The sequence below is a fragment of the Uranotaenia lowii genome, unplaced genomic scaffold (genome assembly GCF_029784155.1).
Source record: "Uranotaenia lowii strain MFRU-FL unplaced genomic scaffold, ASM2978415v1 HiC_scaffold_112, whole genome shotgun sequence".
In the NCBI taxonomy this organism is placed as follows: domain Eukaryota; kingdom Metazoa; phylum Arthropoda; class Insecta; order Diptera; family Culicidae; genus Uranotaenia; species Uranotaenia lowii.
Genome location: NW_026597100.1, coordinates 15,552 through 87,066, shown reverse-complemented (window position 1 = coordinate 87,066; position 71,515 = coordinate 15,552). Strand labels below are relative to the sequence as shown.

General features: G+C 37.0%; 3 protein-coding genes across 3 annotated transcripts in view; 2 read left to right on the top strand and 1 right to left on the bottom strand.

Annotated features, from left to right (window-relative positions):
- Positions 1-24,014: 24,014 nt before the first annotated feature.
- LOC129759137 (FK506-binding protein 5-like) lies at positions 24,015-42,248 on the top strand. The gene is made up of 5 exons (XM_055756550.1): positions 24,015-24,465; positions 30,252-30,720; positions 37,361-38,832; positions 38,900-40,063; positions 40,214-42,248. Exons 1-5 carry the CDS (start codon positions 24,438-24,440, stop codon positions 40,891-40,893), a joined length of 3,813 nt encoding a protein of 1,270 aa, XP_055612525.1. The 5' UTR covers positions 24,015-24,437; the 3' UTR covers positions 40,894-42,248.
- An 870-nt stretch (positions 42,249-43,118) lies between these two features.
- LOC129759136 (uncharacterized) lies at positions 43,119-47,511 on the bottom strand. The gene is made up of 4 exons (XM_055756548.1): positions 47,353-47,511; positions 47,076-47,288; positions 44,951-46,157; positions 43,119-44,219 (listed from the first exon to the last, which is right to left on the bottom strand). The coding sequence occupies exons 1-4, from the start codon at positions 47,430-47,432 to the stop codon at positions 43,317-43,319; spliced, it is 2,403 nt and encodes an 800-aa protein (XP_055612523.1). The 5' UTR covers positions 47,433-47,511; the 3' UTR covers positions 43,119-43,316.
- An 18,308-nt stretch (positions 47,512-65,819) lies between these two features.
- LOC129759138 (uncharacterized) overlaps positions 65,820-71,515 on the top strand; it is a gene marked incomplete at its 3' end in the record, with an annotated part of 16,860 nt that continues 11,164 nt past the window's right edge. The window contains exon 1 of the mRNA XM_055756551.1: positions 65,820-65,941. The remainder of the gene's footprint in view (positions 65,942-71,515) is intronic.

The following is a 71,515-nucleotide window of genomic DNA, read 5'->3' as shown; positions in this document are numbered from 1 at the left end:
TTTTTGGCATAATTTTTTTTACTACATTTGTCGTGTTTTATTCAAAATTTTGTCATTTATCTCTTTTTTGTTTGTCATATTTTTGTCATATTTTAAATTTTAGTAATATTTTTAATATTTTTCCACAGTTTTGTTATATTTTTGCCAATGTGACTTTCTTTTTATAACACTTGTCATATTTTTGTTTATTTGTTTCAGTGTTTTTTTGCAGTTTTCTCAAAATTTTTGTTAAATTTTTGTCAGTCATTTTTTATCTACTTTTTGATCCCTTTTACTCATTTCTTATATTTTGGATGGATCATGCGATTTTCACTTATTTACTGCATTTTGAATAGAGCGGAAACCGCCATCTTTTATTTCAAAATGGCGTTGGACAGCCAAATTCGACTTCTTACTTATTGAGTACTTTCATCCAATACCCATATTGTGGGAGTTTCATGTGTTTTTCAGTCACTTCCAGCATTTTAAAGTTGAGTGGAAGCGGCCATATTGGATTTCAAGATGGCGTCGTATAGCAAACTCCAACTTCTATCCGTTCAGCCCCTTCACCCTATACACATATTGTGGGGCTTTCATATGCCACCGGTCGTTTATTGCCAGTTAGAATTTGTTTCAATTGAAAAAGACTGAAACCGCGTTTTTTTCGAAAATCCGCGCTAAAAAACCGTGCATTTTTCATTACCAACACAGAAACGGCTTAATAAACTGTTGAAAAAGATTTTTTAGATAAATCATTTTACGATAAAAAATATCCGAGAGAATATTTTCAGTGTCTGTCCGGATGAACAGGATGAACTCGCGCGATCCAGCCGGGTCTTCGCATGAAAATTCGCGTGCACTGTGGCCGGTCGATGTTTTTTTCAACGTGTTTCAATGAGAAGCGGTTTGCCGCGCGAATTAGAAATTCGCTTCGCACTTCGCTTCGCGCTCACTGTGAATTCGACCATAGGTCTTTCGACGCTGCATTGTGATGCAAAAATCTTCGGTTGCGTCGCGTCAGCGTTTTAGTACTCGACGACGGCGTTGACAGCTGACGCGACGCGACGTTCGACGCTGTATTGTGTTTCTGCCTTTAAACGTACATTATTTAGATAGGTATTAAAATTTTCACCAACTTCAAGAAATACTCAGAGATTTGAACCACAAGAGTTGGAGTTGGTTCCAACTAGCGATGTACCGAATAGTGGTAATAGCGATTATTGACCTTTTCAACTATTCGGTCAAACGAATGCCCCTCATGTTTTTCAGTCTATCATTTTTAACCAGATGATGTTTTACAAGATTTTCTGCAGGTTGAGGTCTTCCTGATTTTCAAAATGTCACCAGCAACTAAAAGGACATCAGATGACTTGTCGCTGCTAACGAGTTTTTCACCAAAGAGAATGTGAAACTTGTTACAAAGCACGTCGAAACAGGCCAAGCAAATTGAAATTATTTATTTAATATGGAAATAGATGAAATTCGAACTTGAGCAATTAGAATAGTTGTTTAAAAGAACGATGTGATCATCATCATAATCTTAGGCATATTATACTTTCTATCACACGGTCGAACAATTCAGGACGATTTTTGTAAAAATTGAAAAAAAAGAAGGGCGAAACGATGATCAAATTATAAAGCTATCTTCAGTGGAAGATACACCAAAAATGTTTTACTGAAACCGTAAGTTTTTGTTGATTGTGTAGCTTTTTAATTTTACTTTTGGATATTTTGTAAATTCTCCAAAATGATTTGAAAAATTTGACAGCTAAGCTATTGAATAAATTTTTATTCAATATTTAATTCGGCCGAATGCTTAGCTCAGGTATTCGGCCGAACGAATATTCGGTACTTCTCTATTTAGATCCAACAAATGAGTATGAAAATGCAGGCCCATTAAAATGCGAAAGCAGCATCTGCGTAACCCAAGAAGTTTCAAAGTGGCACCGCACCTTGAACATTGAAAATCATGTTAACACGTGTTAACCATTTGTAATTTACTACTGTTCCCGTAAATAAAAATCACAATTACAATTACTTAAATTTACAAGCATCGATAAAATCTTAGAAGGAACACAAAAAACGTTGCATCTGTGGATAACGTTGTTATGTTCAGAAGCGATCAAGTGAGATGACATAAAAACGAATCTGCAACTAAATTAAGGAAAATACTTTTAAAATACGTTCAACTGATTAATCGATTAAGTGGACAGAACATTTTCGGATGCAGTTTTTTTGTAGACATACGGCCGTATTTGCCGATTTATATTTTACAATAATATGTTTTGTGCGCTACATCGAGAAAATGCAGGCAAAATTAAATAACCAAACTTGTAGCATTCCGTTTAATGTGTAACGAAATTGTAATTGCACATTCAACAGAATGCTACAAGTTTGGTTATTTGTTTAACTGACTAATTGTTTCTCGGGTCGTATGTCGGTTGGCATTGGCATAATGTCATATGGCATAATGTCGTTTGACAAAATGGCCGTATGGCATAATAACCGTTTGGTATAATATCCATTTGACATACGTCTTATATGCTAAACGATGATTATACCAAATCGCATTATACCAAATGGTATTACGCCAAAAAGCATTATGCCAAACGGGATACAATCGTTTATCGAACTTTTACAATTATTTCCTTAAGTATTACCGGTTTTTCGGTAAAAAACACTGAGAGTCCGATAAACATTGTCGAACTTTTAGTAATACCAATGAAAAATCGTTAAACTTCAAAAAGTTTGTTGAGTAATATTGGGCAATTTCGGTTATAATTGATAACATGATTTGAAAAAAAAATAGACCAGTTGAGTAAAACTTCAATTATTTAGAATCTCAAAACTTAAACAACTCGATACCTACATCAAAAATATTAAATTTCTAACTCACCTCTTATCGGCTAACAAAAGAAAATCATTGTTCAACGAACGTATTAAAATTATTTCACCAACAACGCACCGAAGGCCAAGAGTGAAATTTTTCAAATAACAAAGGAACCGGTGTGTAAAGAAACTTCGAGCAGCACATATTTTCACGAATGATGACTTTTAGAAACGATTTAAATTGATTTCCTTTTATTTTTGGTCTCCACGCTCCACACACAATTATTTTCACTTTTATACCGCTTGTCTGCTGATGCTTTTTATCAGCAATCACGCGTCCAACAAACACAAAAACAATTACATATTATTTTGCTACCAAGAAAAACCGTTGAGTCATAAACACGAACAACGTCAATCCAAAACGCTGAAAACCACAACCAACCGAAACAACTGACACTCCTAGACTGAACGACGGAACATATCCGCAATGCACTCGAAGAGAATATTGCGGAACATGTTTAACGGAGCGAGCATAAATTCTCGCCAATTTTCACGCTTTTCTCATCCACTCCAGCAGTTGGTACGAGAACCGCGAGAGGCGGTTGCATAAAAAATCAAAACAATCAAGCATTTTCTCTCTCGTTGCTAACGACAGCAACAACGCGGTGAAGGGTTGCCATTTAAATCCTTGAATTCGATACGAATGTAGATCTCAAAATCGTGTTTTTGTTATTTAGAAGAAAACAGAAGGAATACCGTCTGTGTGGATATAGAGCCTCAAGTTTTGCATACTTTTATCAATTGCATGAATAAAATTCATAATTAAACTAAAAAAAAATGTTCACTGTTTCAGTCTTATTGCAGCGAAATCAGATGTTTTAAAATGAAAACAAAGGCTTGCTAACGGCGTGTTTGTAAACTGATTTGTTTGGGTGATGCATCGATTTGTTTGGTAGTTGTCAAATCACCTTCCAATACTTTTGCCTACAGTTTGTTTAATTAACGAACGCCAACATCGATAGAAAAAATCACTTCGATAGAAAAAATCAATTTACGAACACGCCGTAAATGATGAATTCTATCTGATTGGGTAGCTATAGAATCAACCCAATGTTTCGTGACAATTGTCAGTGATTTCTTTTAGATTGATTTCTGCTGCAGAGCTTGATCCATTATCAACAACCGTCAGAAATACGACAACATTTTATCGGACTCAACTGGATCTGACGTTTTTCATGTTCGCCAAAATTTAAAAAATGTAAAGATAACACTTATTTTTACGTTCCAGTAAGTAACCGTGTAAAATGACAGAAGAGCGAGTGTCTCCACTCTCATTCTCCTATTTTCTCTACGTGAGGGAGCACACTCACACACAGGGATGCCAACTGTTTTTCAGAAATGTCTGGAAGATTTTCAAAAAAAATTCTGGAAAAGTCTGGATAGCGAACTTTCTAGGTGATGACCTTTTTTTTTTTTTGGTCGCCAGATCGCAATATTGCATTCTAGGGAATAACACTTATTACTTCATAACCATCATACATTCTATACACATATCAATGCCTGAGGTTAATATGTTGATATCGGCTATACTACGTTTTATGCGTTACTTCCTGTTGATAGAATTTCGTGGCATTCCTCACTCTTCAAAAACTAATTCGAATCATTTCCTGCCACTTTACAACCAAAATTTTGAATGTTCATGTCGAAACTCAAAAGTCTGGAAACATCTGGAAGAAATGACAAAAGTCTGGAAGTTTGGAAATTTAAAAAAAGTCTGCCAAAAGTCCAAAAAGTCTGGAAGATTCCAGAAAAATCTGGAAGGTTGGCAACGCTGCTCACACATTGGAAAGAGAGTTCTAAAAACCGGTAAATCGCGTAAACCGGTGATGTGTTGTTTACGTTTTTTTTTTTTGCTTGCATTGTGCAGTTATGTGCTTCGTAAATAGCCGGCCGCGTAATTCTATGCTAAATACATGATACATAAATCAATTATGCTGAGCTTTCTTTCCGCATGTGAACACTGCTAATTCAGGTTTCGGCATGTATTTTGAAGATCGCGCAGTGATGTTTATTTCAGAATACCGACGCAACGGATTTGGAAATTTTAACATGGATTAGACAGGTAGGTTATTTAATTCCCGCTTTGATAAATAGTTTCTTCAAACTTGAAAAATGTGAGTTATGGCATGGCATTAATTTCTTGAAATGCTAAACTGGGACCTGAAACCTGATCTACTTATGTTATCTGAAAACTAAGTTGAATTTGAAAGAACGATGAAATTGTCAATGGTAAACATTTTATTGGTGTTGCATGTTTTATGCGAACGGCAATATGTAGTGCCTTGTTTACAAAAATTGGCGGAAAAATAAACCGGCCTGCAATTTGGCGGTAGAGGTTGGAATTCCGTATTGTTACATACAAAAATCTCCATATATCATGAGCGGATCTGGAGGGGTGCTAAACGGGATGACTTCCCCGCCACATGTGGAACTTAAATTGCTTGTTGATGGAGACTCGAATTTTAAAAATGTTTCATTCCGAAGAAATGTACAAAACCTTGGAAGTCATAGAACATTAGATAAAATTTTCTAATGTGTTAATAAATTTTTCAGTAAACCACATGACCTCCAACAACGAAACTATCTTAATATTATCAAAACAATTACCCATTCCCATCTCATGTCCAATCATTCATTATTCCTTGAATGCGGTACTCTATCATATAAATATTGCTGGTAGCAATTTGTGTGGCCGTGGCCAAGATAACCACGACATCGAGCATGTCGTTTGGTCATGTGAGGTCCATCTAGCGCCTAGAGCGAATTTAATAGACTAAATCAGCCTGCACCCCAGTAAGAGATGTCCTAGACATTGATTACATGTTCGAAATATACTTTTTCCTAAAAGCTATAAGTTTTTAATTATATAAATCATTTTATTTTCATATTTCCCTATCTATTTCCTGTTCTCTTCAAAAAGAGAAAAAGTTTTGTAAGTTCAGGGAAGGTTTCTAAAAGAAACTATAATCTAGACCTAAGTTAACAGTTGTAAACATACAAAACGAGTTTGGCTACTTAAGCCTCAAGGTACGAGCCGTTCCAAATAAAGAAATTACAAAAAAAAATACCCATTTACTGAACAAAATCAAATAAAACTTCTCGAACTTCAGTATAATGCAACTAAAATAAAAGAAAAAAAAACATCTCAAAAACTTTTTTTTTTTTTGTAAGATATTTATTAGGGACGAATGCCTCCTGTGGAGTTAAAATCCCTTTAAAATAAATAAACATATAAGATATTTTTAAGAACATTCATTTGCTATCTTCAACTTGAAATTTGGAACAAAATAAGAATTTATATTTAACCAATATTGCAAAAAAATATCTTAGTAATCAGTCAAAGGAAAATAAAAAGTCATCCATAAAAAGTCAAATGAAGAATCAAAAAGGTATGAAATGTGTTATAAATTAAAGTTGGTTGTATAAAACGGACTCTCATTTTTGAGTTGAAAAAAAGCGAGTCAGTAAAACGTGGTAAAACCTAATTTTTAGGATGAGTAGGGTCAGGACGAGGGTACATTACCTTAAAACAGGGGTGAGCAACCTTTAGAAACAATGGGTCAATTAGAGTTTTTTCCTTGGCGGGCCGCACTTAAAGTAACACTGACTTTTTTTTAATAACATTATTTACTCATGCTGACCAATCGCTGTTAAGTCCTTTTTTGCCAAATTGGTCATTGATTGATAATTTACAGATTTTTATGATTTCTTTATTCGAAACGGCTCATGTCTTTAGGTTTAAGGAGCCAAATTGCTTGTGTACGTCTGCAATTGTTTATTTAAGTCTATTTCACCACTTCACTGAAGAGAAAAGAAGTTAGATAGGCAATTATGGAAAAATTAAAAGGATTCCAGAACAAGATCTATAGCTATAAGGTAAATGTAGATTTAAAACATGAAGTCCAAGTCTATCACAGCTAACACACACATCACTGGAACGTTGAGTGGTTTCCCTCGGGCCTTAAGGGAATCTATTAAGTTCCCTCTGGTGACATTTCCATAATATCAGTGAACAAAAAAATAAGAAATCGATCTGAAGGAATCAAAAATAAGCTCAGATTGAACGAGTACAGCTCTCAAAAATTGAAATAAATTTCACATTCCTTTACAATATTTTTTTTTCTTGTTTAGGATGTTTATTTTAGAACGTTGGTAAAAGAAAATGAGCTTTGATTGTATTTGCCTCGACGTAGGTACTTACATATGAGGACCTTAGACCCAAAAGGGTAGGGGAGATAAGGGCAGAACGAGCACCCGGGACATAATAAGCACTCCTCTTTTCTGTTACATTATACGGCTAGTAGCATCATCCGCCAAACAAAGCACTAAAAACATAATGTATGAGCGTGTGTGAATTGTTTGAATTCTACAAACAGACCTAGATTAATTTGTTATTGCTTTGTGTGATGGATCTACGCCTCACCGTTTAGTGGCCACTATGCCCCTATCTCGTATGAGTGCCAAATTGATCGATTTGATTTAATAATTCCAAACGACTCTTCATAATTAAAACTACAATTGGTAGTTTCTTGAGATTTTTAGAATTTTATTTAAAAAAGTTCTACGTTTGGTTGAAAAATATAAATTTTAGATAAATATACGCAAAATGGCCGAACACATCAAATTAAAAACGTGTTTTCTCGAAATTAACTTAAACTTAAATTAAACTCGAAAATTAATCTTTTTTTAATCCTTCGAAAGCACGTTTTCTGCGATATTTTAAGTCTTTCATAAGCTTTTATGCACATATACCCCTTTGGCTCCAAGAACCTCATATATGTTTTTTGAGCCGTTATCATAATTAAACGATTTTAATAATGATTAACAGTTTTTATTAAAAAAAAACCATTCTCTATTCTCCAAAAACTCGCCTATTTTTTCCCTAGGAAAGATAAACCCAGTGATAAAACTATCCCGTCATCACTCGACTATAGTCTATAGACTATATTTTCTCAGAAAAAAGGCAATCGCCTGAGTTGAATATTCAGAAGATATTTGTCTAATTTCTGATCAACACGACTGAATTTCAAGATTCACAACAATTATATCGCCGATACTGCTTTAGCTCATCCACCCAAAAATAATAAAGAAATTAAGTAGAAATCCAGCTTGATAATTAAATCTGAAAATTCGGTTATTTCAATTGCAATTTGTTAGGTTTTTTTTATTTAAAAATAGTACAGAAATTAACCCTTTATTCAATATTTTTTTATTTCATTTTTAAAATATACAAAAAGTTTGGAAATATTGAGTGTATGAAGAAAAAAAAACGATTTTTCACTTTTCTCATAAATTATTCGTTGCAAAATTGTTACTTTTTCTTAAAAAAATAGATTTCCAAAAGCATCATACCAAAGAAATTTGTTTTTAATAATCTTATTTTAGAATGAAATTTATTTTTAGAAATTGAAGAATACTAACAAGAATTATTAATAATTCGATATTTTCGAATCACGATTCAGAAAATACTTCAAAAAAGTAATAAAATATTCAGTTTTAAATTCATTGCAATTATTAACAAACACTTTTCTCAAATAAATCTTTGGATTTCCAAACGTATTTTAGCGAAATGAGATCATTAATATTTAGTTGAAATTCTTGCGCTAGATGCTCAGGAAAAATATTGTAGATAACTTGAAGATTTTTTTTTACATTTTCTTCTACAAAAATGTGTTTTTTTTTTATTAATGAAGTGAAATTTATGTATATCGAAAGATTCTTCAAAGAGTCCTTTTAGTGATAATTAAACTACCAAATAAACAAATGACGAAAATTATCTTTTTATAAATATTTTATCGCAGTGAATATTAAAAATTCGCAGATTGTTTTACAAAAGGATGTATAAGCTGTATAAAACGATATCAAAATAAGTTTTCACTTTTCTTCTTCAATTTAGATTTTTCAAAATACAAACCTTTAATTTTGTCACAGGAAATTTAAAGGGAAGGCAAGGAGCAGTGTGCAGCAAATGTGGAAGTCTCATTTGCAATTGAACCCCTCCCTCTATCATCACCCCCTCCCTTCGCTTTCTCAAAATGAACGTTATTTGACAGATATTCACGTTCCCTTTATGGTCTGATTTTTGAAAATTTGGAAAATCACACCACTCCAGAGGCAGCTCTAGGACCGCCCCTGTATTAGGTTATGTCTCGAATTTTGCAAACCGCCCATTCTGAGAGCTGAAATTTTGCACAGGTCAGTATTTTGGGGCATGCTACCCAAAATACTGACCTGTGCCAAATTTCAGCTCTTTCAGACTTGATTTATAGAGGCACCCCTCGCTCAAAATTTCGGATTTTACCCTAAAAAATCAGCAAAAAAAAAATTTGAGATAATTACAGATCTCGAAGTTTTATGCATTTCTAAGTCATTGGCATCGAAATTAAAATTTCGGTTGCTCAGATTTTACTTTGGGCCTCCCCTTTGGTGATTTTTAAAGGCGAAAATGCCGAAAATTTGAGCGCTCTGAGGCACCCCTAAATCAAGTCCGATTGAGCTGAAATTTTGCACAGGTCCGTTTTTGGGCCAATCTACAAGATGTAGGTATATGGTCGGTTTTTGAAATTTAATTTTGAAATTTTCCCATACATCTATTGCTAAACCTAATGTATGTACGTATGTATGTAGTTAAACCGACCAGTGGATGATAGGCCTCTGACCCGTGTCGATGCGATAAGTCTCAAACTCAAACAGCTGCAATTTGGAATTCTCTGGGTCTAATTTCTCCAAATGTCTTTTGTTGAGTTTTGTTCGAATTGGCTGACCGTTTTTGAGCTAGGGTAAATGAGCCTAATTTCGCTATATTTTGTCAGAGGTTTTTAGATTTGATATTATTGCGCCGAATCTTTAATACTTAGATATACAATTTTTTGGTAACTAAATTCCAAATTTTTTTCTGAACTCTGTTTTGGTTTGAAATAATCATTTCAAGCCTTAATTTACGAAAAATATCATGTTTTATAAAGTGTGTCGATGTTCCTAATATGGCACTAATTGTTCCTAATGTTAACATATGGGTGTTCTTAATGTTAACATATGAGGAAAAATGTATCCGCGTACCCAAATGTTATACTTTTTGTTCCTGATTTTGCATATTGGTCTGTTTTTTTAATACTTTAAAAAGAAAAATCTTAAAACTCACCTTTTTATAAATATAACAACGTTTTTGGAATATGAATAGGGAAATAAGAACTATTTAAATCCTACACAATATTCCTTTACGCTAGTTTTGAAGAAAATAGTGAATATTGAGCTCATTTAAATTCAAACAAATTTCCAATGGATACATTAATTATATTTCAAAAAGTAGAAAATTCATTGTTATGGATACAAATAAGTTCAGTTAAACAGAGCATCATGCAACAGCATTGTTAGATGCAACATTTGGGTACCATAACACTAATTTAACTTTTATTTTAATATAATTGATTAAAATTATCATTTAATGATAAAAAAACGATGAAGTCATAGTTTCTCACATCGTGAGAGAGTTTTATGAAGTTTTTTAATCTCATAGAAAATTCGAAACATCTAAATTTTTACATTTCTGATGCCGTAAAAAACTTTACACAATGGGACGGATTGACATAGTGATATTACCTACAAACTTTATATGGAACTTATTATCCTACATCACCACTGTTGGTGTATGAATATTTTTCGAACAATCATTTAATTTTTTAAAATAAATATTTTTAAAATTCCGTTACCAGTCTGGTCTAAAATGCATCGACATGCAAATCAATGACTCACAGTTTAAATCTTGTTTTCATATGCTAGAATATGATGTAAAATTTTTGTAGTATTATTTATCCCTAAATGCATCAGCACCCTTCTGCTTTCTTTTAAAGAAAAAATATAAACTTTAATTCTAACAAAATCTTAAATAACTGCAGATCGTGCTTCATGCGTAACGACATCACAAATATGTCAAAAACTTTTCAAAACTTTTTGTTCGATTTTTCATTACGAACAAAGGTTTTTGCAACTTAGATACCCCTTTTTCTTAGTATGGTGAAAATCGGAAATCGCGGGTGTAAATTTAAAAATAACTGGTGAAACAAATTATTTTTCTGACTACGTTAATTTGATGTCCCAATAACCTTAAAACTTTTGATGTACAAACGGTAGGATTATCAGTGGACATTAGGGTTTAAGAAGCAATTGAAGTTGAAAAGTGTTGCTTGATGCCCCAAAAGACGGTATACAACGTATTTTATTGAGATTTTTTTTTAATTTTTCCTTTCGATTCTGTTCTCATTAAGAAGCTCTCTGTAACTTGATGGTTTCCTTCTGTGTCGCGAATGGTGCGTTCCTTACAACCTGGCGAAAATATTTTTTCAACATTTTAAGCTTTGAGATATAGTGAAGTAAAAAAAATCATGTTTTATTAGTTCAAAACAGTTTATTTTAACAGATCGTTGAAAATTATGTTAAAACTCATTTCTTTCAATCAAATTTATTTCAAATACATTCTATGATTTTGATATAGTTTGGAAAACTTTGACTATGTCCATAATTAGGAACACATTGAAAATAGTGTTCCTAATTGTGGACATATGCTTTTTTTAGTTTTTACACGAACAAAACATCGTTCTAACATACTTATTACTTAAATCATTATAAAAAACAATCCGACAAAAAATTTCAAAAAAATCGTTTGACAAATTCAGCTTTAATCTTCTATTTGTAAACAGGTGTTTTTTAAGAAATTTGCTAACAATTCCATTCAATTTGGACATACTTGGAAACAATCCGGATTTTACGAAAAATCTTGTGAATTAGAAAGCTATTTTGTTTGTAAAACGAAAGTTCACATGGTCCTTTACATTATCATTGTTTTTGATAATTGTGTTAAGTGAAAAATAACGTCAAAAACAGGCAAAATCGAACAGTATGTTAACATTAGGTACACATGCCACATTAGGAACACTTACCCTACGTATTGGAAAGTAGAGTAGTTTTTTTTCGAAAAAAAACCCGATCAGGAGAGAATATCAAAATAATAACTCAAACGTATCTCAACAAAATATTTTCATCTGATTCAGTTATAATTAAGTACTCCAAATTTTCGATTTTAAGTTTCTCCAATCTGAATTATATATTATTCTGATTGACAAACTTGAATGGGGTTGAGCTCATATTCAATGATCAAGATTTTTTTCGGATTGTCCTAAAATAAAATGATTATATCTTATTTTGATATACGTATAACTTTTTCTGAAACACGGACATCGAAGTCAACGGCTCAAACCTTACATTAACGAGTTTCGCTCAACCCGATCAGGAGGGAAAAACTAAATTATATTAAGATGAGATATTATGATACTAATATTTTTCCTATCTAAATGAGTTATAATTTAGTACTCGTAGGATGTTAAAATATCTCAAATTATATTAAAAAATCTATGCGATCATAGCCAAATTATATCAATTTTAGATATGCTCCTTACAAGATTATATCTTGTTCAGATAGCATAGTTTGATATTGGGCAGAACAAAATCTATCACAATTATAACTTATCAAGATATGAGGGCTTCGAGAAAATGTTTTAGTGGAATGTCAATAAACCACATTATTTTCTATAACCGTGCTCCATTTTTGATTTCCTAAAACTTGGATTCAATTTTATGAATCTGTTGAGCGAAACTCATAAACGTACGGTTTGGGCCGTTGACTTCGATGTCCGTGTTTCAGAAAAAGTTATACGTATATCAAAATAAGATATAATCATTTTATTTTAGGACTATCCGAAAAAAATCTTGATCATTGAAAATGAACTCAACCCCATTCAAGTCTGTCAATCAGTATAAGTTATGATTCAGATTGGAGAAACTTTAAATCGGAAATTTGTAGTACTTAATTATAACTGAATCAGATGTAAATATCTTGGTGAGATACGCTTGAGTTTTTATTTTGATATGCTTTATTCAAAGTCATAACTTTAATGTAATGAAAAATTTAAAAAAAAATCAAATAAGTGAATGAATACTGAAATACTTCACATTGTTTTGTCGTTGGTATACAATGCATCGACTTCACCATGCAGTACCTTTTTTATTCGCTTCAATAAAAAAAAACAAGAGAATATTGCCTTAAACCAGGGATGAGCAATACGCGGCCCGCGAAGCTTATCACAAATTTAATTTATTCCAGGATTTTTATTTCTAAGAAGTGAAATATTTTTGTTCTTGATTTGTGGACCTGGTTAAGCTAACACTCCTAATTTTTCGCTAAACTAGCCGAGCCCTCCATCCACTTTTGTACCACGTTCGAATATCATCGTAGCTCTAAAGAGACTGACTGTTGCTATCCTTTGTGGTTGTAATCCAAGCGATGACTTTACACTCAGACTACCGGGCTCGGTTAGCCAGCTTAGGGATGCACATTACTCAAAACGCCTCTGATTCATTTGAGGCTGTATCTCCAAAGGGAATAGGCTTACAGATTAATGACGGAAATAAAAAAAGTTTTATAATAAAAACTGGGTGAACGATTATAGATTTCTTTTTATTTTTAAAACTAGCTGACCCGGTGTGCTTTGCTACACCTTTCAAAATCAAATGATATTTTCAGATTTTTTTTAATTTTTATTTTTTTTTGTTGGGATTATTTTAAATCAAATTATGACGTAATTCATAAGCAATAGCTATAAAATGAGAATTGCAGGTGGAGTTTCGAATTACAACACAAAGATAACTTAAACTTATATTCTGAATCTTGATCCATAAATTTGTGTTAAAGATCTGATAATTTTAATCTGTTTCTTTAAGCTTCGCCCTAAAAAAGGTGGTTCCCAAATTAATCGTTCGCTAACAATCTAACTTATAAAATATGGTTGGTTTTGCTTAATATGTTCTGGATTCATGCTAAAAAACTGATAATAGAGCCCTCCCTCCTGTCCTTCCCTTCACCCCGTGATGATTGGAGATTGTAATCTTTAATAACCATTCTTTTCGTTCCCAAAAATCCTCTTTTATCAAATATAGTTCCATTGGTTGATAAGTTTTTAAGCTTTACAAAAAAATGTATATGGAGCCCCTTTCTTTCTTCCCCTCTTTACACTGTAGAGCGTAAGGGTCTTTAACAATCGTAGAAACATATCTCGTAACCAAGTACCTTTCCATGCCATATTTGTTTCCATTTGTTGGCTTCGTTAGCATGAGAACTTATGCTAACAAATGTATTGGGCTCACCTCCTTCCTCCCATGTACCTTTTCACTGAAAAGAGGATGGTGTGTCAAATAATCATAGAATCATACCAAAATCATTTTCCATGTTAAGTTTTGTCAATTTCTTTGTCAATTTTGTACAAAAAAGTTAAATGTAAGCTTTCCTCTTCCCTTTCTATATTCCCAATTCTATCCTCCTACTGCAAGAAAGGAGTTGTTTCTCATTGAAAAATTTCTCGTATTGAAATACCATCCCATGCCAAATTTGGTTTCATTTGCGTATTAAATTCTTGAGTTAGCATAAACTTGAAAGGGAGTACCATCCCCCCTTTCGTTCTTCCCATTTAATGGAGGGGTGAGAACTTAACATTCATGAAAGTATTTTTCGTACCCAAATACGTTTTGATGCCAAATTTGGTTTCATTAGCTCGAATAATTCCTGAGTTATGCACAAAAAATGTATGGAAGCCCCTCTTTATATCTTTCCGCTGAAAAAAGGTGGGGCGTCAATTTTATAATAGAAACATTTGTCATATTTAAATACCCTCACATGAGAAATATGGTTCAATTTGCTCGATCAGCACTCCAGTTATACAGATATTTGTTAGGGAGACCTCTTCTCCCTTTTTTTAATCAACGTTTTTCAAGGAGTGAGGGATACCAAATATTCATATAAAAGCACCACGTACCCAAATATCGTTCCATGACAAATTTGGTTCCATTTGCTGTTGTAGTTCTTGATTTATGCAATAAAAATTGTATGAAACTTCCATTCCTCTTTCCTTTCTCCCCGCTGGAAGAAGGAAGGGGCCTCAAACTCTCAAACAATCATTAGTACATGTCACGTTTCCAAATATCCACCCATGCCACATTTGGTTCCATTTGCTTAATTAGTTTTTGAGATATGTAAAATATTAAAAAGAGGGCCCTTCCCCCTTTATATTTCCCTATTGGAAAGAGGGAGGTGCCAGAAATAATCATCGAAATATTTTTTGTATCCAAATACCTTCCCATGCCAAATTTGGTTCCATTTGCTTTATTAGTTTTTGAGTTATGTAAAAAATTATGAAAAAGGCCCCTCCCCCTTTCAACTGAAAAAAGGGAGGGGTCTCAAATAATCATTGAAATATTTTTCGTATCAAATTACCTTCCCATGCCAAATTTGGTTAGAATATCTTGATTAGTGTTCGAGTTATATGAAAAATTGTAAGGTACCCCCCCTCCCCCTTCATATTATCACACTGTGAGGAGGGAGGGGTACCTTATATTTATAGAAATATTCCCCGTTCCCAAATACCACCTCATGCCAAATTTGATACCATTTGCTTGATTGGTTCTCGAGTTATGCAAAAAATAGTCTTTTGTTTGGGAGGCCCCTCCCTCCCTTCCTGTTAGGGAAAGGGGTCCCAAACCATAATAGGAACCTTCTCCGGCCTCCAATACCCCAATAAATCTAGAAACTAGTCATGGTTGTTTCTGCTGATTGAAGAATCGATAAAAGAATAAAAAAGTTTGATATCAGAAGTTTATTTGGTTCTTAGATTGCTCGAAACTCAACAACATCATAATACAGAACAATTCTTAGCAAAAATTTGAAAATTGTGACTTTTTTCCACAGTGAAACTTGAATTACTTTGAAACGACAAGTCATAGCTATACACTTTCTTCTGCAAAGTTACACATTTTAACGTCGCGCATCTTTTGAATTCAATATTGATTAAGAATCTTAATCCAAAGTACACTTTTTTGTTAATTTTAATAATTTTTTTTACAAAAATTCACAGTATTGCTTAATTAAAAAAATCATACATACAAATTGAGAGTCCAGAATAGTCCCAATAAATTTTTAGTTTAAAACTTACATTATAAAGAAAATTTAAAAAAATATTAGAGACACATGTTTGATATTTTTTCAAGATCTGAAAATGTTATTAGGACAAAATTTCGAAAAAATGGCCTTTTTTCAAAAATCGAACCAGTGCGACCTCTAAACATCATTTTTCTGAGTCGCCGCCATATAAAATATTGTTTCTTACACCCTAAGCTATCATTTGAAGCTTGAGCCCCCAACATCCCAGACATAGTACAATTTTGGGCCACCCTACTGAGCATAGTAAATTCGACTGCGTTTTAGTAAAATTGTCAATGAAATGATGCATGTTTTTACTTCGTGTCTAGTAAAATTGATATGTTTCATGATGAAACTAGTATGTGTTATGATAAAGATTAGTATACACGAGGAGCTTGATTTGAATAGTAAAATTACTATGCATGTTTGTTTGTTTATTTGCATGCATACATTATGACTTCATGTAAAACATTGAAATTCACACTTCCGACACACGTCGGTCAATGTTAGTGTGTTCTTCCGATGCCCTGGAAAGATTTTTTCAAAGTAATGAAACTTGAAAGCAGCTCAAAATTTGTTTGTTTACTCGCGGGTTTGATGATCAATGATCCTGAATAAGTATAAACAACAAGAATGTTTCCATAGTAAAATTAGCATACGCACTGATGTTTTTGAGTAAAATATGTTTAGTTCTCAAAAGTACCATGTTCGTAGTGTTTTGTTGATATGAATTGGTGCCACAATGTCGAAATTAATATGCGGACGCTACACTCAGGCAAATTCTTATTATAATTTTCATAAGATGCGTCTTATGAACCGCTTTTCAGAGTGTAAAATTGTATTTCATAAGAGTCTTATGAAATTCCTTCAGTTTTCATATGAACATCTTATGAAAAATAGGAGAAATGGCATTGTGAAAATATAATGAACACATTCATTCATTCCATTAATTTTTTTTTGTCTAACGGTACGAAGCACTCGCTATTGTTGGTAATTCAGTTTCTTTAACATTTTGATCTTTCTGATTGGTAAGTTTGAAATGTTTTTGATGTGAACGCTTAATATATTAGTAAACTAAAATATTTTTTTTGTTTACTTTTCAGTAATGCTGACAGGAAAAAACGCAAGTTCGAAGAATCGGATGCGGCCAAAAAAACTTCGTTGGAACCGGGGTGTTGCTGTGCTGCTGATGACTACTTCATTATTTTATTAAAAGGAATTGGGAAAACAATAAAGTGAAGGTTTTCAATTTCAAATATCGTAAATTATTCTTATTAGAATTGACTTTCTGTTTCCATAAGAGCCACTTATGAAAAGCTACAAACTCTCATTGGATTAGGCGTTCATCTTCAGAATTCATTCGCGTCATAAGAGAATCTTATGAATTTCAATGATTTCTCTTATGGCGCCACTTCATAAGAGAATCTTATGGCATACATAATAGTATTTTTCTGAGTGTAGTTGTAATACAAATTATGATGAAATCATCATGACCATAGTATTTTCGACAACAAACATTGACATTTATCGAAAACTACCAGGTACATAGTAATTTCAATAATGATTCATGTGTACTTTTATAAAATTGATGTTATAATTTGCGTGGTTGAAAATACTATAACGCAGAAATGGTGAAATTATCATGACAACGTCTTTGGAAAAGCAACGCAATTTTTTTCCGTGTAGAAATTCAGGAATGATTTTACGTTTATAATTTTCATATTTTTGTGAAATCTCACAGCGTGATTTGTTGCACCTCACTAGAATGTAGATTAAATTTGCTTTCCAATGAATATACTTTTGATCGGTCCAAACAAAGTGAAAGCACTGAAAATCCGGGTACGACCTGACGGTGGACCACAAAAAGAGATGAAATTTCAATTTGTAAAAAAATTGCGCAAAGCAGTGAACTTTGAAAAATTCCAGTAATTTCAATTTTTGTTGTATCCAAAATCTAAAGACAGCAAAATGTTGCAATTTTAATAGATTTTGTAGTCATATTTTTTTCAAAACTCTACTATCGCTCAAACAGTATTTACTAGCAATCGAATGAAAAGTAGGTTTTTTAGACCACTTTTTTAACTTTTTGTGACCATTTCATTAAAAAAAAATTTAAAAAATATTTCTTGTCTTCATGATGTAGGCATTAACTTCAGCTTTCATATGCATAAGGCAAATAGTTTTTTGGACGTGTAATATATGAACTACAGCAGTTTTTCTGAGGCATGTTTTTTCGGATTTTTTTTCTTTCATGCTGAATAACGAGAAAACTAGTAACTTTAGCTATATATAATGTTCTAAACATATTTTACTGACATTACAAGGTTTCTATTGATATAAGTTTTATATGAAGTTCATAATAATTCAATGTCAAAATGACACTCTAAGTCGGAAAAGGTAGTTTTTTTTGTCCAGGCTTCCAAGGTTCGTCCATAAATAAAATTAAGATGCAATATTGAAGAACTTTTGAATTCATTTAGGGTTCCCGAAGAAATTTTTGTATTTTGAAGCTTCTAAAAAAAATTACAAGCCTTCAAACTTGCAATAGTGTCAAAATGACACTCTAATGCGGATGAGAGTTAATGCTTAAAAATCCCTATGTGGATAGGCTTTATGCCATATTTTGTCAAGAATACCCATGTGGATGGGCTACATGCCATGTTTAATACATTGAGTTTATTTTCTTATCCTTTTTATAGGTTTTCAGATTTCTCAGGTATATGATGAAATCTACGAAAAATGGCTAGGCACAATTTTCCCGTTTGTTCGGTTAATGTGCCGCTTTTAAGCCTAACCCTTTTCTGATACCTGATACCTGACCTTATATGGTCGGGATTCGACCAGACCGAACTGCCCAAGCACTAAAGCTTTGCATTTTGTTAGCTTTACACCAGCATTCAAGTGTTATATTACACTATATCAGCACATCAAGTGCAATTTTGCTCTACAACAGCCCTTCGAGTGCTATGCTGCATCAAATTAGATTTATTCCACTCTTTTAAAATGCAACTAGCATTTTAGCAGCTTTGCACAATGCTTTTGAAATGCAACATAGCTCTAAATCAGAATAAAAAAATGCTATATTTTCTAAGCATTAAATTGGCATCACACAAGCTTGCTTTAATGCTTTTTTGCACAATGTAAGGACTACAGTGGCATGAGATCAAAGCACATTAACATTGACTGATGCTGATTTTATGCAAATTTAGGGTACCGGTTGCTAGAAATTTGATTCAAATTGAGCTTTTTTTTAAGATTTAGCTCACTCGAAAAATTAAAAAAAAACATGTAAAAAATGCAACCCGACAGATCCCCTCAATATGCATAAGCGAAAATCAACATAAGTAAAATTTCATTATCATGGCAGAAAAATGGAGCGAAACAAAAATTGATTTTTTTTACCCGCATGGTTTGTACCTCATTTGAACGCCATTTGCATTTTCCCAGCATTTTGCCCGCCAACGCTATAGCATCAACTTAGCACAGCACAGTGCTTTTATAGGGTTATACCAGTTTCTGCACTAAAGCCGCAGTTAATTTCGCCAAACTTGGCTCACATGGCTAATATGATGCACAGAATCAAGCGCTATAGCTGACGTTAGATTAGAATTGGTGCTAGTTTTTAGTGCTTATGGTTACTTGGATCCTTCGCCTCCACACTCCGTCCTCCTGTACGCCGCCAAAGATGGTTCTTAACACTCGTCGCTCGAATACTCCGAGTGTACGCAGGTCCTCCTCGAGCAATATCCATGTCTCGTGCCCGTAGAGGACAACCGGTCTAATGAGCGTCATATACAGGTTACCCTTCGTGCGAGGGCTAAGTCTTCTCGACCGCAGTTGCTTGTGGAGTCCATAGTAGGCACGACTTCCGCTGATAATTCGCCGCCGGATCTCACGGCTGGTGTCATTGTCTGCGGTCTCCAGTGAGCCGAGATAGACAAAGTCTTCGACTATCTCCAGCTCGCCGTAGACTGTGACCTTGTTATTGCTGGACAAGTGAGTTCGGTCGGTCTCGGATCCGCAGGCTAGTATGTACTTCGTCTTGAACGTATTAATCATCAACCTAATCCTTCCTGCTTCACGTTTCAGTTTGCGGTAGATCTCTTCCACCGATGATCTGCCGACTATATCAATGTCATCGGCAAAGTAGATAAGTTGGCTGGATCTGTTGAAAATCGTGCCCCGCATTTCGCCCACCGCTCAACGAATAACACTTTCTAGCGCCACGTTGAATATCATGCAGGATAGACCATACCCTTGTCGAAGCCCTCTGTGCGATTCGAATGAACTCGACAATTCGCCCGAATTCCGCACACAGCACTGCGTTCCATCCATCTTCGCCTTGATCAGTCTGTTCAGCTTCCCGGAAAAGCCGTTCTTGTCCATGATTTTCCATAGCTCGTTACGGTCGATCGTGCCGTATGCGGCTTTGAAGTCGATGAATAGTTCACGGCATTTTTGGAGGATTTTCCGTAATGTGAATATCTGGTCCGTCGTTGACCGTCCCTCCATGAAGCCGGCCTGATGACTTCCCACGAATCTGTTTGCTTGTTGCGTTAGGCGGCGGAGTAGGATTCGGGACAACACTCTGAGGCGGCATTGAGGCCAGTGATCGCTCGGTAGTTCTCACAGTCCAATTTGTCACCCTTCTTGTAGATGGGTAGTAGGGGTAATATTCCTTCCACTCCTCCGGTAGCTGTTCTATGTCCCAGATCCGGACTATCAACCGGTGTAGGCATTCGGCCAACTTGTCCGGGCCCATTTTGATGAGTTCAGCTGCGATACCATCCTTCCCAGCCGACTTGTGTCTATTCAACTGGCGAATGGCTTCCTTAACTTCACTCATCGTTGGGAGTGGCTCCTCTACGTCGAACGCACATAAATGTTTTATGAGATTTTTAAGAACATTTCATGTTCGTTCGAAAGTCGAAATTGAGTACTCGAGTGAACTGTTTTTTTTTTCTGCGGAGTACTTTTTATTCAGCTAAATGTGAACTTTAAACGTCCAACATTAAGTAAATATGCGACTTTTGGTTACACAGGTCAGTTTTAAAACTTTATATCCATCCAATCTTCAAAATGTTTATGGTCCGTTTTCGAAATTCGACATGACCTTTTTCACTGCCACCCTAATGAATGTTGTGATCCTGAACTGTTCCTGTCTACAACACCCTATAAGCGCTTGATTCCTGTGACGAGTCGTATGCCTTTCAAATTGTTCGGGAGACAATGTCTCAAATCTCTCGAGCAAAATCGGTAGCCATGCTGCTCGCAGCCGCAATCAAAATAACGCAACCGAGGACTACAGGCTTCAGCTCGAACTTGGCATCCATTCATCTACCAAAAAAATAAAGCCATCCAAGACTTCCTCTTTAAATCGATATATGAGTCTGCAACGTGTTGAAAACTTTCATTATGAGTTATAAATATACCAACATCATTCCTCGTATCGTCGTCCGCTCGAAGACGTTCCCTTTTATGCCTTTTATGCGATCAACGATACTAGAGCGAGAGGAAAAGAGAAATTGAGAGACCGCCGTACCGTGAAGCGAAGAAAAGTTCGCATCGAAAGCTCTCCAAGCTCTCTCGATTACAGGGGGCGTTGGCTCGCTTCAGGATTGAAGCTCTTGTGCTGCTGAAATTGTGCTAATACTTTTCATCAAACGAAAAATAATTCATAAATATCATAGACATCCTCACTGACGCCGTTCTGTCAAATTTTGAAAATGTGTGTATTGTTTGATTGTAAGTTTTTTTTTTAATTTAAGGCATTATAGAAACACCATGAACATAAGCTTCGGAAAATTAAAAGATTCTTCATTTCTCTACTTCTACTTTTTAGGTTATTCATTTTTTCATCGTGAATTTTAGAATTTGTTAGAAATTTAAAAACAAGCTAAAATTCAGTTAACTTGCCCATGAGTGAATATATTTGACTACCTGAAAATTATCATCGTTTCTTTTTGTTCACTCTTCGTATTCCGTCCGTTTATTTTTCACACAGAAATGCCAGCACGTTCGACGCAACTGTGTTGAACGCTCAAAATACATCCATATTAATCAACATACTTGTTCACTCTTGTTCAGACTTGCTCTTCGCACACACTCTCCCTTGCTGCTGCTGTTGCTGCTTGAACCGTTCGGGGGGTGCTCGGATGGTGCATGCCAGAACTGATAAAAGTTTTTGTTTCTCTTCAGCGTACATCTCGCACGCTCTAAACGTAAATATTTACATGGGCTAGTGCGCGAAGACGTCATCTCGCATAAGCTTGCGCTTGACACTTCAATCGTTGGACGAAGTCGCTGGTATCTCATGTGAGGATAAGCCGATCATGTTCATAAGATTGAACCTCGATTATAACAGACACGGTACTGATGCTTTAATTTTACGGTGTTAGCCGTTGTGAAACGTTAACCGTTTTATCTTAAGATTGTAGCTATTGTAGCTACACACCAGAATCTACTCAAACAAGCAGAGTTGTTTTTGACATTTCTCACACACACACTTGCTGAGCGTGAACAGATGAGACGAGACAATTAACCTCAAAAACTACAATGTACAAAAAACGGGCAGTCGGTCGTCAAAAATGGTCGTTTTTCGAGGGAATCCACTCAACGTTACAAGTTGCTGCCCCCTCCTCCCGCTCAATGCGTTACGTAATATTTGAATGGTCCCTCAAAGAACAAAAAACTGAGTTTTATTTAAAAAAGTTTAATCGTTGCCCAAAATGCGACTTTGAGGTTATGACTGCAGTCTTCATGTCTGTGTTTGTTATGTCTCAGTGTGTGCTACGCACAAATCTCATGTTCTAACCTAATTCCTTTTTCCCAAGTGAGTCTTATATACGGGCTTCGAGGTTAAGTTTACTGTATCTGTGGATGTGGCATGATTCGCCTCATGTACTCTTATTCGGTAAATTTACCTAAGATGAAGTAGGTCTAACTAACCCTCAAAAGGTACTTGGATACTATCTCGAAGTTAGGGTTAAGGTCAACTTATTGCTTTTAATTTACATGTATGACATTTTAGGGTTGATAAATCAAATCCATTTGTTCAAATAAAAATATACCCCACCAAAGTAGTTTTGGTGACATTCTATTCGTTGTACCTGTAATTTTACTACCCCGACAGTGAAGAACTAACGTTTCTTGCATGTATATGTGTACGAATTGTCCGAAATTGTTCGAACAGCTATATTTATTGGCCTCAGTTTCATGAAAGTCGAGGACCCCTTTTCTGACAATTAAAAACATGCCCATTTAAGCACCCCTCGGTATTTTTTCTTTGTTTTGATCCGTAAATTCGAATTTTTAAAAAAATCTTAAAAACATTTTTTAAACTTTAAAACATGAATGTACGGTCCAAGCGCTTTGGGACTTTGACTTGGACGAACTGACTATTGAAACAATAGAACCATAATCACGCTTCTTCAGAGGTTAGGTGTTTGTTTTCATATGGCTCGCGTCGAATTTATATGGGTATCGGGGGAATTTACTTCAAATGATGCTGAATTTTGGAACATAATAAAATTCTTCGAATCTCTCATATATTTGTCAAAATTGGCTACCTTTTAAGATGATTGTTTCAATAGTTTCACAAGTTTATATATTAAAATTTGAAGTTTTGTTTCATGAATATGGCTTCCTCCACCTGAGGTTTTTGAACAGCCATAACTTGGGAGCCGTTACATATTTCTTGTTGATTTATGGCTCAATTTACCATGCTTAAGTGATCAAGAGAGTATCCAGTCGTTCGCAGCGAACTATTGAAACAGTTATGAGTTATTCTTAAATTTTGATTTTTTTCAATAGTCTTCAACGCGCTGGCGCATGTTTGTTCCATATGCCTACGTCAGAATCTGCATCGCAAACAACAAAATGGCGCCCTGTGTGACAGCGGCTGTCAACTGCTCGGTGACAGTTCACCCACACACATACTACACGTGTGTCCTACACTCGTTGTTGTCGTTTCGCTCACACCCACAGGTTTAGCATGTTCCATCGCATTCTGGCAGGCCCTGATTGGTCCGACGATGCTTACGCCATCTAGGTGCGCTGTCAGTGTGGTTGTGTGCAAGCCTTCAGAATCGGGGGGAAATTCGGTGTCGAGGTTCTGCATTGCTTGTCGTCGGTTCAAATCTAGTGGTGCGCTCGAAAGTGACGGACGCTCGTAAAAGTTTCTGTGCTGGTTGTTTTTCTCTCCACTGAGTAACTGTTCAGCGCAAGAAGTGGGGCCAGCTCATTTGGAGTGCACTGTATTTGGACGCCATCTTGACGGGTGCTGAAATTAACCGAGAGTGAATTCCGGGAGTTTGGTGATCTTTTCGAACGGAGCACTGCGGTTTTTTTCTGAGATGGGTCTATCGAAGTGAGCGTTTGAGGGTAATTAGTGCTAATCAAAGCAAGCCGTGAGATTTCGGTTCATCTGTCAAGAATTTTTGTGGGATAGAATAAACTTTTGATAGTGATTGCTATAGAAGTGCGGTCGGTGAATTTGGTGAAATAAAAGTGTGATTGAGTTGCGGTTTTTTCTTGCTAATCGCCAACCATGTCTGACGAATTTTATGATGAAGACGGTAAGTGCCTTTTGCCTTGTATTGAATTGTTGTTGCTTTCTGACGTCTTATCGAAACGCGAGTTGTTTTCGCGGTCAATCGGAACTCCCGCCCGAATGTGTTGTTAGGAAATTATGCCATCAAAACTATATTTTTTCAATATTTTGGATAGTCAAGGGAGTCGTGCTAATGTGTCTGGATTTGTTAATGATCAATGCAAGTCGTGATAGGTAAATTCAGCACTTGATTTTGGGTGATATTTTCGCGGGGAGAAAGCTGCTTACACACCGGTTCAATAGAGTGTTGGTCGAAAAGTTAGGTCGCTCCTTTTGTTGGCATAAAAACATTTTTAAGCATGCTTATTTCTATATGAATTTGTTGAAAAATTTGTTGTGTTCAAATGTAAATGTTCTAATTGTTTGAAAAAATATGATTTTTGTCTAGAGAATTTGGTTACAAGTTTAATTATCAACAAAAACAGCAATGCCGCAGATTTAAGAATATAAATTGAACATATTAAATGAAATTGCGTGAAACTCTGATATAAATATAAATAGGAAAATAATTGAAATAAATCACAATCATTGTTGCATATTTTGAAACATTTCGAATTACTATGTCATTTTTAAAACATTCTTACAGATGGTGACGGGTTTTTATCTCAGTTTACTCAGTTTTTTTTCACTAATTACTGTATCAGTGTTGAGCTAAGCAAACAGTTGTAAAAACAAAAAAAGAGACTCCTTCAAACCTGAAGGTACGAGCCGTTTCAAATAAAGATTTACAAAAAAAAAGTATCATTATATTTAAAGCCTTCAGAGCAAAAGTGTAAAAGTGAAAATTTTATCTATTTTGTGTTAATAATGACTAACGTTTCTTCATATTTGAATTTTTTGCTGGCAAAAAATTTGAATGAGTGAAACACGGAAATTTTTAAGTGTTTTATCGACAGTTATTAAACACTTGAGTATCATGGTTAGGGTTAATTTAAAATCCTTATTTCTTATAACTTTTTTTCATTTTTTTTATAAAAACAAAAATAAAATGAAAACAATAATTTTATATGAGATTTAAAAAAAAAAATACCATAATTTTCTAATTAACCTACTTTTAGAAGTGTTGAAACTTTTCTAAATTTTCAATGATGTACCGACATTATATAACAATCATTTTGAAGTGATTGAGTGTGAAATGTTTAAGGGGTTTCAAGTACAGACCCCGTTAGATTTTGGCAACTCGCCCGAACATTTTATGTTGCCAAAATCAAGCGGTTTTTTCTTATCTTTTTTTTCAGTAAATTTTCGACTATTTTGAGTCATTTTTTAAAATTCTTTTTATCATGTTATTTAATGCTTTTAGCACTTTTTTTGTTTTGATAATGTTTGTTTTTTTAAATGTCATATTTGCTATTTTTGTTATTCTGCATCATTTTTTATTCTTTTTTATCATGTTTGAGGCTTTTAGCACTTTTCTTGTTTTGTTTATAACGTTTCTTTATTTATGTCAGATTTGCTATTTTGGTCATTCTTGATAATTATTTTTCATCATTCTAAGTCTTTTGTTTGTACATATTTGTTTTTTTTTTTAATTTTCATTGTTTTGTCATTTTTGAGTACTTTTAGTTTTTTTTATTGTATTTTACAACCATTAAAGAACGGTAAAACATATGTATGGTGTTTGTCTAAATTATATTGGTCCTTTTATAGCGGTAATGTTGTTTCTAAAAACCGTTTCCTAAATCGAATGTGACCAAAAACGAACGTACATAAATATCAGATCTTTTTTGAAAATTTCAACCACATTCACATTTAAAGATTTCGTTTTTAATTTACTAAATAATGCATCTCCAACTTAAATAGTAGGTACTTTACTGACACGCCTCCTAAAAAAACACTTAAATCGTTTATTAAATGAATCCTCCGAACTTTCATCAATATCAATCCAATAATTGCCAATTTCTCTTTTTAAAATTAATAATCTTTCACATCAAATGCTGATTTTTAAAGGTTTTGTTGGATTTTTATTTTTTTCGGAGCTTAATGAGTTTTGTGTGCATTTTTCTTTTTTTTTCAAAAATGTTATGCGTTCTTCTCAAGTTTCCTTTGAATCCGTGTTCCTACTTAAAAATTAATTCAATTATTACTGAAATATCTTAATGATCTTAATTCTTTATTATTTAGCGTTCATGATTTGAGATTTTTATACATATACAAATCCGAATCCAGTAAGCCATTTTTTAATCATTTTAAAAATATTTTTGTTTTGTTTTCTTAAACTTCTCTCACAATCTTACCTCCTCTGACTTATTTCCAATAAAAATACTAGGACTAAGTTAAAGTCGTTAAATATAGAAAATATTGTGAAGAAGATACTACATTTGGTGCGACAAGCAACAATGGTTTATTCTAAGAAAAGCTGAAAATGGCATGGTTTTATTCCGAGCTAAGTAAGAAGAACCCCAAGTTTCAGAAAATCTTAAACAAGTTCCAGCTGTTCTTAACATCTTTTACGTCCTAAGTCTTTGCAAACCATGAAATCATCCGAAAAAAAAAACAAAAAAAAACGAAAAAAAGAAAACAAAGTTGGTCAATTCCAAGTTTTGCTGAAGTTATATTCTGTGTAATATCACCAGTTTTCGGTAATAAAATATATTGAGAAAAAATTCTCATAACGTCCATTGTATTATAATGCTCAATATTTTTGTAAATAATTCATAACTTTTTGGCAGTTCCTTATATTTCATTTTATTTTTCTAACTTGTTGAAAAATTTCAGTAGAAATAAGATATTGAGAAGGTAAGCTTAACAGGGTAAGCCAAGCCGTATCGTCTCAAACTAAACAATTTTTTGCATTTTCACACTGACAAATGAGTGAACTTGGCCGGCATCGTTGTTGTATTATGTTTTAGCCATTGGGGGCAAAATACGAAACATCTCGCATTCCGCTACTATGCTACACCTAAAAGATTAACTTTAAAGTTAATCAATTTAACCACGAAACTATATTCTACAAAATGAAGCAAAACATTATAACAAATTTGAAAATACCAAGTTTTTAGAATTTCTGTAAATGATTATCGAGATACAAAACTCCGGATTTAGTCGATTTCCCGTTTCGATTTCTTCGCATTTCAAAGTCCTCAAGTTCCAAAGAAAGATTAGGGAAAAAAACATAAGAATCAACGAACAGACTCCTTTTCTGTTTTCTACATTCGAGATTGAGCGTTAAAAATGTTTAAATAGAAATGAAAAGAAATTTCCATTCAGCCAATATGGAACTTCGAAAGCACTCGTAAGTAGCGTATTTATGGAACTTTTGATTGCTTGAGCGTTAAAGAAACTGTCCAACCTCAATCTTCACAAGTAAGCTACTGCTCAGGTAACCACATACAAAACGACTTAAAGAGTATCTTTCGAAGTTAACATTTGGCTGAGTAAAGTATACCGGAGAGAACTAAATACATTTTCGTCTTGGAGCTAATTCCAAACTCAATACGAACATTTGACGAATTGGAAGTTGATGTGCTTGTTAATGAACCGTTATTGAACTTTCAAGTTCCATTCGTAACCAATTGTGAACTTCAGTGTCCCTTGGGTGATGAAGATTTTGCATTTTTCTCCGCAGTAAAATTTAAAGGTACATTGTAATTTTTCGGAAAATTTTGAGCGGCTTTATCGGTGAGTATTATAGATTTGAAATGATAGACTGCTAGACCATAGGAAGAAAGTTACTAAAGTGTTGAAAAAAGGGAGGAGCATTTTGAATAGAAGCTTGACCACATACTGAATTTTTACCCTCATCAATCAACTGTATCGAAGAAGTACCGAATAGAGCCGGCACTTCGTTCTGCGTTGCAGTTGATTCCCAAGCAACCAAAAGTCGCGTTTTTACTTAAAGATGGAACTCCGAAGTTCACATTTGGCTGAAAAAATGTTTTACGGGAACTTCAGGTGACTCTTGTCGCGTAAAAGTTACACAAGAACTTCCATCGCCCTTTGAAAGGTTAAACTATCGATAACGGAACTTCTAAGCGCTTTTAATGGAACTTCTTTCAAGAAGGTCGATAATGTTCGCGTAACATTCTAAAACGCACCATTAAGATACTTGAAGGTGGTTTAAAGAACCTAAATGGGAATTCTAAGCGACATGTCAAAAATGTCTTTCAAGAAGGTCGATAACGTTCGCGTAACATTCTAAAACGCACCATTAAGATATTTGAAGGTGTTTAAAAGAACCTATATGGGAATTCTAAACGACATGTCAAAAATGTCTGTCAATTTCTTGTCATGGTATTTGTTTTGTTTATATTTGTACTGATATTTACAAATGGAATTCTAGATTTTTTCGAATTTTTCTTATAAATGTTAAGATATTCGAATCAATTTTTGAGGATGCGATTTTTTGTGATTGTTCATTTTGTGTACTGAAAGACCTTTAAACGAAATAAGGTACAATTATCTATTGACCAACCCATTCAATCATCTCAAATGACATTAAGTTTAAATACTAATTATTACAGTGGCAATGAACTATTGCTGGATTGGTCGAGAGGCTGCTGAGTTTCATTGCAACCTAGAGAGCAGCGGTTCAATTCTCTAGGCATAAGCAGCTTTTGAAATCAAAACAATATAATTAAAACCAATGAGATAGACCATGATAGACCGGCAACCTAGCAATTTGACATCTGGTTGTCAGAGTAATCTGTCATTCGGTTTTTTTTTCGACGCGTAGAAGTTTCTTGACATTCTCTTAGAAGCTGAATAGCGTTCTCTACAGCCACCCAAACGAACTTGAAAGTAGCTTTAAGAACTTAAATTTGGGCTGATTAGCATTCTCTTCAGACACAAACAAGAGCTGATTACTTTTGACTACCTCCTATTATAGATAGGGGCCTTGAAAAAGCTGAGTAAGTCTTTCTGGAGCCTTTGGTTACTTGGGTATCTGTCAATTTAGTTATTATGGGAACATTCAAGTCTTGTTATTGAGCTGAAAAGAAAGTCGTACTGATAATAGAAAACAATTTTCCGAAACTAGTTTTTTGCTTCGAAATATCCTACGTTTTTCTTCCAAAATGCTATACAAATTATCCTTTAATTAAATTTGTAAAACGATACGCTACCAACCACTGAGTCACTTTCGATTCTTAGATACAAGGCCTCGAGCATCTCAAGGTATAGATAACTTTGGGTTTTCCTTCGACGACTTTTTCTCTGCCCAATATGAACTTTAAATGCAGGACGGTTGTCAGCCGTCTCCCGGTTTATTTTAAAATTGAAACTGATTTTCGGATATGGTGGTTGCATCTGGCTTATACTGATTTACCAGGGTCTTTGAGACGACGATATGCTACCACAAATGCAATAATTTAGCCACACTCTTGCAATCGAAAGTGCAGTCAATGTCCTCAACTCAAATCGAAGTTCTTGCTGTCAAGTTCCAAAACAAACACACGCAAAATGCACCTAACTAAGCTATGGCACTTAAAAAATGCACTATTTACCTACAAATCACGTTAAACGCACTTAAAAATCCCATTTTGATTTCATTATCATCGTTTGTATTTAAAATCAAGTTTAAAAAATTGGGTTGCAACCCTTGGAAACCTTTATTCAGCCAATATGGAACTTTGAAAGCATGCGGTCCCTAAAAACACAAATTTCTGAGGAAATCAGCGTGAGTTTATATCAAAGGCAAAGATTGTTTTTACAATTTGAAGTCAATTTAATATATTTTTCCGTATAAGTTATACTTCGATAAACTTTGTTTACCTTGCTCTAATAGTCTACCATTTCTCTCAACTTAAACAGGATTCCGTCTGGCGTTCGAAGATGATACTTCGGAACAAGAGAAACAGTTCTACATGCGGGCTTTCCCAAATGTCAACAAAATTGCTGAACGGAAGGTGCACTGCACCTCCTGTTACATGCATATCGGAACGGCCCCGATTTCGGAGGCCATCATCCGAATGCATCCGGTGCTGCGAGTATCGCACTGCCGCAACTGCCATACGTTCTACAATAGCGGTGAGTTCGACAAGGGCGAAGACGGTAGCGAACTGTACTGTCGCTGGTGCGGGCAGGGTGGCGAAGTCTACTGCTGCTCCAAGTGTCCGTACGTGTTCTGTAAGAAGTGCATCGTACAGAATCTGTCGCGGGCCTGTGTGCAGGACATTTCCCGCAACGATAACTGGCAGTGCTTCAGCTGTGCCCCGAAAATCATGTGGCATCTGCGAGCTCAACACTGGGCCCTGACGAACTACATCGATAAACAGAAAAAGTAAGTACATTTTTCAACATTTTATGTTTTTTTATCACGTAAGTGAGCCGTTGTATCTTTTTCGAAAAATTCATGATATTTAAGGTTATGTTCTTCATCACTTTCATTTCCCATTTTCATCTTAATTGTTCCCATCACTTTTGGAAATTTGATAATGTTCAGGTACGAAACGTCACGTAATCGTAAGAAGATTACGAGCCACCATGTTCATACAAGATTCATGTACATATTTACCGAGCTATGTGCTTGACTGATATGCAAAACCAGAGCAAATCGATATGGGTTTTCTTAGTATTTCGTTTTATTCGCAATTTCACTCATCCGAGGTAGTCCTTCCCCGACCACTTCGAATAAACGGGTTCTATTGTATTTATATTCCAAAATATCATAGGTTGATGAAGACCAATATACTTTCGAAACGTCAACTCTTTATATAAAAGTAGGCTGATGAAGATCTACGCTTATATTTTCGAAACGTCAACTCTTCACTCCAAACCAAAGTACGCCGTGCCCTAATAATTATAAACCCAAGCTTGAAAACAAAATGGCTGCCTTTGGGTTGGGTCGAACAGGCGGATTTGTTTCGTGCATGAAAAAATCGACTTCGCTCCGAAAAAAATACAAGCATCGCTGTGGTTACTCTACACATGCGATCTGTACACGAGAAACCATCCACACAGTCGCATGTTCCTTTCACAGCTCTGCCATATCTACCCGTAGAAGGTAGACGAAACTGTTGGTATTTGTAGCCTCTCCGTTTGGCGGCGAACGTTTCGGTCTCTTCCCTTTGTCCACGCTATCGACGATTCTCGATGTTTCGTACCAGCAGCAGTCGCTTCGTTCGTCCGTGTTGTTCACCGTGAAGACCAACGACGAGCGTCGTCATCATAATCAGAGGCGAATGAGAGGAGAAGGTAGAGCAGCTCTGTAGGTTGAACACAGCCAAGCGATCTGTGGCGCGGAGGTTCAGCAGGCGAAAAATAACCAGCAATTGCCAACGCTACTCGACTAAACCAAGATAATAGGGTGAAGCGGCTGTTCGTCGGAAGCATTTTACGGTGCTGTGGGAAACTGGTTTTTGGCTCGATATTCAGCGGGAAGAATCTGCGCACATGCGCTCATTTTTGCTCGGTGCCTGGAGGCCCGAATAAGATTGTTTAAATGTGTGTCGGAGAATTGGTATAGCAATATTCGGTTTTGTGAGGAAATATATGAAAGACAATCACATTTCACAAATTCCTACAACAATTTTTTCGTTACTGAACTGTATTCGCTTTCACTTGAAAGCTAAAGATGAGGGTTCAATTCCTACCGGAATGGATTTTTTCCTTTGATAAAAATATTTTTTTTTCAACTAAAGTCGGAATCTTTGAAGCTTACTCAGCTTTTTGAAGGACGCTTGTAGCATACTACTCAGCAGAAAAAAAAAAACAAATTCTTATGGATACTTCTCACGCTCAGAATCATACTGGAAAAAATGTCAAAAATTTATTGTTTTTAATTAAATATTTTTATTTCTGAGTAGTTAGAAGTTCATCGATTTTTTTCTTTTTCCGAATTCACCGATTCGGAGATTGGAACTTTCGCTCTTTGAGTGAGAACTGTGAAATTCATAATACGCTTAGAAGGAAAGGCGACTTTTAAATCTAGGCTACTAATATCATGTTTTTTTTTGTTTCCAAGGAAACAAGATCAAAGCAGGCCATTGGTACGTAAAATGTACCCAATAGCTAAAAATTTTAAAGTAATACAATTTAAATTGCAGATAATTCGGTAAAATTATGTTCAGTTTATTGACTAAAATTACCGAAATTTCGGTAAAAAATACCGAATATTCTGTAAAAAAATACCGTATGCTCGGTTATACAAACGTCGAATTTGAAACCCTCTTACATTTTTTTCAGTAAATATTGCATTAACTTCAGTAACTAAGTAACGAAGATTTTCCAAAGAAAGTTTTTTTTCGCATATACGCTTGCCTTGCCACTTCGCTCTATTTCTGTTACTCGGTAATTTGAAAAATTACGGAACTGATAGAAAAATGGTGAAATTTTCTATCGGCTTCGGCGATACCTCAGTCGGTAGAACTCTAGTGATCTAAGTGATGGTCATAAGTTCAAGCCCCAGAGTGAACATCAAACACAGTTGTACCGAATAGGTTTTCAACATTACTCCGTCAGTCGCGAATGATGTAAAAATGTTATAAAATCAAAAAAGTATTCTGAATTACGCATTCAGCCACGGCCGCCATGACAACGGACGCACGTATTTTTGTCGACCGATCGATATCGAACATCGTACCACCCCCCTCACGCTGATTAAGTTTATGAGAAAAAACCCGTGTCCGTACAAAAATAGCTCCGTCATCGAGAAGTGCCACAAACCGAAACGTTCCTAACCTCTCTCGAACACGGCGAATGACGGATAAAAGCAAAATGTCAAAATAAGCTAGCAGCGCTCGGAACCGGGTAATCGCCCATGTTGCCACGTTTGGTTATCGGGGTCACCGGATGAAAACTGCGACTCGTTTTGAGAGTGACTCTCAGCGGCCATGTTGCCATTTTTGAGCAGCTCTTTTTTGTGCCTTTCTTTCCTCAGTCGTGTTACAAACTCAAATTCAGTACGTGGATGAAGAGACTGAAGATGGCGTCTCGGTAGTATGGTGGCACACTCGGCACAGCGGTGTGCGGAAAAGTACCATGAACAGCCCAACGTTGCCAACGGAATTGATTTTTGACGACCCAATGTGAATAGGGTACAGTTGCTAGCGTTGTGCGTTTTTGTTTCGGAATCTCATCCACTCGTGTGTAGGATTGGGAGAAGACGGAATGCTTGCTCGTTTACCCGGATAGTCAGTGCTGGGCGAGTTTAGTTTACGTTTTTTTTTGTTTATCTGTAGTTGATGTTGATTGCTGAGTGCGAATGTAGGAACGCTGGCATGAGTTTAAAATGCACATGAGGCGTCCTTTTATCCATGAAGTAGGCTGGGTTAGAATCATGATTTTTGGATCGCTGTTATGATTTTTGTTTTAATCTATCAAAATTCGAGATGCCAGATGAATCTTTGATGTTTTGTAGTTAGGAAAAAATGTATGCCTGTACCCAAAAGATTCTTAACTACTCTAAACTGGACTATGGAGGACATGGTGTCGCTACTGTTTGCTTAATGAATGGGACTTAAAAATATAGGACTCATAGAAAATCTATACGACTATAGCTAAATTATATCAGTTTAAGATATCCTCAGACAAGATAAAATATTATTCAGAGAGAATATTAAAGTATTGAACCGAAAAAATCTCATATAAGGTATCATTCAAATATTACATATCACGTTTAGGGAGGGAGGGGGTATAGCACCTTGTTTCGATTTGTGAATTTTGGACAGAAAATCTTTAACGAATGTGTTACGTAGGGGGGAGAGGGGTCGAAAATTTCGTCACGTAATATTTGAACAGAATAACTTATCGAGATATGAATGTTTCGAGCGTTATTTTTAGAGGAAACTGGAAATGCAATTAACACTTATCATTCGTTGAAAGCCCATCTATTGTAAGTCGGTCACTCTAATTTTAGTTACTGAAATAAAGAACTCACTGTAGTCTGCTTGTGGCCGTTGATTCCGATGTCCGTGTTTCATGAACAATTAAGCTATATGTATAGGTTAGGGTGGCAACCAAAAGGGTCATAGTTTTGGAGCTAAGGAATTAAAAAAAAATATTCCATTTTTCAATAAATTGGAACAAATTGGTCAAAAGGTTATGAAGGGTGTCCACGATGAAATTGCCACACACAAAATTAATCCGCAAACTTCGAGCTTTCATCCGATTGCCATCAAATTTTCAGGGATTGAAAAATAGCTATTAAACTTTATTTTACCATTTCACTCGTATTTTGTTTATAGTCCATACGCAAATGCCCGCACCTTGTCCTTAACCCCGGCCTTAAGATTCTGCACAACCTCTGAATCAACCGTTTCTTGCATATAAACCCATACTTTCTTCAGTTGCTCGACTCTCTTCACTACCTTCATAATCGTCCAGTACTTCTCGATGGGGCGGAGCTCCGGAGTGTTGGGAGGGTTGAACATTTTCGGCACGAAATTGACCTTATTGTCCGCATACCACTTCAGCACGTCCTGAAGTCCAAATCTGGTCCAAATCCGGCCAGAAGATTGTTGGGACGTTGTGGGCCTTCAGGAGGGGAAGCAGCCGCTTATTTTCTATTAGTTGATCACCCAGGTGGTAAATCATTTTTAACGGATTGCAATCCAAGGCGCGGCGAGCGACCGCGGCCCCCAGTTTGCTACTCTGGGTCCATGGGTGCAATTGGTGACTCTTGATACTATGGTACCCCTACACCATAAAGTCCACCTGGGGCCTTTGGCCATATTTCCCATCCGGACCTGCAACAAAGGCTATACCCATGATGGGAAGACCATACTCGCGCAAAGCGCTCCACGGCAATACTCGTTTATACGTACTACACCGTACCGCAACAGCTGATGTGCTGAGTGGCAGTGGTTGAGGTTGAGCTGGACCGCTTCTAGCCCCGTGAAGGTGTAGCCGACGCCTTTTGAAAGGCGGGGCACCTAGGGTTGCCAGCCCTGTGTCCCCCACCGCAGTGGAGACACTTTGCGCCTTTGATGCAGCTAGCCGCCTGATGACCGGCTTCACCACACCACCAACACAAACCACTCCTGTCTGTGCCCTTGCACGCGAAAGATTTGTGCCCAAATTCCACGCACCTGAAGCATCTTTCCGGTTGCTGAGGGATGGCTATCTGGCAGATAGACCAACCCAGCTTTAGCCGCCCACACTTGAGTGCGGCGTTTGCTGCCGGAAACGGAAGCTTCACAAATGCCACCTGTGTCCCGGGAGGGCCCTCCCACATCCTCACCGAGATCTGGTCAGTCTCGATCTTACACAGATCTTTAAGTGCCTCTTGTACCACAGCATCCGTGGCTATCTCGTCAAGGTTTTTTACCCTGACGGTAACCGTGGTGCTGAAGGCACGGATTTCCGCGGCTTCGCTTACGATCTCCTGCGTAAGCGCACTATATTCCGCGCTCTTTACCTGCGAACCACGTCGGAGCTCGAGGATCATCTCGCCGAAACGCGTTCGACGGATTCTCCTCACGTCCCCTCCTAGGCCCACCAGCCTATCGCTTGACCTCATCTGGCGGAGGACATCAGCTTAGGTCCCTTCCGGTGCCTTTACCACCAAGGCCTCCCCCTTGTCCCTGACCCGGTTGGGCTTGGGCTTGGGTTTGGGTTTTGCGCTGAACCGTCTGCCACCCGGTTGGCGCCTCAGGAACTTGGCCTTTCGCATTTCCTGCAATCTCGTTTTCGTTCCCGCCCGGATCCTGCCGGACCGTAGGATCCCGGGCCCGCTTTTTAAGAGTTCCTGGTCTCGTTTCGCCTGGAGAACCTCTCTTCCGCTTGCCGTTTCCGTCAACCTCCTTTCCGCCATCCTTCGCAAGCAGACGCTGACCTTCTTTGGTCGGGTTGTATCCGCCCGAAGAGGGGTCGCTGCGTCCTCACGTGCCTTCGTCCGGCACTCCGGTGCAGTGAGCAAGCTCGCCACTGCTCTGTTTGCTTTCACAAACATCACCATCACATTGGCGAGTTTCTCGCGCACTTCCTTGTGGATGTTGGATTTCTTCCTTACACAATCCACAAGGTCCTGCATACCCGCCATCGCAACAGCTAGCTCAGCAGGGGTCTCAGGATCCTGAAGCTCCGAGGAGCTTAGGAGTTCCTCGACTGCCTGCTGAACCTGAGCGAAGGGGTCTCCGCTCTCATCGCTTTCGACAGGCGTCCTCACTGGCTCGGCGGGTTGCCTAACCGGCGAGCGCCTTAGCCCGCTCCTGCCAAACGGATTAGGACAAGCGTTCCTTTCCGCCTCACTCCCCTCCATCCGTGTTTTATTTTGTCTATTGTTAATGTTCATAGTTAATCCCACGAGTAGCGAGGTAAATAAACGGTCCACTGCGCCAGTGACCTGCTTAGGGCAGCAAGGTCTGGGATACTGTGGGGTGTGTTCTGGGGCCCCACAGGCTACCGTTTGGAACTAGCTTGACTTAACGACCTGCCAGCCTTCCAGGTACATCGGCACGGTTCAGCGTTACACCTTCACCAAATGGAGTCGGTTTCCAATAGTTTTCCATGTTCATAGTCCGCGATCATTGCAAGGGTCTTCATAAAGGGGGGTTGTAGTTCTCTCGGCCGTACATCTGCATAAAGCAGACACGTTTCCACTCGCAGAGCGCCGCAGCTGCTTATGGAGGCACTCTTTCATGTACACCCGTCTGTTCATCGTGTCGTGGGCACGAAAAGTGCACTCCGCTTCCCGCACGTGGAGATGGCTTGCCAAACCAGGAATTTATTCGCAAGTTTGGACGTCTTAGGAGCGCGGACATGCTCCGGAACGCTGAACTTATCCTTGGCCGTGAAAAACAGGTTGCCGGGGATTTGTTTGAAGTTGGCCTTCACATATGTTTCGTCGTCCATGATGCAGCATTCAACTTTTGTCATGCATGAAATATTTTGTTTTATGTAGAAAATTATGTCGATAGAACTCGACAGTTTTTCTAGTCAAAATGCTATCGCTGTAACACGTTCCATTTATCTTTTTACAGGGACATGAAAGACAAAAACCTTTCGGTGCAAGGCATCAACAACCTGATGAAATTAGACAACACGACATGCTGTTCCAACAAAGGACAGAACAAGAAGGCTGGAACACCGCAGTCGGCTGGCAAAAAAGGTGTCAAAAGAGCTTCGGATGCCGCTGAAATGTCTCCGGGAGCAGCAAAAATTCCTAAAATGATTATCAGGCCTCAGCAAAATAGTCCCCAGCAGCAGCAACAGCAACAAATGCAACAAGGAACTCCAGTTGGTAAAAAGAAAAACGACAACAACGAGGTCGTTTGCACACCCGATATCATGAGTATGTTCATGAATCCGGAGGAATCATCGCCACCGGCACAGGTCGCTAACAGGCCTGTGGTGGCTGCAGCGCCGAAACCACAGCAGCCGATTTTATCTGGCAATCGTCAGGTAGTTGTCCGACCAGCTGTTCCCAACGCGTCTAATCCAGTTCCTTTACGTATGCCTATGAGTACCAACAATACAAATTCAGCTAACGGAGGACCTGCTCCGGTTTATCACACCATAAATGGTTACAGGATCGACTTACATACAGCTGCTCAGCAAGGAACCTATCGGTTACCGAATGGCAAATTGATCCAGGTGCGAAAGCAAGCACCTACTGCTGCTACCCCAGCTGCCACTCCGATTCCAAATCGTACAAATATCACTATTGCCCCGAAGCCAGCCAATAATTTCTACAATCCACCAACTCAAACCCCGACTACAGTTCGTTTTCAAAACGGAACTCCCAACTCAGCTTCTCATATTAACATCGCGATTCAGCAGCAGCAACAGCTACAAGAACAGAGACTTCAGCAACAGCGTCAACAGGCCCAAGCTGCCCAACAAGCTCAACAGCAGCAACAACTGCTTCAGCAACAACGCCAGCAGCAGATGTTGCTTCAAGCAACGGGTCAGCCTCAACCGACCATCGTAGCTGGACAGCCGAACCCGGCTCTGCAACTTCCCACGTTAGCAGTTCTACAACGAATGGTCAATGGACCCCACGAGGATTCTCCTCTGGGTAAGTCCAGGAAAGATTTTGAAGGCAAGCTGCTATCTGGTGTTGAAATTTGTCAACATATCGTTAACAAAATCAACACCCTGACAAACTCCAATTCTTTCAAAAACATCCGTAACGTTCGGGATTTGAAGGAACTGTACATTCACGTTTCCTACCTGCTGACTTATGCTATCGGGCGCTTCAAGACACTCCAGGAAAAGTGCGTTGATGATGTCAAAAAGATGGGCTTCACCAAGGAGTCGGACTTTGTCATGATGGGCGAACAAATCAGCAATCGTAATCCCGACGAAGACAAGAGTGACGATGAGGATGATGTCGAAATTGTTGAGCAGAGTGCCGAAGTGGTAACTTTGGATTCCGATGATGAAGACAACGACAAAGATGCCGTTGAGACGGAAGCTGCTGTTGCAGCTCTTCTCGGCGAGAAGGATGAAGGTTGGTTTAATATCATATAAAAAATGTTGATATGTATTTTAATTTTTAATTTATAATATTTTTTCAGTGAACCCATCTGGTGGTGAAATGTGCATGGAAGATTTCCTCCAGGTTAGCATCAGTGAGGCAGAAAAATCGAAGGAATCTGTTGAAACCACCCAAGAAAAAACCGAAGATCAGCCGAAAGAAGCGGATCCGAAAGCCACCATTTCCAATATCGAAATCGCTGAAGTCACTTCAATGGCTAGCGATGCTGGAGACAAATCTGAGAAAAAGGATGCTGGTAATTCGGACGAAACAGATAAACCAGAAGTTTCGAATGATAAAGAAACCGACAGCTCAAAGGGCTCGTCTGAACCAGCTACTGATGATCTGGTTGAAATTCTTGATTCAAGTGAAAACCTCGAATGCGTAAAATCGATCGATGGAGATGAACAGAAAGGAAAAACTGAGGAAGACAGTTTGGTGGAGAAAGTTGCTGTTGAAGAACCAGTCGAAAAGTCGACTGTTAACGATACGGAGAAAGTAACTGATGAGGCAGAGAATGAAAAACAAGGAACTGATGATTCAGCAAAGAAGGAAGCTGTTGTAGAAGAAGGAGAGAAATTGAAGGATGATGAGCAAATGGAAGATCTTACAGCGGAAGAAACTACTGCTGAAGCTGATGCGGTTGAAGAAACTGCTGTGAAGTCAGATGATGCTGTTTTAGTTGGAGAGACAAACACCGATCAGAAGAACGAAAAGCAACAGGATGATGTTTCTGACAAAGTCAATGAAACGGAGACTGTACAACCGACAGAAAAGAAGGAAGAGAAGGAAGAAGATATTTCTCAAAAGGAGGAGAAAGAATCTGTAAATGTGGACGAGTCTGCGAAAGACGAACCGTCTGAGAAAGAAGACAACACGACTGAACTACAGGGCGAATCGCTCGAGAAAAAAGACGAATCGTGCGGATTGGACAAATCTGCTGAGACAGAAGACAAACCCGCCGAGTCAGAAGAAACTTCGGAAAAGGTCACAGAGGATGATCCTGTAACTAAAGCAGAAGAATCTACAAGTGAAAAGGCCATTGAATCGGACGTTCAAGCCAAAACAGCTAGTAACGAAAAAACATCTGCTCCGGGAGAAGAACAGATGGAAGTTGACGCTGACGACGAGGCACATGTGGAAGAGACAGAAAAAGTTATTTCTGTTGTGTCTTTAGACAGCACCAAGGAAACTGAAGTTGAAGGTAATTATTTTCAAAAAACTTTCGCATTAAGAGAGAAAAAATGACCAAGTTGATGAAACCCCTCTATAAATGAACAAAATAGAATGGAATAGAACATTCGATTAATACCTACATTGTCTTAACATTTTTTGCTTTGTTTTTTTTTAACAGAAAATAAACACCAACAACAATCAACAACCGTAGAAGACATCGATGAACCTTCGGACAAACCGATTCAAGAGCCTGATACTAAAACTGAAGTGGAAGCTGAGCCTATGGATGAGGATCAGACCGCTGAGCCAGTTGAAGAAACTGTTCAATCGAATGAAGAACCCAGCCCAGAAGCGGATTTGATCAATAAAAATTCAACCGAAGACTCAACTGAACAACAAGACATTCCTGTTGAATCGGAGCCAGTAGTCAAACCCGTTGTGACAGAGCCTGTTACCGATCAATCGGTATTACCCGAGGAACCAACCGGCCAGGATCTGTTTTCATGCATCGAAGACACTTTCCAAAAGTTGCAGAATATGTTTGAGTCGACCGAAGAAGCCGTTGGAGAACCGGAACGCATCGAAGGAGAAGAAAAACCAGAAGAAAACGTTGTTGAGTCTAAAGAAGTGACCCCAGCTGAAGAATCCGAAAAAATGGAAGTCGATGCTGACTCTCAGCCGGAAACAGTGGCTGAGAAACCCCAGCTACTGAATGGTGAAAGTGCTCAGCCATCACTTGATAATGGGCTGGAAGAAATCACTTCGGATGAAAATTTTAGTCAAAAATCTTCGGAAGCTATTGTCAATGACAAGCAAGCTAGCGCCAGTTCAACGGAAGTTGCTCTCGAAGGGTGTTAAACCCTACGTTTTCCGTTCATTGTACAAAGGTAGATAGTAAGCGCGTAAATCTAAGTAGGTTCTCTGCTAAACGCTCTTAACTTACGCTCCTCTAGAAGGCGTAGGATTTCCTGATTCAAATAAGCATTCTCGTAAGGGTTACGTTCATTAAGGCATCAGATGGTGCTTAGTCAGGTTTCAGCCGAACCACATTTCCAATATTATTTGAACTGGTATTTCTGAAAAAAAACGGCCCTTAAAATGCCGTGGAAATTATATTTTAATTATTCTTTCTAGAACCAGATTTTTTTGTTGGCTTGGTTCATGCTACGGAAACTATTCCCGACAACTGGATTAATGAATGGCAGTTTGCAATTTGTTACAATAATATTTTACTTACTATCTCCGACGCAGTGAGTTAGTTCGTTGTATAAAGTTTTATAATACTTACGGTAAGATTTTTTTAAAATAAAATAATCGGTTTCAATTGAGATCAGATAATTCCTTGCACTAAATTCTAACCCGGTTAGTATTAAATAAAGTTATTGTTTCACTTTATTTTATCCATTATTTCTCAGTGTTACACATTTTGCTGTATGATCTCGATTAATGTTGGGAATTTTCATTGATTCTTGAATTGGTTCAAAATTGAAAATCGAGTACAGACGCACATTGAATGAACCATCCTGATGCTTTCCTTTGTTGATATATGTTGATTACGTGAAAAATTGTAATACTTCGGCCCACGGGGATGAAGGAGCGATTTTTAAAACGAGTATCAACCCGAATCAACCTGGCGCAAAATCGGTTGAAACATGATATCACGTTTAAGAACTTATTGTGTAGTAATTTATTTTACCTATGAACGATGATCAAAGTTTATCTAACAAGACCCTCAATAACAGAATGTATGTGGCCGTAAGGAAATGCGCATGTAAGCAAACTTATGCATCAACGTAATCTCTAATTTTGTGAATTAGAGCGTGACTCTCGACTAAGCGTCGTAGCTAAAAGAACGAGAGATAAAAAAACAGACTATTAAAGCGATCAATTCAATTGACGTTAGTCCCGGTAGTGCGTAAAAATCAAATAAAAAAAAAACTAGTTATGGGTTTGTTATAATTATCAATTTTAGTTTTTAAATAAGACTTAAGTCTGTAGATACCATCCGTATATAGAATACTTATCTATATTTAAACTAGTAAGAATAAAGGCACGCATTTCGCTTTATGTTTCTAGACTTTAGATTGACTCGAAAGTTGTTCTTCAGCTATATGCACATAATTGTGAGTCGCTGCCACTCGCGTTTGTAAATTAGTAAAAACTACTTTTAAGAGAAAAAAATACAAAATAAATTTATTCGATCGTCATTTAAATGTAATCTTTTTCAATTGGTTTTAATCAGCTGAAACGTACCGAAAAGATACCACTGGCTGAACTTACGTAAAAGTCGTTGAAGAAGATCCAGTTCAGTTGTTATTTCTGTTCTTTGCTATATCTTGGCACTATTCGATAACGATCAGAGAAACGAAAGATATCCCGGTTACGGTAGTTAGATATCTACGGACAATAATCCTAATCTTGTAAGTGTGCGAAACTTTGTGCACGTGCATTGCAAAATATTCGTTCCTGTTAGCTTGTCATTTGGATCTTAAACGTTGAACTATACCGCTGGGGTCATCAAAATGCCAAATAAATCGAGATATAGGAACATAAATGCAGATGGATTTGGCATATTCGAGCGCCGAATGTTAAGAACAATCGGCAGGAGAACGGAGGAAGGATGAACCACTCTACAGCTAACCCAGTATCTAGAAGGTGGTGAAGGCTGGACGGATACGCTGGGCAGGAAATGTTGCAAGTATGCCGGACGACTGTCCTGCAAAACAGATGTTTGCTGCCAATCCGGTAGGAACGAGACGAGCAGGGGCGTAACGAACGAGGTGGTTAGACCAAGTGGAGCGTGATCTGGCGAATGTGGGATGTCCGAGAAATTGGAGAACGGTTACCATGAATTTTGAAAATATTGTTCATCAAGTTATGTCGTGAGACGGAACACTATGAAAAAAGGCTGCGAGGAGATATGAAGGAGAACTGCAGAGAGGCGCTTGTCTGGAATTCAAAATGGATATGAAGAAGAGACGAGCCCTGAAGCTCGTGGCGGTAACGCCATATTCAAAGTTACGTTAAGTTTAAGCAATATAGAAAATGTGACGTAAAAGTAAGTACAAGATCATGGTGTGTTCTAATATATTAATTTTTATTAACGCTTCTTCAAATTTAACTTAAGTATTTATTTGCTTATTGCTAGGATATTTGAATTTAAAAAAGCTTTATGAAAAAATATTCCATAATTTTTAACCTTATTTTAAAATATACAAAAATCTAAGCTGACTATCCTATATTTTACAGATTTCATAGACCGGATCTGAGGTGCGAAGTTTTCAACTGTCTTCAGTGCACAATAGATAGTAGTCACCATCGATTACCTCAACGACTTTGTAATCGTCGATTTGATCCAAATCGACGTCCCCTTCGATGATTTCAATCAGCTCTTCGGTTTCCTCATCATCCTCGATCGTGTTATCGTTACCATTTTCCCCGCCATGCAGAGAATCGTCATCCTCAATCACTACCGAATGTATTGTGAGTGGTCCTTTCCGTTGTCCCTCGTCGGGGCTTTCGTCGCTGCTTTCGCCATCTACTTTCACATCGATGACGGCGGCCTGCATTACGTCACCCTGTTCCGGATCCGGAAGCTCGTGGTGCTGGTAGTACCCTCCCACAACTTCCATAATCTGGGCAACCGAATCGGAATCGATACGGTTTATTTCCAGCTCAACCTCTCCTCCTCGTTTGCCGTCAGTCGTATCGAGCGGGATGGTTGTTTTGCATCCTTCGGAAGGTACCTTTTTGAGGTCGAATACGTCGGTTTTGTCACTCGTTTGTAGAGGCTTTTTAAGAGACGTGTCGTTTACTGTTTGTTTTGCGACTTTGTTTGATGAAGACAACTTCGAGGCCTTGTTTTGAGGGGCCATCGACAGTTTGAACAGCGGTATTGGAGCTTGGTCTGCGGTTTTGTCCTTAACAACTGTGAGAGGTTGTTCCTCGCGTGTTGCAATCGATACCAGCGAAACAGCTGGCTGAACCGCTTTCGCTTGGGATACTGGCGCTGGTTGATGTTTGTCGACCGGTTTAAGAGAAATACTCGGCGGTATGAACTTAAGACGTTGCTCTGCGTTCTGCCTTTTGTTTGTGGACATTTGTGGGTTTGATGATTCTGTTTCACTTTCTGGCGAAGAAGGACTTCCCTTGTCGCTAGGAAAACGAGGTTGTATAGTGATGTCCTGTAGAAGAAATTAAGTGATTAGAATTCTCCCAAATATCCTGGGCTGTTCTTAGATTTGCGGTTGGCAATAAATGAGTGCTACACTGGTACACCCTTCACGAGAACGTATGTTAGTTAAGTTTCAATTTTTGTTCACAACTCGAAGTAGCGAAGTGTCTTAGTAATTGAGAGAATCTAAATTATCACAGTGAAATGATAGGACGTTGCATTTCAAATTGAAAGTAGGTATACCCAAGAAAAGCACAACAAATGATAGAAAATTCGATTGTATTAGAATATCTTCGAACCACTGAAAAATTCGGCAGATGTTCTAGGTATCGTACTAGACATTGCAAGCAATGTTTCAACAGGAGTTTTGTCTTTCGAAGAGCTATATGAGCTTAGACTCAGATCTTTTGTTCCTGATGAGAAACAGGAAGCTAAAGCTTTGCGTGAACCTTACTTTTCGAGTCCTTGTCGGGATAGCGTTCGGAAAAATTTCAACAAACGCAAAAACAAAATATCGATTTCGGCTTTTCCATCGGTTGAAGTGGGTGTGTGAACACAATAATGAGCTTGCTGAAGTATCCACATTCCAACTTTAGCCGTAGATTTCATGATATGTATTGAAATTCATTACAACAAATCTAAAGATGTTCAAGGAGCAGACATATGTTCATCGACTTACAATTTGCAACATGATGTTAGGTTTAAAAAGTAATTGAAATAAAATAAAACAAGCTCAAGTACCGGTATTTTGGCCGTTTCTGCCGTGATCCGCGAAACATCATCCTTTTTCACCGGCTTTCCCTCGTTGTCGTCCGATTCATCGCTTTCCTCCTCCACCTCCTTCTCCTCCTGATCGGATTCGTCCTCTGAATCCAGCTCAATCAAATCAGTTTTCTCTTCTACGATTGCACAATCGTCTTCCTCGTCCTCGTCGTCGGCAGAATCCGGCGGAAGGCTTCCTTTCTTTGGTGTTGAACCATTTGATTCCTTTTGCAGGCTTTCGCTGCTGACTACAAACTCTTCGGCATGATCCGTAAGATTATCTGATATTCGGTTGCTCAAGATTGGTCCCAAATCTGTGATTTTGTTGTATCCCATCCGCCGGATGTCTGATATGCATTTTTCTTCCAGCTGCTGGAACCGATCTTTGACGTATTTTATCACATAAGAAACGGTATGATACAAGTCTTTCAGGTGAGGGAATTTATTGGTCTGTTTGTATGAAGTGGAATTAAGTAAGTTGTTGATTTTGGGAATCACGTGCAGCGAAATTTCAGCCGCTTCGATCAGACGGCTATCGAAAACCCTTTGAAAATTATGAATAGGATTACTTCCCCTCTTCTTGTGTCTCAGTTCCTGTAATGCGGTAAGCGAAGGAACAATTAAATTGGGTGGGTTCCAATCAGGCTTAGGATCAAGCGCTGAAGCTGTGATGGGTGCCATATGGGTTTGTCTTTTGTCACTTAAACCGCTTGATGATGCGTTGCTACAACTTTTTCGATTGACATAGGTTTTGGAGGGCACATTTCGACCAGTTCGCATAATTATTGGCGAGGCCCTAGAATTAGCGGCTGATGTTTGCTCTTGGATGGGGGGAGAAGTCGGAGTTTCTAAATCTAACACTTCTGTCGGAGCCTTTTTCTTGGGCTGCCGGCGCACCTGAATCAACTTTCCGTTCGGCAAGCGGAATGTGTCGTGTTGGGCGGCTATACGAAGATCTACCACATAGCCGTTAATGTTGTGCAGTAAGGGATTGCCATCGGCCACCAGCGAAGGCGTTTCCTCAAACGAGTCTCTGGCTCTTTTTCGTTTTCTGGTTGGAAGTGTTTCTTGTTGTTGATCTTCCTTCTCCTTTGCAGAGGTCACCAAAACCTTTGGTGGTTCTACCAGTTTTTCTTTGGATGCCGACTTTTGTGGGGTAGCCTTTTTTCGTTTTGGAGAAGCATCCCTGAAAACAAAAAAAAAAAAAATGTAGAAGAAAATTCATGGAAAAATTTAATTAATAAAACTAATATTATTGAAATAATAAATAAAATTTGATTAATAAACGGACGGTTTAAAAAAAAAACGGCTAATTCCCAAATAGACGATTTTTGGCCAAAAATTGCATGCATTTCTAAGTCATTTGACATCAAAATTAAAATTTCGATTTTTTCCGATTTCCTTTCTCCGCCCCCTTACGTGATTTTTGAAATTTCGAAGTCAATTTTTGACGAATTTTTTTTTCGGTTTAAAACCAGATTTTGATGTTATATGCATTTTTTCCCTTTGATAATTTTTGAGGATCAAAAAACCTAAAATTTGATCGTTTTGAGGCACTCCTAAATCAAGTCCGATTGAGCTGAAGTTTTACACTGTCCAGTTTTTTTGGGCCAATCTACAAAATGTATGAGGTCGGTATTTAAAAATCGACCATAAAATTATACATCCATTGCCACCCTAATAATGGACTAAACATGTCAATGTTAAATTATGCTTAGATGTTACGCAAAGCCAAAACTAAAATAAATTTGAAAGCATTTCAAAGCAAATAAAAATATGAGAAAGCGAAGCGATAATTTCTTATAAGGATGAGAATTTCAATGTGTGATATTCAGAGCTTTATTGGGATTTCAATACACTTCCTCGATACAGCTGAGCTAACGTGAAACATCCACTTTCAACTGTGCATCATATAGGTTATGTTTGGATTTAGTTAAGCTCTAATCTCAAAATAGAAAACGAACGTGACATTGAGGTTAAGGATCCGACTAAGCTAGTGTGAGTGAAATTCCGCGATGTAAACAAACGATTTTATGTATGATCAATAAAATTTTGCACAATACTGTAAAAAAAAAGTTCGCTTCGGTATGATGTAGCTACTTACACAACTCCTGGCGGGCAGCAGGGAACGGCATCTTTCACCAGAAATCGTTTCCCGTTTGATGACGTCGATAACTGACTGCGCCGGAAGTGCTGCTGACAGATCCTCATCCAGGTTCGATCCACCTGGCTTGGATGCAATATCATTTCCTCGGGGGCGCTGTGCTGATTGTAAAAATCAAGCCATTTTGTCAGCATTTCAGGATCCTTGGGGAAGCTGCAAATGGAAATCATTCATTGAGCTGGTTACAATTATCAAGAGCTTTGGAATCAAAACACACCTGAAAAACGTGAATCTATTTCGGCGCCCTTTTCGATACGAGTTCCCGCACTTAACGAATGCACATTTGCGGTTGTTCATAACGGACACTTTCGACTGTTAAAACTGCTTTTTAGTAAAATAAATTACGGATGTGTACTACCTGATCACAAATTTTCACATTTTATGGTGGCTTGTGGGTTTGACAGTTCCGAAGTTCCGAAACCGAACCCTTGGTTTGACCTTATCAACCCACCAACAGATGGTAATATGAGAAAAGCTCCCCTAAGGCGCCGCCATTGCTGACAAATAATGCAACCGTCATGCCATCTAGTGGGCTCTAGCGAAATGCAAACATCCTAATGTCCCTGATGCCCGCTGAACAAAGACATCCTGAATAGTATAAGTTCCTTAAGCAATCGGTACAGCTCCTTTCAAAATTAGGTTAGTGTTAATTGACCATGTGAAAGCAAAACTGTTAAGATTTCACTCAAAAGCAGACACACCACATCAATCTAATCTAGCCTATGTTAAAAGGTTATATACGATACGGCGAGCTTCTTGTTCGAATGATTAAAGAATTAGCTCCCCCTTCAGTTCGACTTCAACACCATTTCTTTCGTTATGCGACGTTTCGAAACAGAAAAAGCTCTCTATGGGATATGCAATCGTGAAGAAACTTGCAAGTTGCAAGCATCAGTCTACTAGCTTGCATGCAAGAATTTGGACGCGAAAGCTCATTTGTGAGCCAAACTTAACTGTGTTTCACAAAGCTAGCGATGACACAAACCGTGAATGTTTTTTTTGTCTTTCATACTTTCTTCAATGCGATAATATGAAGGCCGACTGTAAAGCTTTAAACACTCACTTTACGGAATAGAAACAGATGAAAATCATTCAAGCATCAAATGGATGATCAAAATTATTCTAATCGATCGTATTGTTATTTGTTCTGTAGGAAGGGCTGCATAAAAGCGGATGTTTCAAATGAAGGAGAAATAATATTAATCGCTAGAAAGAAACTAGCGGGGTAAGATGGCCCATGCCATTATTTTTCAAAATATGGTAACCTACGGCTTCGAAAGATGTTTTTCTTCATTTTTATTGTTGCAAATAATCTTCTCTATAACTCCTTAGGGGAAAAGTTCAATAAAACGATTTCAATTTTTTTATGCAGAAGAATAAATCGAATCTGAGTAAAACTTGTACTTTTAATGGTTAACATATAAGGTTTCATGGTAAACCAGTCTGCGCAGTCTGATAAAGCTTTTCGTTTATTCACTTCGTTTTGCTTTATTTCACTAACTTCCAACAATTTTGTACCTACTAAAAGCAATCATATCAAAATAAGGGCAGAATGCGCTCAAAACCACGTGTTTACGCTTAAATATTGAATGCGGTTAACTTTTGAGAAAACACGAATATCAAAATGAAATGTCATTCTATTTATTATCCCAAATATGATAAGAAAGCATTATTATAACAAATTTAGTCCTTTTTCAAGTTTAAATGGTGTACAAATATTCGATACGAAAAAATCATCAACCGCCATGTTTGCCAAAAATCAGAGATTTTCAAAAAAGGATTTTTTTCATATAAATAGCGTAGGTAGGTATCTATTGGAATAAGATTTTTTATCCCCTACTACTCGTGATGTTTTATCACCAAGTGACAAAAGAAGAACTTAAAATTTGTTCCGCCCTAAAAGAAATTGAACATTTTTGCTCCAGTCTGGGTTTCCTACTGATAGGATGATCGCCTGAAGGTAGACAACAGCGATTGTGAAAATGTGACGTGCTTATACCTCCTCCCCATAGTCTACATACAGGATACAACATGGAAAACCTTAACGAAAATTGTTAGCGAGTTGTTAAAACAGGTTGTGGTGGATGCCCCCACTAGCTACGCCCATGCGAACATTCTATCGCGACGGTCCAAGGTTCAGTCCTTTATGCTGACACAAGCAAAAGGAAACTGTACTTCGATCGTCCGATGTTTGTTTATGCTGACTACGCGTAAGCTACGTGTAGGTCGCCACCCGAATGTAGGTTTAAGAAATGGATAATAAAATTAATCTTAGTTAGACTCCCAACTTGACCGGATCGTTCGATCGAGATATCACTCCCCTTGTTTCCCTAACTAACGCGGGACAAAACATGGCGATCCAGGCCAGAATTAGCACAAAGTGTACAAGTTCAATGTAGATAGCAGCATCGAAGTGAAGCGCATTACCTGTGCGGGACGGAAATTGATGAAAATAACCATCTACAATTGTTTAACAAGAGTGAAAAGTGAGCAGTTCATTTCAATGTAGATAGCAGCATCGAAGTGAAGCGCATTACCTGTGCGGGACGGAAATTGATGAAAATAACCATCTACAATTGTTTAACAAGAGAGAAAAGTGAGCAGTTCATGTATGTGACTTTTATAATAAATAAAGCCTAAATATGGGGTGGTTCTCTGCTGACGAAACCGTCGTCGCGCAGAACACTTCCAAAGAACATTCAACCATCGCTTGGGCGTTGGTAGTGATTGCCGCTGCTTTAATTAGCTACGTGCTTCTTAAAGCACATTCGCGATACACCGTGGCACGCCTACGGGATATCCAGCAAAGCCAACCAACACGAGTGCAGCTGGAATAATAAGAATAATAAGACGTTAAATCTTTGCACCCGATATTGTTAAAGTGGAAGTTCTGAGAAGTGTGTGCTGAGTGGAAAAGCAAATCATCCTGTGAATATGGACATCACGGCTGCCGCACCACACAATCAAGCGACTGTATATCGGCAAAGCTGGGAGATCGAAGCCGAGTACTCGTCTAGTATGGCCGATTTGAATGTCAACAGTAAACAACCGGAGCCCTGAGGGAATCGCTCCTGGGGGACTACAGAGAATTGATGGGGACGTTGGAAACGTACCTCAGAATGGGAACCGGATCTAGATAAGTATCTATATGTTTAATTTAAAAAAAAAAAAAAAAAAAAAAATTTAAAATAATGTTTTTAATGTATAGAGTAGTCAAAAAGCTAAAATAATATTTCGACTTTTAGGAACAAACAACAAACAGAAAAACAAAACATGGAAAACGAAAACAACCAACAGAGGAAGAGAACAAATGAAGAGAAATGAAAGACAGAAAAAAAAAAATAATAATAATAATCGTAAGTAGAAACTGTATTTTTAGAAATAATGCCAGGAAAAGCAATAATGCCGCCCAAACTTGACCTTAGCTTAGCGATAAAGGTGGTAAAGCCATTCGATGGCACCGCCATAAAACTTCAAAATTGGATCGAAAGTGTGGAGTTATTGAGCGACTACTCAGAAGGGGTCGCAGAAGTGACAACCCTTAAATTTTTAAAAACAACGCTCGTGGGCGCAGCCCATGGAGCAATTGACAATGCAACTACAATCGCGGAAGCTGTAGAAGCATTAAAGAAAAAATTCACAATTCGAGTAACGCCGAAGGCTATAGAAAAAGAAATGATGACCAAAAAGCAGAATGCAAAGTCGATATCGGATTTTGGAACCGAAATTGAACAACTCTCTGCCAAGCTAGCTGCAGCGCACGTATCTATGGGTACGTTCGCAAATGAAGCGGCATCTACAAATATTGTACAGCCAATTGCTGTACAAGCATTTACCGATGGACTTAAGGACCCATCGGTCAAATTTTTCTTAAGAGCACGAAACCCGACAACTTTAAACAAAGCGGTTTCAGATGCTCTGGAGTGTCAAGCAACACCCCATCAGGAAAACAGTGTTGACACTCTAATGGCACTCTGGTGCACAACCGGAAAACCGTCATATAGAGGCAATGGACAAAATCAATGGAGAGGCAGAGGCCACCCTAGGGGACATGGTTCCTACAGAGGGAATAATGGATACCGTGGAAGAGGTAACCATTATACCAACTACAACCGTGGTTACAACAATAACAACTATGGAAATAACCATAGCAACCAAAACCAAAGAGGGAATAATCGAAGAGGTCGAAACGGTCCACACATGGCAAACATTGCCGAAGGACAACAACAACAAATTCAACAACAACAACAAATTCAACAACAACAACCACAACCCCAAAGACAAGAACGAGAAAGGGAAGAAGCCAATCTGATTGATCTTTTTCGCTAATTTTAATGCGAAAAAGGCTCTCAGAGTAAAATTTTTATTATTTGGTAAAGAAGTAGAACTAATAATTGACAGTGGAGCATCTTGTTGTATTTTGGACAAAAGATGTCTCCCTGAAATTTTCAATATAAATAATTCACAAACATTGGAAATAAGTGGTGTAAACGGAGTTACCAGCACGCTGGGATACGTTGAAACTTTTGTAGGATACAATTCTGTAGAATATCCCATTAAATTTAATATAATAGAGAGTTTACCGGATACAGTTAATGGTTTAATTGGTACAAATTTCCTTAAGGAGTTCGGAGCAAACATTGATTTCGCAAGAATGAAGATGGAACTCAAAAACCCAAATCACGAGTATTTTACAATACCGGCTAGAACGGAAATTGTTAGATACATCGAAACTAATTTTTTTGAAACGTGTGTTGTATTGAATGAGGAAATACAACCACAAGTATTTGTTGCAAATGCTATTGTACAACCGTCAAACGGAAAAATACCCATACGAATGATCAATGTTAAAAACAAACCAGTTCAAATTTCAAATCTGAAACCAACAATCAAGCCAGCCAGTGAGTATTTGATACTGGCGATGGATTATAAGAATGATAAGTCAGACAGAATCCAACAGCTTTTCAAAGAATTGGATTTGAGTCTTTTGCCAAAAACAGAGAAACAGCATATGGAACAAATTTGCACAAAATATGCTGATATATTTTGTCTTGAAAACGACAATCTGACTGTAACAGATATCTACAGTCCAGTGGTTAAAATAAATAAAGAAGCCCAGCCAATTTATAGTAAACCCTATAAATTGCCGCAAATGCAAAAGTCGGAAGTAGAAAAGCAAATTCAAAAGATGGTAAAGAACCAAATTATTGAAAAGGCCACTTCCGCATGGAATAGTCCAATATTGCTAGTGCCCAAAAAATCTGCAAATGACAAGAAAAAGTGGAGACTTGTTATAGATTACAGGAAGCTAAATACGGTAATTGAGGATGATAAATTCCCTTTACCTAATATTGAAGACATAATCGATACACTTTCAGGTGCTCGTTATTTTTCGCATTTAGACTTGTCACAAGGATACTATCAATGCACCCTACGTCCAGAAGATAGACCAGTGACAGCTTTTTCGACACCATCCGGACAGTATCAAATGACGAGACTGCCGATGGGTCTCAAAATAAGCCCCTCATCATTTTCCCGTCTAATGACGATAGCGATGTCAGGGTTAGATATGACAAAATGTCTTGTCTATTTAGATGACATTATTGTCTTTGGTAAGTCAATTGAGGAACACAATAGGAACCTCATCGCAGTTTTTGAAAAACTTCGAAAAGTCAATCTAAAATTGAATCCTAAGAAATGTAATTTCTTTAAAACAGAGTTAATCTACTTAGGACACTTTATATCCGCTGAAGGAATAAAGCCCGATCCTGCTAAAATAGAAGCAGTGAAAAAATGGCCTATTCCGAAAAATGCGGACGAGGTGAAGCGTTTCGTAGCGTTTGCGAATTATTATCGCAAACATGTTAGAAATTTTGCAGCAATATGCGCACCACTAAATCTTCTAACAAGAAAGAATACACAATTCAATTGGAGCATTGAATGCAATGAAGCCTTCAATACTTTAAGAGAAAAATTTATAAATCCACCTGTACTTGATTTTCCTGATTTTGGTAAAAATAATACCTTTACGTTACATACGGATGCATCTGGGTATGCAATTGGTGCAGTTCTTTCCAATGGAAATGGCAGACCGGTTGCATATGCTAGTAAATCCTTAAACCAGGCTGAGACTAGATATCCAACTATAGAGAAGGAACTGTTGGCTTTAGTGTGGGCAATCAGACATTTCCGACCGTACCTTTACGGAAGAAAGTTTATTGTTCATACTGATCACAGGCCATTAGTTTACCTGTTTTCTTTAACAGATCCTTCAAGTAGACTAACCAAATTTCGGTTGGCACTTGAGGAGTACGATTTTCAAATTAATTATATTCCCGGAAGAAATAATGTGATAGCGGACGCGTTATCACGCATTTCGATTTCCGATCTAAAAACTATGACAGAAACAACAATGACAATGATAACACGGTCAAAATCAAAACAAATCAAAGAAACCACTGACACGGAAGGAACTGATCAGCCTCAAGAGTCAAATGTGGAATATATGGAAATGGAAGTATGTCCAAATATAAAAGAAATTGAAATAACCCCACAAAAAATAAGAATACCGCAAACTCAAACGTTAACTCACCTACGGGGAGTAATGAAAAAGGTAGCGGATTATATAAAAAATTTAAAAATGAACGTATGCATACTATTAAAAAGAAAAAAGAGCGCTCAACATCTTATGGAAAATATCCATGAAATAAAAATGAAGGATATACCGGATATAATTATTATAGGGGAACACATAAAAGTGATAAAAGAAGACATACAGAAAAAGATAATAATGAACGACTATCATGTCCTACCAACGGCAGGCCATGCAGGCATCAATAGAACTCTGCACACTATCCAGCAAAGATTCTATTGGAAGAATATGAAAAAAGATATCAAAGTTTTCATTGATTCGTGCCAGTTATGCCAGAAAAACAGAATCATAAATAAACCCAAAACACCAATGATAATCACAACAACAGCTGAAACTGCGTTTGAAATAATTTACTTAGATCTTGTTGGTCCTTTACTGCCTAGTGCAGAAGGTAACCGATATATATTAACAACGCAATGCGACCTGACAAAGTTTATTACGGCAACAGCCATTAAAAACAAAGAGACAGAAACGGTAGCGAAAGCTTTTGTAGAAACCATTGTTTTAAACTATGGGATTCCAAAAAGAATCGTAACAGATAGAGGCAAAGAATTCATGTCGAATCTATTTTCGGATATATGCAAATTACTCGAAATAGAAAAACTGAATTCAACAGCATATCACCACGAAACAATCGGTGGACTAGAAAATTCTCATAAAAACTTGGGAAATTTCTTACGTATATATAGTGAGAAATCACCCTTGTATTGGGACAGTTGGTTAAAATACTACCAGTTTGCGTTCAATACTACAGTCCACACAACGACAAACAAAACACCATTTGAGCTAGTTTTCGGTAAAATCTGTAATTTGCCATCAAACCTATCTGACGCCGAGACAGTTGACCCAATATATGACATTGAGGATTATTCAAAAATTTTAAAAATTAAATTGAAATCTTCGCAACAAGCAATCAGGGACAAAATAATACAAGAGAAAATAAAACGAGTTGAAAAATTCAACAACTTGGCGAAACAAATGAATTTTAACAAAGGAGACTTAGTGTTATTAAAAAATGAAACTGGGTCCAAGATGGAAAATATATATGTAGGTCCATACCAAGTATTGGAAGATTTAGATCCAAACATAAAAATTTCAATTCAAGGAAAACAAGATTTTGTACACAAATGTAGAGTAAAACCATATATAGGACGTGTGGTGGATGTTTAGAAAATAATACTAATAATAATAATAGTAATAATAACAATAAACCATAATTGTAATTCACCATAATAAATCATTGTAACACTTTATTCGAAACACTAGATGATCTTCAGTTAAATATATTTATACAATATTAGTTTTTGCATTAACAGTTCAAGAAACAATATCTCAATGTAATCAATAACAATATCAATTAGTAACAACTTATCAACAAATCAATTTATTGCTTATTATACTACTATAAATAAGAAGAAGACTATAACAACTTTAAACTTAATTTAAAAATTAAACAATAGCATAATTTTTAAATTTTATAAGAAAGGGCGTGTGGTGGATGCCCCCACTAGCTACGCCCATGCGAACATTCTATCGCGACGGTCCAAGGTTCAGTCCTTTATGCTGACACAAGCAAAAGGAAACTGTACTTCGATCGTCCGATGTTTGTTTATGCTGACTACGCGTAAGCTACGTGTAGGTCGCCACCCGAATGTAGGTTTAAGAAATGGATAATAAAATTAATCTTAGTTAGACTCCCAACTTGACCGGATCGTTCGATCGAGATATCACTCCCCTTGTTTCCCTAACTAACGCGGGACAAAACACAGGTAACAATCATTCTGTACAAAACATAAAGACAATTTGAAATCCCCTTTGACTGATCCGCAATGCTTTCTGTTAAGTTTCTTAAAAGCCATAATCCACGGGACTAAATATGTAGCAGAGCATTTTCGGTTCTAGGTTCAAGTTCAAAGCCGACTAACAAAACAAGATCACGCTGTGCTGGCACAACACCGTCCCAGCATAGCAAAGGATTAGTTTGAGATGTGAGAAAAGCGGCAGGTCGGAGAACCACTTATCGTGTGTTGTTGATTGAAATAAATGATCCATTTTGGATTGGGTTTATAGTTGCCCCGGTGTTATTGCCCGTTAGTGTGTTAGCAGCGCTATCGGATTTGAGCCGGCTTGTTGGTCGCTGGCAGCGGAAATGTGTGCATTTGCATTGATTTCTGAATTATTTGGATGCGTTTTATTGCATATGCGGCTTTATGTCACGTTTAGTATCATATATTGAGTAATGTCTCATAGAATAGTATTCTTAAATTAGTATTAAAAAAAACTTTTAAGTAATTTATCATATCTCTGATTCATATCACAAGGAAGGGGGGGGGGGGTGTCTTCAGATTTTTACAACTTAACATTTTCGTTGAAATTTCGGATAAAGATAGTTTGATTTGCAATGTCATTTGATAAAATATTTTTTTTTTGAAAGATTTAGCGACATTTTGTGAAAATGACGCGCCTTTTGAATAACGAGCAATTAAGGATCGTCCGAACAACGAATTGAATGTGAAATGGTACAAATGGTACAAAAATTAGGTACATGCTATTTTGAAAATGTGTTCAATTTTGTACCATCTATGAATGAACAGGTTACATTAAACGCTCTGATGTTGGCAATGAAAATATATTGAACGAAAACGAAAGGCGAATATCATCACTTGCTACATTTGCGGAGATCCTTTTGAGAATGCAACATTTAAACCTAACTTTAATATCCAGTTTGCGATTTTTTTGCATCACAGTTTAACAAATTGCTGACTATTTGGAATCATTATTTCAAAATCCCAGAGTGTCACCATTTATTATCGATATTTTAACATATAGGGTAACGTACTTATTTTGGACCAGTGGACCAATTTTGGACCACCTTGTTTAGCTCTCTTAAAAAGCAACTTATAATGAAAAAAAAAATAGTGCGTTACATTAAGTGCCCGGGCTTCAACAATATTGCTAAAAAAAATTCATGATTATTTGCTTTATAAGAGAGCTAGAAAAGATGGTCCAAAATTGGTCCTCTGGTCCAAAATAAGTCCGTTACCCTATATATGTATGTATGTTTTCAATTATTTAGCGTAGGAAGCATACCATTTTGATAAACTTACACTTGTCAAGCATAAGCTATTTGTTGGTTATCTCACGAAACACTATCCTTCTGCTTTGGTTTTGCATATCTTCCAGGCGCATTTTTCGATATCTCAATGTGAGGATCTTGTATGAAGCAAGCCACAGCTCCGATAACGCGGAAGTTCGAGTAACTGAAGCTCGGATAAGCGTGGTTCCACTGACTATGGGAGGTCAGGTGGCCAAAAATCGGAAAACCATCACCAATGTCACCAATTTTTTTACTTGATTTTCCATGGAATATACACAGCATATTTTGAATTGTTAGAAACCAGCAAATTTTGCTGGTTTTGGTCCCACTGGTTTTCCAGCAAAACGTGCAGCAATATAAATGGTCGGAAACGATAAGAAATCTTAAATGCTGAAAATCCAGCAACATCAATTGCAGCACAGAGAACAGACGTACAAGCTCGAACAAAAAATCGTCAAAAAAGTGTGTAAAATTTCAAATGCTATCACCCGAAAAATACGTTAGAAATTGACTACAAACAGTGCCATCTATTTGTAGGAAATAGTTATAGAAATAAAAGGTATTCATCGCTAAATAAATTATTTAGTGAAATTTATATTAATTATTAGGTAGTTATTCTCCTGTCATTCCATAAATGAGTAATTTCGGGATGAAATAAAAATAAATGATTACTCAAATATTGGAGATGGGAATGAGCGTGTAACGAAGAAAAAAAGGGGTCATTCAGTTAACGAATTTTGCGAGTGATGGTTGTAATTATAGATTATGATTTTTTACAAGTCGCGTTCGCGTATCCTTCTAGTTTATGATTCAATTAAAACTAAAGTGCTTTTCGGTCACTACACTATTGCGCCGTTCAAAAGTTACAAATCAACTTTAAAGTGCCCAGTTTTCAAAAAGGCGTAATCGTATATGAGCTCCCAAAAAATGAATCCAATGTCTCAGTAAAATGGACGGCTTTAATGCATTGCTAAATAAATGAAATCAGAATTACTTTATCTGGGCGAAAATTCACTTTCTTTATTTTTGCACTACTATGAATGTTAAGATAACTAACAGCTTCGGTTTAAGTTTTCACACTTCTTGAACAGTAATTTATGTAAGACAATGCATCACCTATGTCCAGTCAAATACAAGAACATTCTTGACGATCAGTCTTACCCAGAAGTATTGATTCTAGGCATCTCAAAGCGGGTTACTTTCACATATCACTTTAGCATCCAGCTGTTTAAAACTATGTATTTCTAACAAATTTGAAGGAAAAAGATAATAACTAACTTTTATGATTATTTTTTCATGCAACATGATGAACGTTCGTTCATCAAGTTTCGAACGAAACTTCAACATCGATTTTCTTGAAGCATGCTAAGCAGCACATACGACCTTTAGAAAACTGACTGAAACTTAGTCAGCTTTGTTTTGACAGTTCTCTTTGGTGTGTTTGGAGCCATCTGGTGGCCCAGCCAAAAGACAAAAATTGGTTCAAAAAGGGTGTTGGGATTTTTACACAACTTTCGTGGGCTAGCTTGTATGTCTGTTCTCTGTGATTGCAGGAAACCAGCTATCTTAATTGCTAAAAATCAGTTTTTTTTAGTAACAACCGAAAGTTTTGGATTGTAAAATAGATTTTATATTCAAATTTCAATATTAAACTTCCATGGTAGACATATTTATAATTAGAAATTGGTTTGTTTATTTTTCTCAGGTGACACAAGAGAATCGTTAAATAGTAGAATACCGCTTATCCAAACACCAGCTCTCCCAGTCCAGTTATTCCAGCCATCAGATTGACACAAGATTCTCATATTTATCGAGCTTTCTTCTTCTTCTTCTTCGTTTTAATGTTTTGGCCAGAGAATGCTACTCTATAACACCACTGTACTTTTTTATCGAGCTTTGCGCCCGGAAGTTATGCAAAAGAATGTACAGTAGAACCTCGCTTACCCGAGGTAGTCGGGGGAGAGACCACCTCGGATGAAACAAAACACATTGACAAACCCATTTTCTTTTGTTCTGGTATTGCATAACATCAGGCGCTATCGGCTTCCACGGAATTCTGGAGACAAAACACTAGCGCCAAATGAGGGTCGACGGGTTGAGATCCAAGCTCGAGTTTGAACTTTTTTCACGCACACACATGCACCACTGCAAATTTCATTGTAGTAAACAATATAAACATAAACATTGTGTGAGTGAAGCTATGCTTGATTTTCTAAGTATTAGTGTGATGATGTGCTTGCACTCAAAGCTTGAATGCAAAGCTGCAATACTTGTGTGGAAAGCTGCAAAGCTTGGACCCCATCTCGCAGGGCGGCAGCATCATAAACATTGTGTAGGTGACATCAAACATTTTTTCGAAAAAACAACAGCCCGACTATCTTGATACTTGGAGATCTTTGATAACATCCAGAAGGGCGTATAGCTCGGTTCTAACATGGATTTTATTTTTCTATTTAATCGACGTTTCTGGCAAGTTTAGACATCAAACTTTCCAAAAACGTCAATTTAATAGCTAAAAAATATATCGCGATGATAAAACACATTACAGAGATTTTGGATGCTTGCTCGGATAACGCGAAAACTTGGATAACCGGAGCTCGGATAAGCGGGGTTCTACTGGACATATTTCGTGCTATCAGAGTTGGCACCGAGATATTCAATTTTAAACAAATACTGTTAATGTAGGGTTATCATACGTACTCTTTTAAGAGTACATGTACTCTTTTTCCATCGAAAAATGGGCGTACTCTTCTTTTTGTGAAATTTTACCAAATGTACTCTTTTTTTTGTTGAAAGACATTTGATCAGAAAAATCGACGTATTTCTTCCATTTTATGAAGTTGTTTTACATCTTATGCAAAAACTACGAAAGGAATTCAGCTTACAACAAATTACTTTAACATTTTGTCCTAAATCATGCATTTTTAGTCGTTATAAACAGTGAGCGCGATAAGCGCCTTTGAGTATGCAAGCAGTTATCAAAAAATTTAGGTTAAGAACAAGAATATTTCAAAAGTAAATTGTCATGTAAGTCACATAACTTCCGAGTCATTGACAGTTTTTGATTGAATTGATATATCTCGGTGCTTCAGATAGCACGAAATATGTACAGTAGAACCCTGCTTATCCGAGCTACTATTTTCATTTAAAATCCATGTTAAATGTTTTTATCATCACGATATATTGTTGAAGTATTAAATCTTGAGGAAGAATGACCTTAATAGGTTAAATTCCTAAAAAAAACAGTATTAAATTGACATTTTGGCAATTGGCAAGTTCAAAATCCAAACTTGCCAGAAACGCCACGTAAACAGAAAAATAATATTCATGTATTTAAGAACCGAGCTTTGCGCCTGAATGATATGCAAAACTAGAGCAAAAGGATTGAGTCTGTCAATGTATTTCGTGTAATCCGAGGTTTCATTTATCCGAGATGGTCCCTCCCCCGACTTTCTCGGGTAAGAAGGGTTCTACTGTACATCCTTTTGCATACCATTCGGACGCAAAGCTTGATAAATATAAGGATCTTGGGTCAACCTGATGGCTGGGATAACGCGGGAGTTCAGAAAACTGGAGTACGGCTGACAGGATTCTACTGTTCAACGTTTCTCCTGACTTTTGGATAAATGATCTCAATTTACTCTTTTTGGTGTCGCGGGATTTGGTAACCCTAGCTAATGTCTTGAAGGTTATGTGACTTACATGACAATTATATATTTTTTTTAATATTCCTGTAATAGATGTACTTAAATTTGGAACATATTGATTACTGTTTGCATAATCAAAGGCGCTTATTGCACTCACTGTTTATGACAACTAAAAATGTATGTTTATTAAAACAAAATGCTAAGGCAATTTTCTTAAGGTTTTTCTGATCAAATATCTTTCAACAAAAAAAAAAAGAGTAAATACATTTGGTAAAATTTCTCCAAAAGAAGAGTACAGTAAAGCCTTTCCACCACCCACGAGGTGGAAAAATCGAAAAACCAAACGAAAATGAAATGATTTATTCAACGCAAAACTGAAGAAACCAAGCGTCTCCACCAAAATGCACTGCTAGTTAAAAGTAGAAAGAGGGAAAAATCGTCTAGGCCAGGGGGGTGAGGACAAGAGAGACGCCCGTGGCAATGATGTCGTCGCGACGGTATCGAACATTTCGCACATTTCGTGCACCGTCGAACTTACAGTATTGTTCAAATTGTTCAGGGTTCAGTAAAAGCTCAAATTTACTCTTGTAAACGTTACTTTAAAATTCTGCAAAAAACCATGGATGAGTTTTGAACCAATACAAAGCTTTTAAGACCCCCGAGTTTGAGAAATGCTCCCAAAGTTCAGACTGTAGCCCCACACAACAGTTATTGTTCAGCCTCACAATCCATCGGGACGCCTTACAATCCGTCGGGACGGCTAACCATCATGACACGCGAGAATACACAGACATCTCTCTTGTGCCCACTCCCCTGGTCTAGGCCTAAAATTAGGTATTATGTAAACACTACACGAAAAAGACAATAAAACGAATTGAATTATTGTAATGAAATAGCGACTACTTTTGTAATGGTCGACTGATTGGGGTAACTGGAAAGGAAGTCACACGCTGTTCGTTGTTCGGGATATATTATTTACTTGTTCCTTTTGCTGCGGAGATTGGCCGCGAATCCGATCGATTTCTATCTTTTCTGATCCAGGTAAAGGGGTTTGGTCTCGTCCGATGATTATAGCACCCCTAGCTTGCTTTCTTAACGAACAGCTAACTCCCATTTTCACGGAATTCTCCCGGGTTTCGTCTCGACTTCGGAGCGGTCCTCAAGGGTCGAAGTACGGATCCCTTTTAAGAGTCCCTTTCTCTTCTTTCCCGAAATAGGGAATCAAAAAGGAACTCACGACCGAGTCTCATCAGCTGGGCAAAATAAGAAAGGGTAGATAGCCTTCCAATCGGAAGTGGCGCTTAAAACCGGAAGCGTGTCGGGTCTCTCATACCGTAATCCGGGGTAAGATTGATAATTTTTTTCAATATTTTTCAATTAATTTTTCTGTGAAGGGGAATGCGACATGTTTCATATTTTTAAAAACAGTAATGGACTCATATGAATGTAAAACATGGTTGTAGAAATTTATTAGACTACTTTAAATTTGATTTAAAAATCGATTTCATTTTTGTTTTGAAAATGATGCTTTGGGGTAACATTGGTCAGTCTCTATTTTGACGGTTTTAACGAGTTTTCTTGATCATAAAGGATACAAAACACCTTCATAATATTTACAAATGCTAGTTTATCAATTGCTAAGGCAGTTCGAAACAAACTCAAAGGATATAAAATTAATCATGATCATCATTGATGACCCTTTTTTTTAATTTTTGCTCAAACAATGCACAGTGGGGATTTTTGATCAAAAAAGGTACCTATTACTGTGACGATCGCCTAAACAGTACTAAATCCTAGAAAACTATCATTTCTTATGCAAAAAAACACGAGGAATCGAATGGTCTGCACTACTTTTTGATAAAATGTCTCTGAACCCCTCATTTTGCCCGATTTCCCCTATATTTAAGGGTGTAAAGTTATAATTCCGATTGTAGCAAACTACTTTGCTACAAAAAAGTCAAACAAACCGTACATATTTATGTAAAAATGTCGGCTGAATCGATTGGTTTACTCCAATTTTTGTTTTGACTATGACAAGTGGCTCATTTTGCCTCTTTTCCCCTAAACATAAGAAATTTTTCAAAGAAATGCAGTCAAACAAAGGGGAATCCAACCATTTTTCATCGTGAATGAACATTTTTGGTAGATTTATTCATATTCTAGCTAATCGTGTCGCTGTTTTGCAGAAAATTGAATAGAAATGGCTAAATATCCCCAACTTCCCCTAGATTTTTTTGAATTTATGCATAAATTTCACTGTAACAATCGAGCGATTCACATACCAAATGCAGAAACCAAGTGATTTAGTGTAAAATTTTTCACTGAATCGAGTGGTGTACACCGCTTAGTGCTCAGCTAACGAGAATGGCCGCAATCAATCCGATTTCCCCTAAAATCGGGCGATATGTGGAAAAAAATCATTATAACAAATGACAATGCATCATAAAATGCACAAAAATGATTGAAACAGGTGTAAAACTTTTTGCTGAATCGAATGATATACACCGCTTAGCATTCAGTTGACGAGAAGACCTCAATCCCCCCGATTTCCCCTAAATTCATTAAATTTCTTTGAAAAATACATTGTTACAAACGAAAATTTAATTTAACAGATACAAATAACATTGAATCGGGTGTAAAACTTATCGCTGAATCGAATGAAGAACACCGCTTAGTACTGAGTTGACATGAAAAGTCTGATTTTCCCCAATTTATCTTAAATTCCTTCATAAACTCATACAATATGAACCAAAAAATCCTAGTAACAAATGAGAAAGCATCGAAAAAGGTACAAAAACATTAAAACATATGTGAAACTAATTGTTGAATAAAATAATGGACACCGCTTAAATTCTGTTGATGAATAAAGTCCTATTTGACACAATTTCCCCTAAATACTTGCAATTTAAGAACAAAATTCTTGTAACTTTCGAGAATGCATCAGAAAGCGCACAGAAATAACTGAACCATGTGAAAAACTACTTGTTGAACAGAATGATGTACACTGCTGAACGTTAAGATGACGAAAAAAGCCTGGATCACCCCTAAATTTGAAAAAGATTTTGTTAAATTGATAAATTGGTATTGGTTTAAACATAATGAGGCTTTTCTCATCGATTCGACAGTAATACTCAACAGGGGTGTCAGGTGTCCTGATTTTTCAGGATTTGTCCTGATTTTTGAGAAGCCGTCCTGATTTTTCAAAAACGCTTGAATTGTCCTGATTTTTTAAAAATGACCTTTTAAATGTCCTGATTTGTCCTGATTTTTGAAAAATAATTAAATTTTCACTGAATTTATTGTTAAATGGTGAGAAAATCGAACAAATCTTCTATAAAATAGTTAAACTAGTTTAACCGATGATAATCTTTGGTTCAAATGATGTTTAAATAGTGTTTTTCGATGTTAACTTCAGGCCATCCATGGTTCTTATCGCTTTAATTGCATAACTTTAGGCGTCTTCAGTAGCTGTTTTTCGCCTTTAGTTGTGCAATCTAAGCAGAGCTGCATGTTATTTTCATCAATTTAGTGGTGTCCTGAAAAATCCTGATTTTTATCATTGCGGTGTCCTGACTTTTATCAAAACCACCTGGCACCCCTGATACTCAAACCAATCTCATTAATTACAAGAGCTTTTCGTTTGTTGCAATTTTTTTCGAATAAATAATATGAATTTAGGGGAAATCGGGGTGGTTGTGACTCTTCTCGTCAACTTCACTCTTAGCGGTGTACATCATTTGAGTCATCAATAAGTTTTACACCCGATTCAATGTTTTTTGTATCTGTTAAATTAAATTCTCGTATGTAACAATGTATTTTTCAAAGAAATTTAATGAATTTAGGGGAAATCGGGGTGATTGAGGCTCTTCTCGTCAACTGAACGCTAAGCGGTGTACATCATTCGATTCAGCAAAAAGTTTTACACCTGTTTCAATCATTTTTGTGCATTTTATGATGCATTGTAATTTGTTATAATGATTTTTTTCCACATATCGTCCGATTTTAGGGGAAATCGGGTTGGTTGCGGCCATTCTCGTTAGCTGAGCACTAAGCGGTGTACACCACTCGATTCAGCGACAAATTTTACACTAAATCACTTGGTTTTTGCATTTGATACGTGAATCGCTTGATTGCTACAGTGAAATTTATGCATAAATTCAAAAAATCTAGGGGAAGTTGGGGATATTTAGCTATTTATATTTATTCTAGTACAAAAAAGACGCGATTAGCTAGAATATGAATAAATCTACCAAAAATGATCATTCATGATGAAAAATTGTGGGATTACACTTTGTTTGACTGCATTTCTTTGAAAAAAATCTTAAATTTAGGGGAAAAGAGGCAAAATGAGCCACTTGTCGTAGTGAAAACAAAAATTGGAGTAAACCAATCGATTCAGCTGACATTTTTACATAAATAAGTATAGTTTGTATGACTTTTTTGCTGCAAGGTAGATGGCTACAATCGGAATTATAACTTTACACCCAAAAAAAATAGGGGAAATAGGGCAAAATGAGACGTATGGAGTCATTTTATCAGAAAGCGGTGTAGACCAATCGATTCCTTGTGTTTTTTTGCATAAGAAATGATAGTTTTCTAAAATTTAGAACAGTTTAGGCGATAGTCGCAGAAATATGTACCTTTTATTGATCAAAAATCCCCACTGTGAGTTGTACTGAAGTGGAAATTGCGGGTTCAATTCCTGTTGGTGAGCCGCTGTATCTTTTTCGAAAAATTCATGATATTTACGATTTTCGTTCTTATTTACTTTGATATCTCATGTTTCTCTCATACTTTCCATTACCTTTGAAAATGTGAAAATTTTTATGTACGAAGATGTACCATGACGAACACAGAACATTAGGTGTGATGAGATAGATCTTAGCAGATTTTGTTAACCCGAAAAAATAGAGTTCCCAAAGTGGTACTTGTTCTCTAGAATACTCAAAATGATACTCTTTTAGGCGGTTACAGTTGTATTACAAGGAGACATTTTATCACATTACGAAATCATAAATTTTGATAACTTTTGCTAAAGCGAAAAGCCTTACGTTAGTCAGGGAAACTCAATCGCCAGCTGCTTCAACTGCAACTTAGCAATCAGCCGCAGACTTAAGTTCACTGCTAAAGGCCCATGCAATCTGAGAGCAAACCCACAAACGCAGCGGTCTGAACGGAAAAACAAGCACCTTTCTAACTTACAACCGGAACCGCATGCGCTCATCGATGACGTTTTCGCAACGGCCCAGCGAGCGAGTGGATGAGAGATCCTGCCCATACAAATGTGAGTGGTCCTCATCTCATCATCGCCGTCATCTCGAGTCGCGCGAACCGCAAAATTTGAATGGGTTTCCCAAGAACGATCTCAACGCGTCCGTCAGTTGAGTGAGATTTCCCGTCGCGTTCGGAAGTAAGTTGGAAAAACTTTTGGGGGAACCGTGCAGCAATTTTTCACAGTCAGGGTGCCAAAACTGCTGTGCGGTGAAGAAAACCTGCTAAGCGGGACAGTGTGCCATTGAGTAGCTTAAGTTTTTCTTTGGGGGAACAGAGATGGTTGCAAAAACGTTCCAAATGAGGAAATGGGTTCTTTCGTCGCACTTCCGACATGGTTTGCGCATACAACATCTGGAGTGATTTTGCGTTTTCGGTTGGGTTGAGTCAAAATTAACAGGTGAAGCATTGACAATCGATTGGCGAGCGCGAAGAAAATTACGTAAATCCTTCGCAAAATGCGATCCCGCAGTTCAGCAGCCGAGTGCAAAATTCGTCTAAATCGAACACAGACGTAAAATCAAAGATGAAAATCAAGAATAAAAATGGTGTCTCAACTACCCTTGGGTGTTAGATTTTTTTTCTGGCTTTGAGCTGCGATTGAAAAGCGAATCGAAAAATTATACAGAATAAGAAGGGTAGAATGCGACGCTGATGGGAAGCAAAGATCAACCTCGCACTCGAAATTGGTGATTGTGATAAAATTAACAGAAACAAATGTGTACCACCAGAGGAGCAAAAGAAAAGAAGGAAAAAAAGTCGCCTTAAATCCTCCACCATCTTTCACGAGTGAAAGGAATTCTGAATTGGCTGCGGTGTCAATGTTGCTGGGCCATGTAGAATAACGAACTGCGTTCAGATGAAGTTTTCCTGAAGCAGTTTCCTTTGGGTGATCTTGGGGGGATCTTTTTTCTTCATCTACGAAGCGTGTAAGCTTAGAGCGAGCTGCTGCAGGTGGGTGGCCAATGTTTGGAACATATGAACGGTTAAAACTGAGATATTCTTGAGTGCAAGTGAAAGGATATCAGATGGTGGAGGAAGGCTGCGAGGTGCTGAAACGCTTTTCATGATTAAGTGCCCTTATACCCATGTGAGTGTGTAAAAATGAGTTCCTCAGTTTCCATTTTGCCGGTGAAAAGAGGAAAGTGGTGAAATGCAACGATCCGGTGATGGGGTCAAGTGAATCTGAATAGGATTTGTTAACTGTCGCGCGGTGGCACTTGTTGGATTGTTGTTATTTTTGTTGCGCCAAATTATGCATGAAAGTCAGCCAGCAGCAGTCCGAATTGTTGTGTCCTATTTTTAAGTGCCGGCGAAAGAATGATGTCGTGTGAAAAGAGATATTTCTTGGGGACCAAACATTTTAGAGAACTTCGCAGTTATTATTAAGTAAAAAACCTTAACAAATATTTAACACGTAGAGATTCTAAAGCTCACTACCCTGGAAAATTGATTTCAAGTTGACAAACGTGGCAATTAATATAATTTTGGCATTTTGACTGAGAGATTCAAGGATTCTTCATAATAAGAGGCCTTTTATTGTTTAAATAATTTATCTCTGTTGTGTTCCCAACAAGTTGACGGTATGTATCAAGGTTTACATTTTTTTTGTTGATTCGATTATAGTTGTTTTACCATCTTTATGGCATTCGCGACTTTATCAAGGTTTTCATGATTGAAGCAAAAACACAAAACTTGATAAAATAATATACCTAGAACAATTCTGCGAATTAATGCCATCTAATCTCCTTCGACAGTTTTCATCTAAGAGAAGTTTAAGCACCAAATTTTATTGGTTTTTTACTTAACTTTCTCGATGGCCTAGTTATTTTTAAATGAAATTTAAGTTTTCGACACCACGGACCGGGTGTTTTAGCTCATTTAAATGATTTGTGCTCACGTAAGAACTTTTACTAGACATATAACACACGACGTATTGCAGGACATGACACCAAACGTTCTTACTTAACGGAAAAAGGATTTAAAATTACTCTACTGGACTGATTACTTAAAAATAATAATCGTTATAATAGTAAGAAACGTTTCTTAACTAATCCTACCCAGGCTTGTAAGTGGTCACCATCGTTTGAATTTTTCCGGAGACAACCACCACACATCGTTCGTGACAATCGTGGGGAGCGCAATCGTTTGATCGGAGAGCAAAAAAATGTCAAGTGAAATTTTGATCTTTGGTGTGGTTAGTAGTTTGACTTTCATCCCTCTTGCGTAGATAATCGAGATAATCATTCCACATTGTTCGACCAACACATCCAAACATCACCCGGCGCTGCAGAGTGGCGAATTTTTTTTCAACAGGAGGGAGTGAATAGAAAAGATTGCATTTGCTTATTGAGTCTGTATGTTCTGCTGCGTGAAAGAGATAGGCGATGTCGTAAACTGTCGGGAATTATGGTCGTTTGACCATCAAATTATCCCTCTCGTGTACCAAGACACGAAATTTCGTTCGACAATCACACAAAGAAGAATGAATGTCGTTTCGTTTGATGGTAGTCGACTGTTCGGCAAGTTTTCGGTCGCATTCGTTTGATGGCACGAACAATGAAACTGATAAAAGCAGGCTGTGCGACTGTCAGAGAAAATGTCGATGGTTTACAAGTCTGATCCTACCTACTCTGTTGATGTTTCGCCGAAAGGGTGTCGCGTCATGTGAGCTTTTGGTTGATCAGGTTGAAAATCGGCAAGTCATCTTTGTTCATCAACGGTTTCTCGGCAGTACTGATGCTCCCAAGCGTGTAGGTGTCCAGGTTTGCAAACGCATTTTTTAAATTTTACTTTTTTCCAGTCTATGGAATGGTCAAATTCTGTTGTGTGGGCAGCCACACTCGATTCATTGATCCAGAAAAAAAACAAAATTTGACTGATTGAAAAATCAATATTTTTAAATGAGAAGCCTGTTTTTTTGGTTTAAAATTCAGCCTAGAATCTATGTTTTACCATTTCATGTCATGTTAATTAAGAAAATTGAGCAGTTTGATAAAGTTTTAATAGCTCAAATGTTAAATTCCCAAGTGCTAGAGAAAAATCTCCTTAAAACCGCTTTTCAAACATTTGGAATACTATAAAATTTGCTCGTTTTAATGAAGTAGTAAGTGTTTTCGATTTTAATATTTCCAAGAATGTGTTTAAATCTAGAACAGGATAGTTTTTTAATTGTTTAAATACTGTGAACCATCTGCGGAGAATAAATAAATAAATAAAATGCCTAAAATTCAGTTATCTATTCAAATAGTTGGTAAAAGCAATATTATCCACTTTTATACGGTAAATTTTAAGAAAGACCGTCAACTGGGGCATCATAAATTACTTTTCAAACTCAATGGCTTCTAGAAACTTGATATCTACAGACTACAGATAATCATACCGCTTGTACATTAAAAGTTTTAAGGTTGATCGGACATAAAATTGAAATAGTTAGAAAAACTAATGTTTCCCATACTGCAAACGTTGGTTCTTTGTTTGAAAGTATATCACCCGACAGCAAAGTGATCATAACTGGAGATTTCCAACTTGAAGAATACCACTTGGTATTGCGTATTCAGAGAAAAATTGGATTCACGCAACGGTAGTTAGACCCGAAATTTGACAACCGTATTATGACAGCTCGATTGATGGGCTGCATTTTTGTCAGTGTAGCCGAGTAACACTGAAGAAAATAATCATCTGATATCTGAGGCTTCTTTTCTGGTGGTGTTTTTTGTTGTCCTTTGATAAAGAGTAGCATATGCGAATAAAAAGTTAGGTAGAAGTGAAATATGATCAAAATCGCTTTCAGGTATGGCGCTTTTGAGAGCAGACATGGAGAAGCATGCGTCTCCTAATACAATTGCCCATTGTTTGTTTGGGCACTTTTTTTTGGGACTGCAAAAAGTAGAGCTTGCCAAAATTTACAACAACAACAACAATCGGAAATTGGGTTAGCAAGTTTGAACTGAACGGAACGGTAACAGATGGAACAGGGAAAAAATCTTTTTTAAATTTTCCGACACAGAGCGGAAGTGGATCGTTCAACAATTCCAACAGCAACAACGATTGCTCCACCGAAAAATTCATTTTCATTAGAAGTAGTCAATGAAATTCCCAATTGCACAGATCTGTTGATCACATTTGATTCCATTTTATTATTTTTAAATTTTTTACGTCCGTTGTATGCGTTGTTCGGTAGAAATTAAGTAGCCAAATGTTTTCAAATTTTTTTTTTAATTAAATAAATGTTTCTAAAATATCAATGGTTTTCTTTAAATAAAAGATATTGAAAAAAAAATCTGAAAAATGTTTTGGGTTGGTTTAGGCATCCATTTTTTTCAAATCAGTGGTTGTTTCAGTTGTTTTATCACGAAAATAGGTAATAAAAAAAACATTTCATGTTAATTGTTAAAGAGTAGTTTTTGAAATATATTTTGTTCTACAACAACTATAAGAGTTAATATTTTTATAACTCAATTTGCTACGGAATGGAAAATATCGAAGGCTGAAGTCAACTTTTGTACTGCAAATTACTGGAATTTGATTTTTTCATGAGACGTCGAAAACAATCCCCTCACTATATTTTTTTGTAATTATGACATGGGCTATAAATGATTCTGAACAAAGTGATGCTTGTTCCGTCACGTTTCTTGACGTGTCGCTCTTATTATACCATCCGCTTTAAAGTAAGAAAATAAATCCCTTAATACTATAAATTTTTATAAATAAACAAATAGATTGGTTCCCGTTTTGTTTTTCAAATCAATGATTCGATGCATTTCTTTTCTAAATAAATGTGATAAATCATTTAAGAATTGGTAAAATGCATTGAAAACGGATTTAAATGTCACTACATCATTCATAATTGACTTTTAAACAAAGGTTTTTTTTGCCCGCAAAAACTCATAAATATAATCTGAATTGTTTGTTTCAGTGCAACAGCTTTGACGTCTTGCGGTAGTTTTTCTTCTTTTTTTGGAAGAGTTGCAAAAATCCAACTTTTTTCTCTGTAGGAGCAATATCGAGATAAAGATAGTGATCTTCACTTTCTGTCAAACCACGTCCGTTTGCCTGAAGAATCGATTATTATCGACGACATGGCCGCCTTCGATTTGCGGCAAGTTTGTGGAATCACTAATCATGATAACCGGTTTCTTGATCTTATATTCACTAAGAGCAAGTTCACTGGAGTTGGGAAAAAGTGATAGAAATTTTGACATTTTGAAAATTTTACCATGCAAAAATGTTTTTAAGATCTTTGGGCGTTGTATTTGCAAATGTTGCTATTTTTGCATCACAGCATGCGAAACTACAAAACGTGTTGTAGAAAAACTTGAAGGCAGAGTTTTGAAAATGTGCTTAAAGTGACAAAATTTCTACCACTTTTTCCCAACACCAGTGAATTTGCTCTAACGACGAGGAAAGTTGTCAAATTGAGGAGATTTTACTTATAATTCAACATGAGGTGCATCACAAGGCCATGAGGGTAAACGTCTGTCTAAATATTCTTCAATATGCAGATGCACTGCCAGCTCAAGAAAGCAAAGTAACGACTATATGAAAAACTTTGACGTAGACGCTGTTTCCAAAGCTCTTTTGGAAGTGTAATGGAATACGGTTTTTCTACCAAACAAAGAAATTCCCGAAACTGCTAGTTAGAGTATACGATCTATGTTGGATTTCTTGAATAGAGGTTTTCGACAACATTTGCAAAAATGATCGCTCAATG

Coding starts and splice junctions, on each gene's coding strand:
- LOC129759137 (XM_055756550.1), top strand. CDS start 24,438: ATGTCTGACGAATTTTATGATGAAGACG. Junction 24,466..30,251: donor CGAATTTTATGATGAAGACG/GTAAGTGCCTTT, acceptor CAACTTAAACAG/GATTCCGTCTGGCGTTCGAA. Junction 30,721..37,360: donor TACATCGATAAACAGAAAAA/GTAAGTACATTT, acceptor ATCTTTTTACAG/GGACATGAAAGACAAAAACC.
- LOC129759136 (XM_055756548.1), bottom strand. CDS start 47,432: ATGAACAACCGCAAATGTGCATTCGTTAAGTGCGGGAACTCGTATCGA. Junction 47,289..47,352: donor AATAGATTCACGTTTTTCAG/GTGTGTTTTGAT, acceptor TTCCATTTGCAG/CTTCCCCAAGGATCCTGAAA. Junction 46,158..47,075: donor TGCTGCCCGCCAGGAGTTGT/GTAAGTAGCTAC, acceptor TTTTGTTTTCAG/GGATGCTTCTCCAAAACGAA.